At 32.1% G+C, this 67,335-nt stretch overlaps 13 protein-coding genes and 1 non-coding gene across 21 annotated transcripts; 8 read left to right on the plus strand and 6 right to left on the minus strand.

The window, feature by feature from the left end:
* Window positions 1-2,244: 2,244 nt before the first annotated feature.
* On the plus strand, window positions 2,245-4,243 carry LOC115706509 (uncharacterized). Its single transcript, XM_030634176.2, has 2 exons — window positions 2,245-3,914; window positions 4,038-4,243. Exon 1 carries the CDS (start codon window positions 2,342-2,344, stop codon window positions 3,590-3,592), a length of 1,251 nt encoding a protein of 416 aa, XP_030490036.2. The 5' UTR covers window positions 2,245-2,341; the 3' UTR covers window positions 3,593-3,914; window positions 4,038-4,243.
* A 3,812-nt stretch (window positions 4,244-8,055) lies between these two features.
* Window positions 8,056-10,217, plus strand: LOC115706340 (proteasome subunit beta type-1). Its single transcript, XM_030633959.2, has 7 exons — window positions 8,056-8,251; window positions 8,329-8,436; window positions 9,000-9,081; window positions 9,197-9,326; window positions 9,401-9,543; window positions 9,638-9,724; window positions 9,814-10,217. The coding sequence occupies exons 1-7, from the start codon at window positions 8,205-8,207 to the stop codon at window positions 9,886-9,888; spliced, it is 672 nt and encodes a 223-aa protein (XP_030489819.1). The 5' UTR covers window positions 8,056-8,204; the 3' UTR covers window positions 9,889-10,217.
* Window positions 10,218-10,522: 305 nt separating this feature from the next.
* On the minus strand, window positions 10,523-12,666 carry LOC115706342 (uncharacterized). The gene is made up of 7 exons (XM_030633960.2): window positions 12,249-12,666; window positions 12,098-12,154; window positions 11,834-11,959; window positions 11,338-11,404; window positions 11,150-11,242; window positions 10,920-11,033; window positions 10,523-10,791 (listed from the first exon to the last, which is right to left on the minus strand). Exons 1-7 carry the CDS (start codon window positions 12,407-12,409, stop codon window positions 10,738-10,740), a joined length of 672 nt encoding a protein of 223 aa, XP_030489820.2. The 5' UTR covers window positions 12,410-12,666; the 3' UTR covers window positions 10,523-10,737.
* Window positions 12,667-13,086: 420 nt separating this feature from the next.
* Window positions 13,087-17,530, minus strand: LOC115706339 (peptidyl-prolyl cis-trans isomerase FKBP43). The gene is made up of 12 exons (XM_030633958.2): window positions 17,260-17,530; window positions 17,023-17,096; window positions 16,618-16,853; window positions 16,350-16,495; window positions 15,810-16,161; window positions 14,908-15,108; window positions 14,545-14,784; window positions 14,107-14,335; window positions 13,904-13,988; window positions 13,790-13,831; window positions 13,638-13,686; window positions 13,087-13,535 (listed from the first exon to the last, which is right to left on the minus strand). Exons 1-12 carry the CDS (start codon window positions 17,270-17,272, stop codon window positions 13,454-13,456), a joined length of 1,749 nt encoding a protein of 582 aa, XP_030489818.2. The 5' UTR covers window positions 17,273-17,530; the 3' UTR covers window positions 13,087-13,453.
* Window positions 17,531-19,564: 2,034 nt separating this feature from the next.
* On the plus strand, window positions 19,565-19,637 carry TRNAA-AGC (transfer RNA alanine (anticodon AGC)). Its single transcript has one exon. It is a non-coding gene; the product is annotated as a tRNA-Ala (tRNA).
* Window positions 19,638-20,018: 381 nt separating this feature from the next.
* LOC115706338 (uncharacterized) lies at window positions 20,019-25,067 on the minus strand. The gene is made up of 11 exons (XM_030633957.2): window positions 24,463-25,067; window positions 24,198-24,303; window positions 24,020-24,080; window positions 23,623-23,918; window positions 22,089-22,228; window positions 21,838-21,912; window positions 21,575-21,665; window positions 21,240-21,443; window positions 21,024-21,068; window positions 20,431-20,525; window positions 20,019-20,338 (listed from the first exon to the last, which is right to left on the minus strand). The coding sequence occupies exons 1-10, from the start codon at window positions 24,676-24,678 to the stop codon at window positions 20,443-20,445; spliced, it is 1,317 nt and encodes a 438-aa protein (XP_030489817.2). The 5' UTR covers window positions 24,679-25,067; the 3' UTR covers window positions 20,019-20,338; window positions 20,431-20,442.
* A 1,104-nt stretch (window positions 25,068-26,171) lies between these two features.
* LOC115705009 (protein transport Sec1a) lies at window positions 26,172-31,989 on the minus strand. Its single transcript, XM_030632239.2, has 21 exons — window positions 31,645-31,989; window positions 31,376-31,431; window positions 31,227-31,308; window positions 31,001-31,079; window positions 30,736-30,786; window positions 30,542-30,638; window positions 30,402-30,434; window positions 29,943-30,068; window positions 29,548-29,739; window positions 29,377-29,460; window positions 29,159-29,257; window positions 28,998-29,074; window positions 28,642-28,738; window positions 28,311-28,436; window positions 28,136-28,231; window positions 27,828-27,944; window positions 27,665-27,742; window positions 27,363-27,574; window positions 27,143-27,233; window positions 26,945-27,034; window positions 26,172-26,852 (listed from the first exon to the last, which is right to left on the minus strand). Exons 1-21 carry the CDS (start codon window positions 31,721-31,723, stop codon window positions 26,799-26,801), a joined length of 2,016 nt encoding a protein of 671 aa, XP_030488099.2. The 5' UTR covers window positions 31,724-31,989; the 3' UTR covers window positions 26,172-26,798.
* A 2,369-nt stretch (window positions 31,990-34,358) lies between these two features.
* LOC115704883 (protein BRI1-5 ENHANCED 1) lies at window positions 34,359-36,169 on the minus strand. Its single transcript, XM_030632095.2, has 4 exons — window positions 35,737-36,169; window positions 35,087-35,629; window positions 34,788-34,995; window positions 34,359-34,702 (listed from the first exon to the last, which is right to left on the minus strand). The coding sequence occupies exons 1-4, from the start codon at window positions 35,867-35,869 to the stop codon at window positions 34,555-34,557; spliced, it is 1,032 nt and encodes a 343-aa protein (XP_030487955.1). The 5' UTR covers window positions 35,870-36,169; the 3' UTR covers window positions 34,359-34,554.
* A 3,260-nt stretch (window positions 36,170-39,429) lies between these two features.
* Window positions 39,430-42,230, plus strand: LOC115706337 (translation machinery-associated protein 22). The gene is made up of 7 exons (XM_030633955.2): window positions 39,430-39,860; window positions 39,943-40,032; window positions 40,713-40,765; window positions 40,924-41,005; window positions 41,110-41,177; window positions 41,272-41,355; window positions 41,793-42,230. Exons 1-7 carry the CDS (start codon window positions 39,713-39,715, stop codon window positions 41,847-41,849), a joined length of 582 nt encoding a protein of 193 aa, XP_030489815.1. The 5' UTR covers window positions 39,430-39,712; the 3' UTR covers window positions 41,850-42,230.
* Window positions 42,231-42,357: 127 nt separating this feature from the next.
* On the plus strand, window positions 42,358-46,198 carry LOC115706336 (vestitone reductase). Its single transcript, XM_030633954.2, has 4 exons — window positions 42,358-43,915; window positions 44,014-44,553; window positions 44,636-44,834; window positions 44,928-46,198. The coding sequence occupies exons 1-4, from the start codon at window positions 43,774-43,776 to the stop codon at window positions 45,067-45,069; spliced, it is 1,023 nt and encodes a 340-aa protein (XP_030489814.2). The 5' UTR covers window positions 42,358-43,773; the 3' UTR covers window positions 45,070-46,198.
* A 2,185-nt stretch (window positions 46,199-48,383) lies between these two features.
* Window positions 48,384-52,201, plus strand: LOC115706335 (probable protein S-acyltransferase 14). Its single transcript, XM_030633953.2, has 7 exons — window positions 48,384-49,185; window positions 49,598-49,817; window positions 49,938-50,029; window positions 50,741-50,864; window positions 50,944-51,029; window positions 51,255-51,320; window positions 51,700-52,201. Exons 1-7 carry the CDS (start codon window positions 48,976-48,978, stop codon window positions 51,817-51,819), a joined length of 918 nt encoding a protein of 305 aa, XP_030489813.1. The 5' UTR covers window positions 48,384-48,975; the 3' UTR covers window positions 51,820-52,201.
* A 936-nt stretch (window positions 52,202-53,137) lies between these two features.
* Window positions 53,138-56,911, plus strand: LOC115706805 (uncharacterized). Of its 8 annotated transcripts, none has more exons than XM_061108318.1 (8): window positions 53,138-53,259; window positions 53,362-53,445; window positions 53,904-54,260; window positions 54,352-54,512; window positions 54,604-54,684; window positions 55,071-55,146; window positions 55,224-55,307; window positions 56,470-56,911. In XM_061108318.1, the coding sequence occupies exons 2-8, from the start codon at window positions 53,439-53,441 to the stop codon at window positions 56,610-56,612; spliced, it is 909 nt and encodes a 302-aa protein (XP_060964301.1). In that variant the 5' UTR covers window positions 53,138-53,259; window positions 53,362-53,438; the 3' UTR covers window positions 56,613-56,911. The 8 variants fall into 8 exon arrangements, with proteins under 8 accessions (XP_060964301.1, XP_060964300.1, XP_060964302.1 ...); XM_061108317.1 differs by having other exon boundaries at window positions 53,142-53,259; window positions 54,349-54,512; XM_061108319.1 differs by having other exon boundaries at window positions 53,142-53,259; window positions 53,907-54,260; window positions 54,349-54,512.
* A 1,280-nt stretch (window positions 56,912-58,191) lies between these two features.
* On the plus strand, window positions 58,192-59,825 carry LOC115706807 (uncharacterized). Its single transcript, XM_030634547.2, has 2 exons — window positions 58,192-58,886; window positions 59,006-59,825. Exons 1-2 carry the CDS (start codon window positions 58,830-58,832, stop codon window positions 59,588-59,590), a joined length of 642 nt encoding a protein of 213 aa, XP_030490407.1. The 5' UTR covers window positions 58,192-58,829; the 3' UTR covers window positions 59,591-59,825.
* Window positions 59,826-65,060: 5,235 nt separating this feature from the next.
* On the minus strand, window positions 65,061-66,573 carry LOC115706951 (uncharacterized). The gene is made up of 2 exons (XM_030634734.2): window positions 66,264-66,573; window positions 65,061-66,180 (listed from the first exon to the last, which is right to left on the minus strand). The coding sequence occupies exons 1-2, from the start codon at window positions 66,321-66,323 to the stop codon at window positions 65,569-65,571; spliced, it is 672 nt and encodes a 223-aa protein (XP_030490594.2). The 5' UTR covers window positions 66,324-66,573; the 3' UTR covers window positions 65,061-65,568.
* Between the last annotated feature and the right edge of the window lie 762 nt (window positions 66,574-67,335).

Consider the following 67,335-nt stretch of genomic DNA (forward strand, 5'->3'; position numbering starts at 1 on the left):
TTAGGCGGCATCCAAAATAACCGGTTTGAGTTATTTCGTGTTATTTATTTTTATTCATTATAACACTGTTATATAATCGGTTCTATTTTAATTATAAATGGTTTGAGTTATTTTGTGTTATTAATTTTTATTCATTATGTTACAGAACCGGTTATATTTCAATTATAACCGGTTTGAGTTATTAGTTTTTATTCATAGAACCGGTTATATTTTTAGTTATATCCGAGATATCTACTTTTGGTGACTTTTCTAGTAACTTTTTCGGCGACAATGATTTTTTCGATGACTTTTTTGACGACTTTTCCGGTGACACTAACTTTTCCAGTGACTTTTTCGGCGCCAATGAATTTTTAGGTGATTTTCTCGGTGCCGACGAATTTTTCGGTAAAATTTATTGTTGTTTTACAAATATAGAATTTCTACTTTTTTTTAACAAAAATATGACATAAAAAAACTCATATAAATGTAAAAAAATGAAAAAACACATAACTCCATAGTATTATTTATTTATGCCATAAAAAAGTAAACTATACCCTCAATTCCCATATTTATGAGAATTCTCCTTATTTTTAAGAAAACTTACAAAAATATTAAAATTTGGGTTAAATTTTACAAAAATATTGTCACACGGTATTTTTTTAAAAAAATAATGTGTTTTTATAAATCAACAGTGAAACACAAAACATAATAACTAAAAACAACTCAAAAATAATTATAGAACAACAGTAAAAATTTAACATAGTACACAGTACAAAACTTACACAATATTTTTGAATAAAAAAAAACAGTGTTTTTGAAAAAAAATTCGGCCCCACATTAAATAAGTAAAAAATTAAAGTGTAAATAATCTTTATTTTTACTATTGAGTTGACTATGATTGAAATGTTGTTCAACTTGTTTCTTTTTTCTTAAGATTTTTTTTTATCCTAATTGGAAATGTACTATTAAGAATATTTTTATAAGTGCATATTCTGTGTGTTAGGGCTATTCATATAATTTGTAATTTGTAGTTCTAAACTTCAATTAATTTATACAAATCATTTTAGATTGGAACAAATAGATTTGGTGTGAATAGTTTAGTCAATCCAAATCATTTATAATTCTCTAGCTAGTTCTAAACTTCAATTAATTTATACAAATCATTTTAGATTGGAACAAATAAGTTTGGTGTGAATAGTTTAGTCAATCCAAATCATTTATAATTCTCTAGCTAAGTTATAGTTTTAAAATTCTTGATAGCAATTTCAAACAAATTAATCTATATAATTCTTTATATATATATTTTTTTATGAAATGTTGATATTTAGGATTAATTTTTGAGAATATTCATATTGCTTAATTTTTTATTATTATTATGTATGTGTTATAAACTTATTGAAAGTAAAATAATGAACAATTACTTCTTTTTTTTTTAAAAAAAGAAAATAATAATTATGAAATACAAATTATGATTTTGAATCAAACTAATTTGATTTTAAGTTTAATTATTTAATGGCTAATTAAGATTTTTGTTCTCTGAACTTTGATATGTACCAAATCATGCCCCCTGAACTTTTAAGGTCGTTAAAATTATTGAGATTGTTGAATTTAAGGATTTTTTTTCTAATTTTAGTAAAAAAGTCTAACATGGATGAAAGTTCAGGTGCATAATTTAGTACATGTCAAAGTTCGATAGGCATAATTTGGTAGATATCAAAATCTGGGGAGCGTGGTTTAGTACATAAGCAATCACTGAAATAGTAAAATTGAATGATATCAGACAAAAATCCTTAAATCCAACAATCTCAATAGTTCAAGGGCATTTTCAACAACCTTAAAAATTCAAGGGACAAAAATTCTAATTAACCTTATTTAATTGATCTTGTTTGATTTTAAATTTTAAAAAATAACAATACTGATTTAGTTTGAAAAATTAAAAAATCTCAAACAAAACCATATGTGAACACATCCACTGTGTGTTAAGCAATAGTAATACTCCAGTTTAGAGTTTAGAGTTTTTTTGCCGCTAAACTCTTTAAATTATTATTTTACTTGCATTTAATTGTTTAAGTTTAAATTTTGTTAACTTTTGACGGTTAACATGAATTATCTATGTGTACACTTACACGCGTGTCCCGATATTGGTATACTTAATATTATTAATATTATTCAAAAATTATAAAAAAAAAATATTTTAAAAATTATAATATTTTTTATTTTTTATTTTTGTAGTTTTATTTAATTTTAAAATAAAATTTGAAATAATAATTTAATTTCCAAACAAACGAGCACTGAGGCTGAGGCTCTCTACTCTCATGATCTCATCCACCATCGGCGTCCAGACTCCAGAGAGTAGAGATAAATGAACACCGTATGCATATGCAACGCTTCTACCAGCGCCTTCCCTACCCTTCCACTTCTTCCTTCCCTCTTCTTCCGCCCTCACACCGATCACCTTCAATCCCTCAAATCCAACTTCTCATTTCGACCCATCTCCTTCAAATGGCCCATCATCACAGCCTGCGCCTCTGCCTCCGAAATCGACATGTTCAAGACCAAGCAAGGCGTCTACGCTCCTAAGAAGAAGAAGGTAGTTATCCTCTGGGACCTCGATAACAAACCCCCTCGTGGTCCTCCTTACGAGGCCGCCATGGCGCTCAAGCAGGTAGCCCAGCACTTCGGCGAAGTGGTCGATGCCTCCGCCTACGCAAACCGCCACGCCTTTATCCACTTACCCCAATGGGTTATGGAGCAGCGCCGCGAGCGTAAACACCTTGATATTCTTGAGCGGAAGGGCTTGGTCAAACCCCCAGACACTGACACCTACGTCTGCAATGTATGTGGCCGCAAGTGTAAGACCAATTTGGACCTTAAGAAACACTTCAAGCAGCTCCACGAGCGCGAACGCCAAAAGAAGCTGAATCGAATGCGATCGCTTAAGGGCAAGAAACGACAGCGTTTCAAGGAGCGGTTCATAGCCGGGAACCACAAGTACAACGAGGCGGCGAGGTCTTTGCTTACTCCCAAGGTTGGGTACGGCTTGGCGTCGGAGCTTAGGCGTGCTGGGATATTTGTTAAGACCGTGGAGGATAAGCCCCAAGCGGCGGATTGGGCTTTGAAGAGGCAAATGCAGCATTCTATGAGCCGAGGGATTGACTGGTTGTTTTTGGTCTCGGACGATTCTGATTTTTCAGAGATGTTGAGAAAGGCTAGGGATGCGAATTTGGGGACTGTGGTGGTCGGGGATTGGGATAGGGCCTTGGGGAGGCATGCTGATGTGTGGGTGCCTTGGACTGGGGTTGAGAATGGGGAGATTTCAGAGAAGAATTTGGTTCCCAGGAGTCGGAGAAGCAGTGAGCTTTTTGATACTGATGATAATGGGTTGTTCTCAGCTGGGGATTTTGATCAAGATTTGGAGATTGACAGTCGTCTGGATAAGGTTGTGGATGAACTTGTGGTATCGAGTTCTGAATTTAATGGTGTGAGAATTTCAGCATTTTCTGAAGGGGAAGAGGAAAATGATGATTGGATTGCAGAGGAAACGGGTGAGGACTATATGTTGGGGGATACCGATGATGATGAAGATTCAGAAGATGAAGATGGGATTTTTTGATATGGAAATTTGAAGCTACATTTGGTCATTTCAAGGATCACATTGAACAAAATCTTTTCTCTTTGGGCCTTAGTATATAATTCATTATTCATTTTCAAGTGTTTTCAACTGTGGCACTACTTTCTACTAATAGGATGAACAGTTACGTTTGAAGAGAGTTCAAAAGATTATGTAAATGAAATAGAAGTAGCTACTCCAATAACTTAAGGCATTGATGTTGAAGATGACATTGTCTGTCTTCAGGATGTACAGTACTTGATTGTTTGCAAAGTCTAAAGAATGTTCTTCACCAGTTTGTCTTCCAGATCATCTACATTAAAAGGTTCCAACTTTTCTTTCGTTTTCTTTTCCATTTTTGACACTCTACAGAAGTTCGTGTTTGCAGTTCTGATCAAGATCCTTGGCTTTTTTTTAAGAAAGTTCCTTGGATTATATTTTTGTTCAGGCTGCAGTTCTAGTCTTCTAGTGCCTGGGGGTGTATAACTGTGCTTACATAGATTCTGGATATAATTTTGCTGTCAATTCATACAGATTGATTATTACAGACACTAGACAGAGAAGTTGTAGACTTGATATTGCTACCTTAATAGGATTTGTCACCTTAGGACTGAGTTCCTATGATTAAAGATATATTCATGTGCAATTTTCCCCAACTTGCGTGCTGACAGGAGGGTATCTAAGTTGAACTGCTTTAATGTCCAATATAAAACTAAGAAACATATGGAATTTTTAGTTGCCAAAATTTGGAGGCACTAAACATAGCAAAACGTTTCATACAGAACGAGCTTTTGATTGAATAGTGATGCTACTGTTTAATTGGAAGGGTCCAATGCGTCTTCTTAATTATATTAGCAGAATATATGCCTTGAAATTTATGGAGGTATGATCATTTCTCTTCCTTGTGGATGAGGAGAGAGAAATCTAAAGGATTCACGACTCTCTGAGAGTCTGAAATCTGAATGAATGTGTTAACGGTGATGTATGCAAACATAACGGTGCTGTCTTTTGTTTCGGGGACAGACTTAACACAAACGAGCTTCACAAACTTTAATAGGAGTGTAATATGCTTACTGTGGAAATTATGGCTTACGTGCTTTGAGCTCATATTCATTCTCTTACTGGAACCATTTTATAGTATACCTAGTAAACTTGGAGTTATTAGTGTACTAGTAGCTCCGTAACTCTCTGACATGGTGAACTCTGAGCATGATTTTTTATAACAAGTTTGAATAAATTATGCTACGTGATAAGTTGGAAAGTCGATCATCAATTTGCTTATAGGTTGTGACTTGTGATTATTCATTTTAGTTGTAAACTTTTTTTCTGCTAGACTTGTATTGAGATAAGGCTAATTAGGATTTTTGCCTCCTAAACTTTGATATGTACCAAATCATGTCCCCTGAACTTTTATGGTCGTTAAAAATGCTCCGTGAACTATTGAGATTGTTTAATGTAAGGACTTTTGTCCAATTTTAGTAAAAAAGTCTATCATGGATGTAAGTACAGGGAGCATGATTTAGTATATGTCAAAGTTCGAGGAACATGATTTGGTAGATATTAAAGTTTGGTGAGCATGGTTTAGTATATAAATAATCACTGAAATATTTACTAAAATTAAATAAAAGTCCTTAAATCCAACAATAGTTCAGAGGATATTTTTTACATGTCAAAGTTCAGGGGGTAAAAATCCTAAATAGTCGATAATTATTATGATAACTCTTGGTCACACTTGGGTTAACATTTCTAGATTGTTTGATAGGGTATATATTTATGTATTTTGATGTTTCAATGTATGTCTTTCACGCATTATTCTGTACCCAGATGCCACTGTCATCGATATGCACCATGAAACAAGCTGTGAGCATTTTCCTGTTAACTAGCAGCTGACCGCAGAATTTTTATATTCATTATCCACTCTATTCTGCATCATATATAATTTACTGGACTTTAAGAACAACAGAGAAGTTTCATACAACCAGGACTTGAAATTTGTTGTGTAATTTTTTTGACCATTGCTATGTGTACTGCCAGAGCTCTTCCCAAATTACTTATGTTGGTTTTTTGGCATTATATATCTTAACATGTTAATTCTAAATCTTATTATTCTGCATATTATTCTTTAGACCATAGTCAGTGGTTGAATTGTGGGGCTATGCAGATATCAATAATCTTTATTAGTCTTGTGGCTACAGAGCTCATTCTTTTGGCCTACAAACTATACTTGGTAGTCGTAGATTATCAGATCAGATAGTGCGCTATTTATTCCCACCTCGATATCTAGAGGAGGCTGCAGAAGCTACTCATTGCAGTTACGGTTAGAAAAAACCAAACTTCAGCAGCTTTTTTCTTTCCTGTAGATCAATTTAGTTGCAACAAACAAAAGTACTAGAGTGCTCTCACCTGGATAGTGGATACTGTTTCTTGTTATGCAGGGCAAATAGTTTCTTTTTGTACAAGTAATACCAAAATGCTTTCTTGTATGCTTGGTGATCAATCAAGTCTTGGATGGGTTGTAAAATCTCATCCATCTTTTGACAGAGTTTCCTGAAAGACCAGGCTCTTATTGAAGATGTTAGGGAAGCTTCAACATTAATTTGACCTTATGCTATACATAATTAATTGGATACCACCAGAAGGTACAGTTTAATTTCATGGAATGCCTTTAGATGGTAAAGTATATTGTTTACGGACAGATGTATGTAACTTGTCATCAGAATCTTGATTTATCTATGTCTTGGGAGTGTTTATGGAGTTCTGTTCCCCTACTAGGTGGGGATTATAATATAAAATGGTGGTTTGTTTCCATAACTTGAATGGAGGCTGTTCATTTTAAAGGGTCAAGGAAGCACCTGATGATCTAATGGTCTGTGTATTGCTCTCTGTCCAAGAGTTACACGATAAAGTTGCATTTTTCAAACCATATGTATTGTCATAGTTTACTATTAAAGTAACAGATGTCGATCAGGATTGTGTTTCAAACTTTTACCCTGGTTCATCAGATTAGGTGTTACAGTTGTGCTTGTTTAGGCTGATTATTTATACACATATGACAAGAATGTAAATCAGATTCTGGGTTCTACAGCTAAAAAAGTTTCTGTTTTATGGTAAATTGTGAAAATGTACATTATGGCTAGTGCTATATTAATTTATACCAACAATCAACTATTTAGAAAAACAATAATTAACTTATATCCATTTGACATAAAAATGGTAAAAATATTAACCGCCACTTACTCAGAGTCTCGACACAAATCTGTCAGCTCCAGAAATTTATCGATTCCTCGTAGGTTGACATAAATATTATGATTTTTCCTCTAGTGAATATCTCTTCAAAACACAGCAGAAATCCATCATTTGATTATTAACTAAGACAAAAAATTCCCAAAATAGCTAATGTGATTTTATCAAAACAAAAACAATTAATTGATGAGCAACTTAGAAGATATCCCCTATTTTCTTTCCGATAATTAGTTTTTGTACATTGTATGATATAATTTTGAATAATTAATATTTCTGACTTATAAATTTTTTATACTGTCAAGTTGCAGCCTTTATATTATACGACTAGTTAGTAATATTCTTTAAAATATAATTTATTCTTTAAAATATAATTTTTACAGTATCATTTCATTATATTTTATTTAATTTTATCATAAAATGAGTAAAGTGGTAGATGATAGTTGATTAATGGATGTAAATTATATACTTTACAATTTTTACATTAATAAATAATAGAATAAAAGATTTTTTTTCTTTTTTTTATAAGAATTTATACTTTTATTTTTAGTTTTTTAGTCATTAATGTAAAAAAGGTTACATATATTTAATTTGTATCAATTTATCAATTAACATCTACTGCATCACTTGTCTCATAATAAAATTGAATAGAATATGATGAAATGACCAGTAAAAATTATATATCGATGGGTATTATTAACGAAACATGCCGTATATTATAAGAGACACAACTTGGTAGTGTAAAAAAATAAGGAGATAAAAATACTAATTATTCTATAATGTTTAATGGAATTAGGGGCACTATAGTAACACTGTTAACAATTATTAAGATGCCCCCCACTAATTACTATATTTTACATAAAATGTATATTTTTATTTTGTATTTATTTATTAATCAAATATCAATGTAAAAGAAAATTAAAAATATGAAAATTTGTTATAGTAACTTTAGAAATAACTATGAAAACAAGATAAAATAATGATTTTTTTCAGGAAAATGTTAACAAATAAATTAGAAAAAAAAATGATTTATTAACATACATATGTTTTTTTTTAATAAAACTATAAATATAGCATTTCTACAAATTTCTCATCCATCTGTAGTGCGACTAAAGTCAAATCCGGGTTTTAGCGGATCAGGACGTTCACTTTTAGGAATGTCGGCCCATTAAGGCCCAAAATAGTATTTCTCTTAGACTTCTAGAATGCGAACGACGTCGTTTGGCCTCTTCATTTTCGTTTTCTTGAAGCTAAAGACAGCCTAAGCCAAGATCTGAAAAAAGAAAAGAAAAGGGTCACACCACAATTCTCCAATTTCACTTCTCTGCAAGCCCTAACCTAAGACCCTTCTCTTGCTCTGACTCATCCCTTCACCATGAACAAGCAGCACGCTAACTGGTCCCCTTACGACAACAATGGCGGGTAAATGCTTTCTTCTTTCTCTTCATAAACGGACCCTTTCTTCTGGGTCTAATGTGTTTTTTGGCCGACTTTTGTAGATCCTGTGTGGCAATCGCCGGAGCGGATTACTGTGTGATCGCAGCAGATACTCGGATGTCGACCGGCTACAATGTTCTCACCCGAGATTACTCGAAAATCTGCAAACTGTACGCTTTTCTCTATCTCTCTTAATAGATATTTACTTGCTAGGATTTCGCCTAGGATAATTTTTTAGCTGGAAGGATAGATTTTATGATGAATGAATGCTTTACCAAAAATACTCGATTATTGGGTAATGATCATAAATTTTTTTTTTTCGTGAAAGAGGGTTGTAGTGCGTTTGTGGTCGCTAAATTGGTATTTGAACTGTTGGAGCAGACTCAGTACACTGAACGTTTAATTATTGGTCTGTGTAGAAATGAATTTATAATGCTCGGTTCTGTTGTACATTTTGTTGAGTCGAACCTTTACACTTGCACTATGTTCATTTGGATAATTTGGTGGCAAGATGTATGTATGTATGTTTTCGTGTGTGTGATTATCACCCTATAGGAAATTTTTGCATATTTAATGAGCATTAATAAAATGAATCATATTTCCTCGTGTGTTGCTTGATTATTTTTTATCGGACTTTCACAGATTAAAAAAGCTTTTAGATTGACTCCTATGATTCTTGATGATGTGGTTTAAATGCTACTGTGTATGTTTGTAATTTATCTTAAACTCGCAGAGCTGATAAATCCATAATGGCTTCATCTGGTTTTCAAGCTGATGTGAGAGCCTTACAGAAGCAATTGGATGCTAAACATTTGGTAAGGCTTCAAATAATATACCAAGTTGAATAAGTTTACATATCTGCATACTTTCTAAAAGAAAAAAAAAATACAAGTTGGTTTTTGTTTTCATCTATTATTCATATTGGTTCAGATTTATCAACATCAACATAACAAACAAATGAGCTGCCCTGCTATGGCCCAATTGCTGTCAAATACTCTTTACTACAAACGTTTCTTTCCTTACTACTCATTCAACGTTTTAGGTGGTCTCGATAGTGAAGGTAATTGATAAAACTCTGACGGTTCCTGTTTGATGAACTTTCTGCATGCTAATTAGATGTATTGATTTCAATAGGCAAGGGTTGCGTCTTCACATACGATGCTGTTGGTTCATATGAGAAGGTTGGATATAGCTCTCAAGGTTCTGGATCAACACTTATCATGCCTGTTTTGGATAAGCGTCTAAAGTCTCCAAGCCCTCTTCTATTGCCTGCTCAGGTATAGTTTTTGACCTCAAGTTTATTTTATTCATTTAAGTATAAATTGTCCTTATTCTGCCTTTGTCTGGTCCACAAATTTCTTGCAATCGCAGGATTCTGTCACTCCACTTTCTGAAGCAGAAGCAATTGATTTGGTGAAAACAGTCTTTGTTGCTGCAACTGAGAGAGATATATACACTGTAAGTTTAAATGCTAATGGTCTTATTCTTCTTTCCCTTTTGCCACTCAGAATCTTGTTTTTTAAACTTTGTGATGGATGTTTTGGCAGGGAGACAGTGTTGAAATTGTCATCCTAAATGCTGATGGTATACGCCGTGAACATATGGAACTCAGGAAAGACTAGTTGTCGAGACCCACAAACCCATGCTATTTGTCTTTCATAAGCATAATCTAGAATTGCATGGTATCTTTGAATGATTTCAGATCATGAAATGTCATTCAACTTTCTACTCTCTTTGATTGTGGTTTAGCTTTATGATGAGTGAACCTAACGAACAGCTGCATTTCCCTTTTTATCAGTCATGAGTTTCTTGTTGCAGACTTTATGTGATACTTGAGAATGCAGTTAGCTTTATCCTTGTATACATTTAAAAAGGAAATGGTTTCTGGGAACGTATGATGAATTCACGAGCTCATATTTTAGTTAGTATTAAAAGAGAAGTTGAATTTCTATGGCTCAAGCTCACATTAAACAATTTGGGCATTTACACCATTTCAAATTCTTTTCTTTCCTTATTCCCTATTTACAGTCGAAAAACTGCAATGCCTGTAATGGAGATGCCATTATTTCAAATTCTGATTACCCTTCAAAAACTTGAAGCAATTATAATACAAGAAGTAAATTTAACCATAACTTAGAATGGAAATTTCTTTTGTTGCTATTCAAAAGCTATTAAATTGACTAGAGATGCAACTTTTTTTGTTGGATTTTCAAAAATGATATCATCGGTATGAAAATTGCTGTCACACTTGCAGTAGATGGAAACAAGGAAAAGTAATTATTAGATTACAATAGTGGTCTGGTTGGGCTTAAAAATTTCATACATTCATCATACAATTTAACCATTAACTTGGCATGAAAATTTCGTTGGTTTTTTTTTGCCATACAAAAGCTAAATATAATTTTTCATTGAATTTTCAGAAATGTCATTAGAGCTATGAAATTGCTTTTGAATGGCAGATGTCAGTCTTTTCAGAAACTATCTTGAGAAGTCCATCCTTTCTTTTCTAACTCTTGCCGCAATGCCTAATTAGGAGTAAAATATTAGAGAAATGAATGAGGGATCATTTTCAGCAAAACTGTAAAGATAAATATTTTTATGAAGTAAAAAATAACCTTACAAAAAATAAAAAATAAATAAAGTAAGAGATAACCTTGATTCTCTTTCTGTTGTAATCAAAATCAAAGCTGCCAATCCGCGAAGCTGATCGGTACTCCACAATGGAATCCTTCACAGGTGGGAACCAGAACTCAACGTCATCCACAAACTGCATGGTTAATGGTTGCAACAAACATCAGTAGCTTTATGTAATACCATTCAACACATGCCTAAGAAACTTTTCAATTTAAAAACATAATTTTTTTTACTAATAAATCCACCTACACCAAGAATGGGGCTTTGGTATTCCACTCTCACATAATCATCCTTCTTTTCCAATACCATCGGTGTGAATTTATCTGGTTTTGTCGAATTGATCTGCAACAAGTGGTTTCTGAATTGAGTACTGGCATTACTCCAGTTTAAAACTTTCATATAATCATTACAATAAAAATGAGCAAATGTGTTTTTACCACTTCAAGAAGTTCCTTCATTGCCACATCTCTGCTTACAGGCATTTTCCTACCACCGTTGTAGTTCCTTGAAAAACAACAATATAAAATAAATAAAGTAAGAAAAGCAATCGACACAGTATTTGTTTATTGTCAATGGACGGTGAGAATTGATGCACATGTTTCGTGTTTATTTTATTTTTTATTTTGTTTAGACAATTGACCAATTTCATGGTTCATGTGTTTTTAAGTTAGTAACAGATCATGATTAAAAAATGATTACAGGGTCCCCACATTGTTGGTCCTTCTTGACCTTTGATTTCAATTATAATATTATTATCTTTTGGTAAAGCGAGTTAGCCAAAAGCCTATTGTTCTTACTTGTAAAATCCAAAATTTCCTCAAAATTTCAACCTAAATTAAATTTTTTCATGATCAAAATTTGAATCCGATTCTATAGGAAGTATGGGACAAAGAACAATAAAGTCAAATAAATAGAGTTGAAGAAGAAACTAACCATGGTGGAGCATAATGAGTTAGATCAGCAACGCTTTCTGAGGTTGAAACGCAATTTTTAGTAGCCGGACAAAGAGCCAAAGCCGGTTGGTTTTTCTGTACCCCAAGATAATCAGGCTTTTTCCCACTAAAAACATCAAATTCATACAATTAAGTAATCAAAACATGAAACGAAATCATCTGATAGTGCATATGATGTGCATACAACTATACATGATTGTTGGAATTATAACAAGTGAATTTTACGGGAGTGAAAACCAAGAACCTGAAATTAAAGATGGCACCGACCATGGCAAATTCGCTGCTCCTCAGAATAATTTCTCTGATTGAAAATCCAAAAAAGAAAAGCAATAAGTTTGGATTAGAATGCAGTTATGGATGGTAGAGTAATCAGAAGAAATGGGAAACGGAAGAACCTCCGAGTAATCGGGTCAGGAACTTTGACGTTGTTTGGCTCTTCAAGTGGTTGTTGACATTTTACAATAAGAGGAAGCTTGGAAACCTTTTTGGCTTTGATGTAACAGGAGATGGTTGGGCTTGGGGTAGCCATGGAAGCCATTCTTAGAACCTGCTCCATTTTTCTCTCTAAGCTATTTGCTACTCTTCAGACTTAAAAAGAGAGTTCTCGGGGAAGTGTGTTGGCCGGAGGAGCAACTGAGAGAGAGACTCTTCGATTTTTTCTTTTCTTTCTTTTCTTTTTTGGGAGTAATTTTTTTGGTGTCTTAAGTTTTTCTATGCAAAAAATAGAATTTATATTTAAATTACGTTTTCAGAAACAACCAACCAATCATTTATTATTGTTGGATTCGTACCCGAGTTGGTTTTGTTTCTTTTTCCTTCACAACCAAGTCGTTTTCACTAATTTACTGTCGTTTTTATTTATTTATATTTGGCGGCTAAACTCTCACAATTATTATTTCACTAAAATTTTTTGCAATAATTGATTAATTCTCACTATAAATTACTTATATATATATATATTTTTGTACAGGTACACCTAATATTATTTAAAAATTATTTCCAAAATTTATTTTAAAATTAAATAAAAATAAAAAAATATTATAAATTTTAAAATAATTTTTATATTCTAAAAATAATAATTCACTTGTACTAATATAAATGTGATATATATGTAAAAATATATATTAACAGTTTATATTAATAATTAACTGAAAAAAAATAACACATTAAATTTACTAACTGCATTAAAATTTACTGACTGCAAAAAATAAATGATATTTGAGAGTGTTTAACTGCATTAAAAAAAAAACTGTCAATAATGGATATTACTGCGGCCTTATATCATCATCTGAGCTCCAGTCGTCTTTTCATTTTGCACCTTAGTTTTCTTTTCTGTTATCGTTTATATATGTTTGTTGTCAATTGTCATCACTACAAAGTACCACTTACAATTTTTTTTTTCCATAATACACATATTTGAACTTTTTTTTTTTTGAATGGAAAAAACAAAGTGAAATACATGTGAAACAAATTTACAAAAAAAAAAAAGCCATATATCTATAACAAAATTTGGGGATTGTCCATCAGGCATTGCAAAAAAATTATCATCCAATCACTCACTTTAATAGTCTGTTCTTGAAGCCATTAATAGGTGATTTAATCAATGAACTTTGACCAATGTAACTTCGTAAACCAGCCATGAGTTTGGTGGTATATTTTTACCATCTCCTTCGCTCCCATAACTGCAAACCCATGGAAACTAACAATTAAAAGTTGCACCCCAAAGAGTAAAACATCACAGCATAGTAATAACTAAGAAAAACGTAAATAAAAACAAGACATACCCCATTGGTGGGGGTACAGTAAGTCTTCTCTTTTCTCCAACATGCATACCTGAAGACCAAGCAAGGTTAATTTATTACAGCCCTTTCCACATGAATATAAACAAAAGTAAATAAGCTGGAATATAACGTTGTATATTTGAGTTGAGTAATACCTTCAAGACCAATATCCCAACCCTCTATGACTTTTCCTACACCTGAGATTGGGAACAGAAGTTAGAGTACAAAACAAATTTAAAAGAGCAGATTGATTGTAGCATTCATTATACCTAGGCGAAATTTGTAAGGATCACTGTCGACATTTGAGTCAACAACTTCTCCATTCTTCAGCTTTCCAACATAATGTACGCTTATCTGAAATCAAGCCAAAGTTGTTTCAACCACCGCATTTACGTGAATACTTCCTGATAAGGCTAACGTAGAAGAAACAGTCATTATTAGATCAATCAACAATAGAACAGAAGAAGTTTACCCTTTTCCCAGAAACAGCAACTTTCCCATCTGGTTCACCCAATTCTAGCTCTTCAATAATCAATCCATTCTGAAGGGATCGAACCTGTATTGGTTTAGCTTCTTTATTCTTCAGAAAAGTGTTATTTTCTTCTGTGTTGACCACCTCCCCATTCTCTTTTACTTTACTCTTTTTCTTCTTCTTCTTCTTCTTAACTTTCTTACCTTCAGATTGGTCTTCGTCAGCAAATCTGTGGGAATTGCGATCAAAACTCATACACAAGTTGTCCAAATATTTTTATTACTTATCAATCACATGAAGAGCAAATAAAAGTAAAGAGAACCATGATTTAGTTATTATGGCAAGGACCTATTTTGTGTTAAATGCAAGACATAAGACAAAGATTGAAAAGCTATAAAATGGCTATCATCTTATCAGCAAAAGCCGAAAAGAACTCACTGATCATTGGCTGGTTCCCAAATTTCCTCACTTTTTGTAAGATCTTCAACGCTGGCAACTCTTGAATTATCTTGAATGTCATTATTCTCTTTCACATCATTCATTAAGTTGCTATCAACATCAGAAAATTTATTCTCATTCTTCTGCGCTTTCCTTTTCTTCTTTTTCTTCTGTTTCTGATCATTTTCGTGTCCTACCTCAGTGGAAGGAAGTGTCAAGACATTTGGCGATTCAGTTTGACTGATCAAGAATGCCAGACATAACAGCAAAATTTTGTCTTAGCTTAATCTCTTTTAACAAATTCCGAGCATGAACTAAATATCAACCTGTCTGTAGCTAAAGTAGGGAAAGCAGAAAACTTACTTAACATGGGCCATCATCTGCATTTGTCCATCTTCAGTACTTGCCTCACATGGCTGCATTTTGACTTCATTTAGGACATTATCACAGTGTGTCTTGTCACTATCAATAGACACATCAGCTGACCGCTCCTTCCGCTTTAATGTAACCTTACTTCTGCAGTCCACTTCAGAAGGCAATGGATCAACTGGAAGATCAGATTGCCTGCATAGACATAGAAATAGGGTTAATAAAGGCTTCCAACTACCGACCTATAGCTGAGAAAAATAAAAATAAGGGCGACCAACAGTAAAATTCATAGTTAATGGAGTTCCAAATATGATCTTAGTTTCTAAGCAGTGCTATGAGGAATAAAGTAGAAAGGAAATTGTCCCTTAATGTACCCAACAACTACTTACACTGTTCACTTAGATAGCAAACAATGGTCTACCTGACATAGGAAAGTAAAAGGGCTGTTAGCTTTTTTCCTTGAATGTTATGTAAACTTGGAAGGCTAGGTGAGGAAACTCAGCCTTGGCGAGAAACAACATAAATTTTGAACCCTTTGTTTTGTTCTTTTTTTTTAGGCCCCAAGGTTTTGAGTCTGCACTGCAGGGATTCAAACCTTGGACCAAATGCCTACCAAATAATGATTCTTTGAGGGATAGGATTAAACATTGGGTTGCATGTTCGATTTCTACAACTAAAGTTCTCAAAGATCTGTCTTTTTTTTTTATTTGATAAGAGATTGGTGCATTTGGTTGTAGCTATAGATGATCTTCTGCCATCTTTGTAATCTTTCTTATCCATTTATACAATTTTCCAATAAATAAATCTGAAAACAATAAACCTTATTTAACTCATACTATAGACACAAGTTCATATTATAAGTTCCAAAAAAAGTTACCAACTAATTAGTAGTTTACCTTATTGGCTGATCACCTAGAACAATACCCTCAGTGTTTCCTTTTGATTCAGTATAATAATTTTCATCATCTTCTATCATCTTGTTGGAGTTTTCATCAGTTCCCCTGTCCGCATTTTCTTCACCGTCCATTTTAATTTTTTTAGCAGCTCGATTCTTAATACAAGAGAAGATTGGGAAGTTATCTTCATCATCTTCACTGCCCAATACCGGAACTGTAGTTCCACCATTCGACTTAATCACCTTTGGAAATTGTTCCTCATCATCAGACTCAACTAGTTGGTATTTCTTCCTAAGTCGTCGTCTAGAATTTCTCTTTCCATTCAGAGGTTTGTTATCATCCAGACCATCATCTAAACCAAACTCACAAATAGCAGACACTTCAGAATATATAAATAAAAAGAAGATGAAAAACAAAAAGATAAGAAAGCATATATTTTTGAATGGCCATAAACAGCTGTGAAAATATACTGATAAATTTGAAGTGATAGATTCAAAGGGGGAAAAAACCATTATGCATGGTTTAGAAGAACAGTGGTACCTCCATCTCCATCATTAGAAACGGGAGAGGGTGGGTAAACTTCTGGGTCCTCATCATTAATGAAGCTATCTTCAAATTCTTCTTCTTCTTCACTATTATCTGATCCCTGGGTGTCTGTGTCAGCTATATCTTCACCGTATGATTCCCTTGTACTCGAGTTAAGGAATAATACAAAAAGAATAAATATATATAAATAAGAGGGAGAGAGAAAGAGGGCTAATATTAAATCAATCCACCATTACTGAGTATTAACTAAGAAAAAGGATACGATTCTTCACTTATACCACGAGTTCGACCACTACTACCTAAGTAGTAGCCAGAGAGATGAATGCTCCGAGGGCCAATAACAGAGAAGATAACTTCGTCAACCTCTTCAAATTCCAAATTCAGTTGCAATGACTCAGTCTTCTCAGGATACAAAGAGCACAGAAAAACAGGGCTCTTGTTTCCTACATTACACTGAAGAACACTTTTCGTTGTCGCTTTCCCCATCCCAAGCGACGCCTAGAAATACATCAAGAAACCAGAACTGACTTAAAAAAAAAAAAAGGAAATAAACAACCTCAAATTGTATTTCAGTATCATCAACAGTTCCAAACCATGAGCCCTATGTATCGAGAAAAACATTATACAGAGAGGGGAAAAGAAAAGAACTTTAAGAGAAGAGAGTTACCATCGAAACATGGAGCCGACTTCTCGTATCATCAACATTATGAGTGAAAGGCTTTCCGGGTTTTACTTCAGTTCCTGAAAATATTCAAAACAACATGCAAGCGCTTCTTGGTTACCAAGAGAAAAAAAAAATGATCGGAATTTTTTTGAGAAATACATATTGAAAGTCTATAATCAGCAACCAATACGCGACCAAAATCAAGAGAAAATAAGACCCAAAAAAGATGACACAACTTACCCCAGAAAGCCATTTTTCTCTTACTTGGGATGACGGTAAAGGTTTAAGGAAAGAGGGCATGCCATAAACGAGACTTATAATACCCTAGGGATATGGAGGAGAGGTTGAAGAAGACTATAAACGACGGTGCGTTTTGTAAAACTCGGCTTGGGTGGTGACGTGGCAACTTCTAATACCGTATTAACTATTAAGCAAGGCGGTCAAAGGCTAGTGATTCTAGTGTGATGTAGCGCGGGAAGTCGGGAACTGGACTTCCTTTTTTTTTTTTTTTTATTACGAAATTATGCCCCTAAGATGCAGATTAAAACTCTTTACGAAATTATGCCCCTAAGTTGCAGATTAAAACTCTTACTTAATTATTAAAATGATTGGATTTAAGAATTTTTTAACTTTATTTAATTTTACAAATATTATAATTATCTAAGTATTAAATTGTATCACCGAACTTTAACATCAAATAAATTATACTTCTAAACTTTAACTTGGACCAAATTATTTCTCGTAAACTTTTATTAACCTTAAATTTGCATTAGTAAAATTGGATAAAATTCCTTAAATCCAACAATTTTAATAATTCGAGAGGACGACCTGAAAAGTTAAGGAAGCATGATTTAATACATGTCAAAGTTTGAGAGATAAAAATTTTAATTAGTCTTTTTCTTTGTAAATACCATTTGGACCTGTATTTTACAAAAATTACCGATCGAATTCTCTATTTTGTTAAATATAAAATTAAACCTTGTATCTTTTAAAACAATACAAAATAGTATCTTGAGTTCAATTTTTATTAAAATAAAACTTAATATAGGCTAACTTGGAAGTGTTTATGACTAGACTGATTACATATTTTGCATATGTTCATAGTAAAAAATTGGCTTCAAGTTATTTATGTTAAAAATAAATTTATAAAAATTGAACTCAGTGTACTATTTTACTATTTTGAAAACTAAGAAGATTTGATTTGTTATTTAGGAAAACAAAAGGTCTGATCCATAATTTTGTAAAACACAAGATTTAAAATAGCATTTATCTTTTTTTTTTTTTATCTCTTCCACATTATTATTTATTTTATTTTCATGGACGTTTGACAAAAAAAATTGTCAAAAAGTAAAAAATACATTAGATTTCGTATTTTTAAAATTTTTGTCATTCTTAGGTATTTATAAAATAATCCAATTTTCTAGTTTGTACTATTTATTTGTAAATTTTTTATGAAAAATATTTTTATTTATTTATTTATTTATTGCTGTTGAAAAGACAAATTAAATAACAAATGATTATCACAATTCACAACTTTTATAATACAAAAATTATTATTTTAACAAAAAATTATACGCTGTCACTTGAGTTGTTCTTTTCCTCTTCGTGGATCACCAACCATTTTATGGGTTTGGTCGGGACTATGGTTGGGGGTTGTTGTTTGTGCATTCGAAGAAGTTTTCTAATGGAGGATCGACGCTTTTTGTCAATAATTTTTGGGGTTTCCATTCGGTGGTCGTTGGAATTGGCTTTGGTCGAATTTAGTGTGGGGTAGGTATCACGGGGATTGACTTTGGCTGGATCTGGTGGCCTTCGAGATTGGTTGTGACCCCAAAGTCTAATGTGTTGGTGGTTGGTTATTCCATTAATCTTCTTTTGCGTTTTTATTTCCCTATTTTATTTTTTAGTGATTATCTACTTTATTGCTTTTAATAATGGTTGTTTGTCACCATCCCATTATTTCAATGGGAGTAGTAATTGTTATTTTGAGTAAGGTTTATCTATCTTCTCGGTGGTCAGATCTAGGGATTCTTGGATTGCTATTAATATCTTGTTCTTTAGATCGATCTTTTATTATGTTTGTTCTTAGTATGGTTAGTTTTGTTATTCTCCTTTATTCTTGTTTGAATACTTGGGGTGTCTTTACTAAATTTTTATTGGAACATCTTTGACTGAAAACTATTGTTAGGTGTGATCTGTCACATGTTCATTCAGGATGATAAATTTAACATTCTTCATACTTTTTTAATGATTCACAACTTGCAACTTTTGAATCATTTAGTTGAAGATGTTAGTTTTTTTTTTATATAATTATTGTAAATGGCTTGGTTAGCCTATTATTATTGAGTCTCCTTCACGAGTCATATGTGCATGTAATGGACAATATCTAATTTACCTTTCATATAAATTTTTATTTTCCTTTTTTAAAAAATGTAACAAATGATTATATTATTATTTTTGTTACAGGATGATTCATGTAGATGTGGGGCTCATTTCTCTTTTTGGATGAGACAAAAATTTTATATATAAAAGATTATCATCAAATGGGGATGTAGCTCAGATGGTAGAGCGCTCGCTTAGCATGCGAGAGGTACGGGGATCGATACCCCGCATCTCCACATTTTTGGAATTCCTTTGTGTGACTATATATTGTGGACATCAAGATTATCTAGCATAGCATACATTTTTTCGTACTTTTATTTGGAAACTTTCTTCTTTTTTCCATACTTTGTCTAACCGTGTTGCATCAAATTTACGTTATCATTAGTTAGTATTTTTATTTCCTTGCTCAAATCAACTATCTATACCAAATCGAAAAAAAGAATCAACCATCATACTTGGTTCATATTATCCGACCAATTTAATTGATATTTGTTTCCCCATTTCACTACTCAACAAGCCCCCAACCGAAGCAAATTTTAGACATGAGTTGCTTACACAATTAGTTTCACTGTGACGCTCATTATGAATGCAAAGGTTAACAAACTAATCTTCCATGATGAATAAATAACCAAAATCTTTAAATATATAAGTACTATAATTAATCATGGAATGGAAGTCATCACCCCATGTTCCCTCAAAAACTGATACAGATTTTTGCATCAACAGATCATCTAGGTCCCACGCTGAAACAGCAAATCCATTACTCTCAACTCTATTAAATAAGTCACCAAAATCCCAGTTAAAAAGGGGCTAGCCAAGTGAAACATAGTACTCTCACTCCAATCCTAGAGTAAAACGAAAGAGTTTCTAGCTCCGAGGCTCCGATGGCAATGGCATATGTCTGGAACTTCTCATGATTTTGTTAAAGCTCTTTAACCTACAAGGAACAAAGGTGAGAACGTATCCTTAAAGATGACCACAATGTCAAGATCAGCAGCTCGTCATGTCAAAGCTTCTATTTCCACTAACCAGCAGATTGCCTTATGAAGAGAGCGGTGGAGCTGCCCACAGCTTCACCTTCTTATCAACACTCGCTGTGGCTAAAAGCGATGCTTCCCCATCACCTGTAAGAAAAAATGGTTAGACAAAATGAAGAAGTAAGTATATCACGAATATCAAATATGTTCATGTACGTTGAGTTCAGCTACTATGACAACTAACTGGCAACTTACCAAGCAATTAACATTTAACACGGTATCCCTTATATTCTAAAGAACAAGAATTACCGGTAATACTGGGACCGTTCAAAATGGTTTCCATATTTTAAGCATTACTAAAGTTAGCTTATTTTGGTAAGAACATTGACAAATTTATATTTTTTGGGCAAGGACAATAGTAAATTTCAGTCCCTTTTTCTTATTTCTTCAAGTGTTATACACAGGTAAGGGTCGCACATGGACGGTTTCTGCAGGTAGATTCTCATGTAGTTTCTTAATGTCAAAAGAACATCTTAACAGATGATTTCAGTTGAGTTCAATTTTTAATCCCTTACTCTATTTCCTCTGCTCAAACATACACAATGTAAAGAAAATAAGTAAACATTTCAGTAGAAGGCAGTTTACCCGTTGAAATGTTCTTGGGTGCCCATGAAATGCAAGTTATGTCACCTGCATGAGAAGAAAAATGCAGTAAGGATTCAGAAGTGGTTAATCTTCCAAAGCTTAGATAACATCTTGATGGTGGTGGACATAACTGAAGAGACAATATCCAATAAAAGTGAATTAAGTGATTATGATATGCTATGCTAGCGATATAGTTTGCGTAAAAATGAAGCATACCATCATGAGCCTTCTCAGCAGTGTCTAAAACTTTTCCAGTTTCAACACATAACCACTGCAATGTCGAGCCATGGGTAGCTGCCAATATATTTCCATCAGGAGATACACTAAGGCGGTCATAGTGCAAAGTAACACCATTTGAATCATGAAGTGGAATTGGAAACACCTTGAGTGTTTTTGGATCCTCATCCATATGATACCGAACTTTTAAAGAAAAGGATAAGAAACAATGTCAGGATGGATGATTAAATTTTAAATCACAACATAATATTTTAATAAAATGAAAGGGACCCAACAACATATACCAATTTCCTATAAAAAAAAAAGAAACATACCATTAATATTCCAAATTCTAATTGAGTTATCTTTTGATGCGGTGATGATTTGCTCAGAGTTTGGGGAAAAGCACAACCAAGTCACCGCACTCTAAACAGCAATAGCGTGAACAAGAGTTAGTATAAATGTGTTGATCAACAGACCAAACAGAACTACTTGAAGGAAAATGCAAAACAAAAGTTTTAGAAGTGAGAGCAGATACGTCGTATTATGGAATGGGCTAGATTTAATTATATTGTGTAGTTTAAAATTGAAATATAACCTTGTGCCCTTTTAGCTGCATTACTCTTGTAACCTCCTTCACTGAACCATCCTTCGCATATACAATCTCCCAAACCTGATGCCAATTAAACAGGAAAAAATATATAATTATTCAACAAATAGATAATGACAAACCATCATAATACATGTCATTTATCTTTACAGGCCAAGGAAAATCCATCATAAGTAGGATAAACAGGGATTGACTATAATGAAATGACTGACTCAAGAAAAGCATGTAGATCTTTTCACCTTCACATCAGCCGTAAAAGCTGCTGCTGCAATGAACCGCCCATTTGGTGATATAGCTGCCATGGTGTTCTTTAGCTGGTTTGTATCAACATTACCCACAATCTTGCCAGATTTGCCGTGCCACAATATAATGTCAGTACCTGTAAGCAACGAAGTATAAGAACTAGAAAGATTAGAGCTAACATGATGATTGAAATGTGATTAGTGTTAGCTATAACTTGATGGGGGGGAGGGAATCATCGATTTCATATGTTAGATATTTCTCCAAACTAATGTGTAATATGTCAATAGATAACAAAAAATCTGTGCAGCACCTTCTTCTGCATTGTTCCAAAGCAATAAAGCTTTGGACCAGGTTTTCAATGAATTTTGGTTTGTCTTGGGTTAGTCCTTGTTTATAGAGAAGGTTAAGAAAGAATTAGTGGAATGTTGCAATCATGCTACTTGCTGGTCTTTGTGGTTGGCTCCCTAAAAATTAGAGGGGTATATGGATTCCTGTATAGGTGGAATGTACATGGCAGTATGGAATGTTTGATTATGTGGGATGGGATGTGAATAGATTTGGAATACCTATTCTCATTCCAACATCTGGTTTAGCCATTAGCCGTAGAAACCTTTATTCCTAAGCACAGTTCCATTTTGCTTCTTTAAGGAATTGTCATTGGTCTCATTACAATTCATATTACATACCATTCTCATGGGTAACCTCATAGTATTATAGGTTCACCTACTAATTACAACTGCCATTGAAACAATCAAGTTCGTTCATAATCATATGCCTATGTCCCATTCTAATTCTCTTGCATTTCATTATCATTCCTGATTATCATAGTCCATTCCAATGAACCAAACATCACCTAACATGTCATCTTAAATCATTTATAGATTTTGTATCGTCATTTCCATATCAATAATAACATATACTGATGATAACCATTTCTAACTTGTTGAGATTACAAATGATTGTGGGAGATAAGGATGCTGCGGCAAATAAGGGAAAGAGAGTCTGAAGAGGCTAGTGTAAAAGAGATGGGGTATATCAGAGCCACTAACTATCTGTAGCTTTTCCTATATGCAATATTTTAATGTTTCTTACAGTTAGGGAAAAAAGAATATATCCCTTAGTTCTTTTACACATATAAATTCTCTAAATCCAATTACCAAGCTCCGTTATAAAACTGAAGCATTTACTGAATCCTGAACCCAATATAGCATCGAACAGGGGTCATTAACTAGTGAGGTGATCTGGAGGAATGTAACCTCAATCTGACAGCATAAAACAGATTGACCCCTCAACAAGCCTGGCACTCTTGGCCCTATACTAAACTAGGACTTAGTCTACCAATTAAATCTTTCGTACAGTTTACCATAATGTCCACAACCACATTGATCATTGCCCTTCTAATGTTTAAATTGTTGGTATCTGTACATTGTTATAATGACCCTCTATACACGTATACTAGTAACCACAACTGAGTTACAGGTTCAAACAACCAAATGAATACAACGCATACAGTATAAAAGAAAGAAGTACCTTCAGAACAAGAAGCAATTATTGTACTCCCATCAGCAGTGCCATAAGTAGCGGCAGTTCCAGATAAAGTGAGGACACCATTTTTGTCATGGATTTTGTGACGCTCCCACTTCATTTCAGGAAGAGGAGGCTTGGTTTGCTGGTTAGCTCCATCAGAAGATTTGGTCTTTTCTTCACCATACATGTATAAGGAACAACCGGTCATAGTTTGAGAAGCCACAACCACAGATGACGCATCATCACAGAATTCAACTGCCACAGGATGACCGCCAGCGGGCAAGTTTATTCTGAGGAATCTGCAGAGATAAATTTCATAAATTTGAGGAATAAGTACCCAAAACGAAGAAAATCCATTAATGATCATTGGAATTCAAGTTGCAAAAGTTGAAATTCATACTTGAAACTTTTGCTCGAAGCATCATCCATCTTGAAAACTCTGATCATCCCATCTGCACAAACTGTTTGCGAACCAAAAAAAACATATATATTAAAACTATTAAATGTAAAAGCGAACCACAACCAGAAAAATGATTGGGCCCGTAATTCAGCAAATATTATGATTGATTCACCATTACCTGTAGCGAGACTTCTTCCATCAGATGAAAAGCATAATCCTGTCACTGCATCTCCATGACCTTTCAAAGTATTCACATCCAACGGGTGATGCTTCTTATTTTGGTCCTACAGTACTCAATCAAAACAAAAAATTTCTATATAAATCTAGACTCGATCAAACATGTACTGTACATTTAGCTTCGTCCTTTTCCAAACTAGTTTCCTTCATTTTCTCGGCAAACCAAATAATAGAGAGTGAATAAGAAGACCAAGTAGGTAGCGTACCTTGTCAGAAGCGTGAGAGTGAGGTTTGGAGTGGGACTTTTTGGAGATAGTTTGGTGAGACTTTGAGGATCGGGGTTTGGGATCGGGTTGGAGCTCTGGTTTGGCAAGAGATTGAACATCGGCTCTTCGGTTGCGGAAGTAATTGGCGAAGAAGAGGAGTACGATGAAAGCACCGAGAATGAGCGAAAGGGCCGCAATTGGGATGGCAGGATCCATTGGCTTAGAGCCTAGAGGGTGGAGACGATGACGGAAACGACGACGTATTCGGGAGACGGCACTGAAATGGAAGTTTTGGGGAAGAGAATATGTATCAGTTTTGCAGAACACAGATCAATAGTCTACCGCATACGTGTACGATAATTTATGCAATCTGATTTATTTTTTTTAAAGAATTATGCAATCTGATTTAATTAGTGTTTTTTTTTATTTAGTGGAGTGGAGAAAGTTTAATTTTTTTTTTTTTTTTTGAAATAGGAGAAAGTTTAATTTAAACTAGTTAAAATTAAAATAAATAAATAATTTAATTAGTGTTTTCGATAAAAGAGAAAATAATAATGAAAAAAAGTTAAATTTTGTCACTACACAAAATCGACATTAACATGAGAGTCACGAGCACAACTAAACATGAAAAGAAATATAAGTGTGTTCATGATAACATACGAGATTACAAATTAACATGTCACAACACTATAAATTCAAAAGACACGATACATAAACACGAATAAACTACTCCAACAAATATAACAGTTATGACAAGCCCAACAAAATACAATATAAAAAACTTCTTAATTTGATAATAATAAAAGTAATAAATATGTAATTATTAATTATAAATAAGATACAACTATAATAAAATTTAAATATAACACTGAATATTATAATTGATAATTAAAACTATTAGTAAAACAAGAGTTTAATACTTAAGGGCAGAGTGGTGGACAACATCCAATCTAATCTAATTACAAAAAAAAATTAGTTTTCTAATTGGATTTGATTAGATGTTAAAAGTTAGATTCTAATTGGAATGAATCAGGCTATTAGATGTTAATCTCAAAAATCTACTAAAAATCAGTCCAATTCAATTACATTTCTATATATTTAAAAATTATTTATATATATAATAACAGTATTAATCTATATATATTTTTAGTGAGTTTTTTTTTATATCACCATTGCTAAATAATAAAATAGAACAAATAAATGGTGATATTTAATTTTTACCTATTTTTTTTCTTTATATTAAGTTAATATTAAAAATTGAATGTGTAATTAAATATTCAATTAAAAAAAATCAAATCCAATTAGTAATGGAATTAAATTTTGAGATATTGGATTACCCAACCCTACTTAAGGACGCATTTGGAAAGTCAAGAGAGAATTGAAAATTGAGTATAATGAAAGATAATTACACAATTTAATAGATTTATTTAACCACATAATTACACGGTAACTATATAATTGAAGATAATTAAGAGACTTTAATTTCACTTTCAACTTCTCATAACTTGTAATTACACGTAATTATTAAAAACTTTCTATTTTAAATATTATGTACTAAAAATTGTTATTTTCCTATATAATTGCTAAATATTTTGCCAAACAAGACATTAATAATTTAAGTAATTACCATCTAATATTCAAACACCCATTATATTTTAAAATAGTGTAATTACATAATTACTTTTAAATGTATCATAATGGAAATTAAGTACCAAAAATGTATTTTATTTGAACTGGAACGAGTTCTAATCCAAAAACCACATCCAAGCTGAGAAATCATACAAAATTTGGTTCGGTACAAATACATCTGAAAATTCATAATCAGATATAACACAAGAAGGTAATGAGCTTATTCACTATCTTCATTTATGATACAATGCGCTGACTTCCCTTTAAGAATCTCAAAGCTCTCTATAAAAAAAAAAGAAAAAAAAAAGAAAAATGCATAATTTATTATCATGCCTTTCTGGTACCTACAGCTCATTCCAAGTAAACCAGCCTATTTGTATCACCAAGTTGATAGTTTAACTAGCTGGTAACCAATAATCCTCAGTCATACTAAGTTATGAGCCTCCAGACAGTAAAGGCAGTGGCGGAAATCTTGTTCCTTTTCTGATCTGAATAGAGATCAAGAATGATGGTAGTATGATGTTAAAAAAATATATGGAAAAGAGACAAAAAAAAAACGTTTAACTCCTAATTATAAACTAAATTTTTTGCTTTGTTATTGTTCACATTCCTCGACTGCATTTCTTGTTCTGTTGTGGTAGTATATACTTGCCCGTTAGATTACTAAAAGTACATATTTATTGGTGTTTATGGCATCAGAAACGATTTTAAAATTTGAGGCCATCAAGCGATATATCTGTTTCTGACAGCAGCTTCAATTTCTGGGACATACAGAAGAGTAATCAATCAGTAGGTTTTACAAGCAATTGAACCCAATTTTGCCAATGTAAAAATGATGAACTCATATTCTTACTGTTATATACTGGGGAGGATCATAAATACTAGAAGAGCCCAGGATTACTTCTCTTCTCAACTTGGCTGTGAGCTTGTGACAGACTCGTAGCTGATAATATCATAAGATTAAGTAGAAGAAAAAATCCCAAGAGTGTAAATTATGAACTACAAAAGCAGAGATATGGAGAATATTTAGGGAAATTGATCCACATCAAACCTCAGATCGAGTTGCCCCGCCAACGATAAATATGAATATACGTTGTCCTAACTTCTTAAAATCAGTAGACGCATTCTTCAAAGTTGAGTCACTACAAAAGGCAGCAATATAAACTAGTGATCTTAAAGATGACATAATAGATTTCAATTATCTATGTGAAAAAAAAAAGAATGGTGCGGTAAATTGGAGATAATATCAACGAATGGAGCTGTTGGATCACCTTGAGTTTCCATCATCAGAAAGACCTGCTTTTGCCCAATTGGCCGTTCGCCTTGATCTCATTGAATGAGGAGCAGTGGATTGAGTTGTCTGTGCTGATGAACTCTGTGTAACTTTCTTGCTGCCTTGGTCAACAGTAGTCGCACTAGGTTCATTCATACATGAATACTCACTCTTTGGCAATTCCCTTTTGCAAATATTTTCAATGAGCTCCTGCAGATGCAGATTTAGTAAAGTATCCAGGGTAAGACTGTTTAAAATGAAAATTACTATAAAAATATATTGTTTGCAATTATTATATACCTCTAACATGGGATAAAATCGAAATAGCTGCCATGTTTCTTCCTCTCCACTGCGATCTTTTCTTGCTGCTTGGTTTTTCTGATATTGATAGCAAGAATCACGTTGAACTGTCAAGGCTTAGTCACATGCTTCTTTGAGCTATTAAAACTGTTCATGTACTCACCTTCTGGCCATCGAACTTCAGTGAGAAACCACCAGTCGATATCTTTTTGGTTGAAGATCCTCCAAGCAATTTCATATTCTTTACAACATTCATGTCCTCGTGTGATAATTTGGCTAGCTGATTTGGCAAAGGAAACAGTTAATAGTAATTTAAGCAAATCGTGATAGCGGAACAATTAAGATAAATACGTACATGTCAAAAAAAATGATCACTTTCAATCTTAGGTTGACATAAGTGTAGATTAGTCTTAATAGCTAATAATAAGATTGTGCCAAGTTTGTATAGAATGATAGGTTAGCTGTGCCCACCTGCATTAGCTTAGAGGCTTTGTCACCTTCAAATTTGTCCGGGTAAACTGATGCATAAATCATCAACAATCGCAATTTGTTTTCTGGGGACGTGTTCTGCATGAAATAATGATGTGTTTATTCTAGAAAAGAATCACCGAGTAGCTTACATAAATCACAGATTCCTATACGACACCTGCTTTGTCCTCAGAAAATTGATGACATCCTTCGCTCCAGCATCTCCAAAAACAAGGTCCTGTTCCAGTTGCCCAAGTTCTCGCAGCCCCATGTCTCTAATAATTTTGTTAATTTTTCCAGCAATCTGAATGGGAAGAGAATAAATCAGCAGGAACATTAATCATTCTATTCATTCATTTCATAGTCACTACAAGTAAAAGTATATTCCTTGATTGGGTCTGCTTATACTTATATCAGGTTCATATGCTGCCACATTCTTGCAGATCACAACCCATTTCCCAGCTTCCCTTAGCATTTTTGAAAAAAGTTAGTGTAAAAAGGAAACAAACCTCAACGTGAAGAGAAATCTTTTCAACTTGTTCAGTGTATTGTGGTAATGCTTGAACCATCTTTTGTAAGTCCCGCGTAGATATCTCACTACTGTCTCTGCACAAAATTAATGCAAACAGTTTATTAGCTTGTATCATATCTCATTGTGATTGCATTAGATAGCCATGAATCAAAGCGTCATCAAAGAAGAACAACAAAAGGACAAGTAATTAATAAGCATCTGAATTAAAAGATAATTATAGAAATGAAATAAGTGAAATAAAAAAAAATGTTTCATACTGAGCAAAGCATGAACGAAAGAACAATTCTGAACACAAATGGCAATAGCAATTTGACCAGCATTACTTGAACCAACCTTCCTCTTTGTTGGATTTGTGCAGCTTTGTTCTTGGATACGAAGTTGGTCATTTTGTCATGCAATCGTTCACTAGCCTGATGTTCAGTCAGCGGAATAAAGCATCATAATCTTGACATATATGTTCATTAACTACTAAAAATTAACACCACGAAATATACATCTGCTATGTGGGCATGGCGAAGTTCGAGCCAGATTGCATCATGGTCTTCCAGAAGAACCTCTTTTTTCTCAGGCTGACCACCTGTTTTACTGGGAACCTAATGTACATTATATGTTATACATATATACAACAACAAGAAGAAGAACACAAACAAGAAAATGCATAGCGAATCACCAAAAGAAGAAAAACAAGGGGGAAAACATGGTGAAGACCTACCTCAAACACGTATTTGTTCCCATCCATCTCCAACAGATCATGACACATGGCATCATAAGTCCATTCATGTATGACAGGAGCAATCTGCTCAGGAAAGTCCAACACGATAAACAATGTCCAAACTAAAAATTGTAGGAACATAGAAAGCTTTTAGTGTATTAGGACGATTACCTGATCAATAGACCTATCCAAGATAAGTAGTTCACATGTTTCAGTTTTCGGAAAGTTTGGAACAGTAGATTTATAGTTTGATATACAATTCCAAACTGCAGATGCAAGTTTTGTTGGTATAGAATCACGCAATTTTTCAGCAGTAGACAGATCATCTTCCCTGGCAGCACGATATCTCACACATGGCAACTCCTGACAAAATGCAAAATGCAAAAAAAAAAAAAAAAAAACTGGTAAGACATTTGCAGCAACAGGAAAAAAATGTACCCTTGAAATTTAGAGAAAATTTCTGCAAGGAAATGTAGTACAATAGTACAAGATTCAAATTAAACATGGATTTCAGTATCTTTAAAAAATATCAGAAAATTTTCTTCAGTGAAGTCCGGACCTCATACCTTCAACGAAGCAAAAACTGTAGCGATTCGAGTTGCCATTGTGTTCAAGCAGGCATTGTATTTTCGAGAATTCTCCACATCACCAAAGAGATCTTCCAATGCTCTCTCATGATCAGTAATAAAAGCCTATAATAGTAATATTTTTAACAAACGAATAAATGGTTAAAAAATCTAAAATAGCACAGACTAGATAACAAGAAATGTAGTCGCATGTCCTGCTGTGGTGGAACTTAAACTGTCAGTAACCAAGTCATTTGTCATAGCTGTATAAGATATACAAGTTAAAAGTCCCATTTTATTGGGGGGTTTAAAAGACTTAAGAAATACTAAATGATATTCAACTCCATTTAAGGACAAGATTTAATGTATATCTTGAATAAAATCTACTTGCTAAGCTTGAGGGGAAGACAAGATATTATGGTTTGAATACAAATTGTGTATGAAACAATAGAGAGGTACCTGTCTGTCTATAGGAAAATATTCCAAATTCATCTGCACATTATAAATCATATGATCAGATCAAAACAACAATTAGGGATAAAATTAAATAACAGTTACACATACTGAGAACCATTACAACTCAAAATTGAAATTTGGACCTCTCTCAGTGCGCCAATGCGGGGCAATACACTTGTATCACTCTTGATGTGATTGACAAACTCTTTTGGAATAGGCGAACTGAAAAACACAAATGCTCTGAAACCCAATAATGAAAAATGAAAGTCAAAATCAAGATGTTACTAGTTTGAAATTTTTAATATTATGAAAATGACTAATGTAAGGATTCTCATACTTTCTGTATAAAGGCTCCCTTCCAGACATGTCAGACAAGAACATGACAACACTGCATGCTAGCAAAAGACAGGGTTAGTGTTTCAAACTTAAACCATTATGAGCTAAATGGAACACTGATTAATTTATGTGGATAATCTCATCATAAAGGCGAGAGGCGTCTGTTTACATTTACATTTACACTGATTAATTACTGATCCATGCACCTCATATTAAAATTACAGGAGTACAATTCAATTATGAAAATGACTAAAAGAATACTGTACTTCTCTTTTAATGGCTGCATGAAATAAATAGCATCCATGGACGGCAATGGCTCTCTCCTCCGAAATAGGTCTTCCACCACTGCAGTAAAATATCCAAAGTTATATGCTTTCATGACAAATGTATTCATTCCAGAATGTGAACGATCAATCTCATGATCAAATGGTTGTTCTCAATATTTCAAAAAATAGGAAATGGAAGAGAAATGAACATCATATTTATGCCTACATGAAATTCCTTGGTCTGTGATATCAGCCATTTTACACGAATGAGACATGACTTTTACGGTAACTTTATCCATAATAAGTACCTGATGATAAAAAATCAGTCAGAAAAACTTGAAATTGGTAAAAATAAAAACACTAATCCGAACAGACCTTCCAAGCTTTCGAGTCCCCTGTTTTCGTTGATCCCAGCATTTCATGCAACAATCCTACAATCATTAAATGAAATGAAATTCCAAAATTTAATCATCTAGGGAGACCCTATTGAAAATATCAAGCATACCATCAATTTAATTTTGTCTTAATTCCTTTCAATGTCGCTTTTAAGGAGAATAGTTCGAACATTTTAATAATGAAAGTTTCTAGATCATGTGCTCTATGCACTTTCTCGGGAACCAAACACACATAAAAAGAACACTTACTGTCGCGGCTCGTTTGACGGAAGATTTTGTACTCGTTGGCTCCGCCATGAGAAGAAGAATCGGAATCCGAAAACGACATGTTGTAGAAGCAGATTCTATGGCGTTTCGATTGAAAAGCATAAGCTAGAGAAAGAAAGAGGTGAGAATGTTTTGAATTGAATTCTGAGAGAGGAAGAAGGAGAAACGTGAGAACATGTTGGGGGACTGGTCATATAGCGCGGGAACGTGTACACTAGAACGCAAATACCGTTCAGGAGGGGCAAATGCGTCTTATCACAACTTTTTCTTCTCTTGCTACCTACTAGCCCGACAGTGTTAAGTAAAACGACACAATAGTGTATTGACACGGACACCGACACAAAACTTGAAATACGACATTAAAGTATAAAACGACAATGAAATTCGAAAACGATGACATTAACAAACGACAATATTTAAAAAACGAAACAACTACTCCACTTGTACTAATTTAAAAACGACACAATTTATGAGGTAAACGACACAAGACATCAGTATCTCTTCTTTTATTTTATTTTTTCTCTAAGAAGACGATAAGTAAATTACCAAATGCAGCACTGTTTAAATAAAAATTATAATCTAATTTAGAATCGTCATCCAACATAATTTAGTAAAAATAAAGGTTAAGTCAGAAATTTCTTTGATAAATATAAAATTTGATTTATGTTTTTTTTCTTAATAAAATACTTGCAGGCCTCATCATGCCAATTCACTAGAACATATATCTAATGGAAGTTTAAATTTGTGTTTCAATTTTTGTGAATTTTTGCTCGGATTGCATGGTGCTGGTGAAGGCCATTGAGATGAGAAGGGCCCCGAGATGGCAATTATATGCTTTTGCATGCTTTGCTTCTTTAATTTCAGTCTTGATAGTTTATGTTGTTTGCGCTGGCGTGTTGGCTAAGTGAGCTCTTAATTTAGGTGATATGCCTTACCAATAATATTTCCTCTTTCTAATGAATTTGATGAATTTTAGCATGCAAAACAAAAAATTAAGGCGACGGCCATTTGAGTGTGTTTTTAATTATGGCAGAAATTTTTAGGTCCATATTAGCTAGATTATCTATAACACCGTAACACTCATCAGATTTAAGTTTATTTAGATCTGATCCAATTATATATTGGATATTAGATTTTACCATCCGATTCGATCCAATTAATTTTTAGTCATCTAATTGATCCAACATTCATAAGATGTTGATTTGATACAAAAATAGTTACTTTTATAATGACAATTTTTTAGTCACAATATAAATTTTTTGTGACTAAATATGAGTTTTAGTCACAACAAAAAATTACTTGTGACTAAAATATAGTATTTAGCTACAAGTTGTCAGTGATTTAGTTTCAGTCACAACAATTATTGTGACTAAAAACACATTTAGTCACAATAAATTGTAATTTTTGTGACTAATACTTTTAGCCACATACTTTTTAGTCACAACATAAGAATTATGATTTTTAATTAGTCACAACTTTTTTTTTATTATTATTTTAGTTACAAGTTTTGTTGTAACTAAAAATAAGATTTTTTGTAGTGGTTGGATGTATTTCATATATATTTATTGGTTTAATTTAGATTTATCCAATATTTAAGACTTATTTTTTTTTTATCGGATCAGATCCATCTAATATTTTAGTCCAATATGCATTGGATTAGATTGGATCTATCCAATCTAAAAAAAATAGGAGTAAAATTTTAATGTTAATTTTTATATATACATATATATTTTACGTATAACAATATAAAATCTAATTACTCATCGAAACTAAATGAAAATACTAATTAATTCGATTAGATGTTGGATGTATTAAATTTTTGGACACCTCATCCAACATCTGATCCGATCCGATCCGATCTAATCGGATATATTCAAAAATAATATCCAATCCGATCCGATCACAATTGGACATCTAATATTAATTAACAGTCGGTTGTAATTAGATCGGTCGATTCTCCTTAAATTGGATCGATTTATACAGACCCCTAATAAGAAGATCTATAAGTGTTAAATTTTACAAAGTATTTACATTATATCACTCACATCAACTTTTTTTACTGTATCCTTTAATACCTCACCAAAATATTTATTTTTTTATTTTACCTCATACATTTACATTACACCATATATAAACTTCTCTATATTTTCTCTATTTCATTTATAAATTATTTATTTAATATATTTTATAATTAAATAAATAAATACAATAATATTACACACATATACTAAAAAAAGTTTAAAATATTGTTTGTTTAAAATATTAATATCATATTTATAGCTCAATAAATAATGTAGTTTTACATGTAGTTAAAGCACTATTTATGAGCTAATTTTTTAATGAATTTTTATCTTAACTTAATATTTAACTATTAGCTATTTTAGCTATTCTAATGTGATTGCTCTTACATAGTTGTGCTTCAAAATTTCAAATAGAATAAAATGTCTTTGCATCCAAACCTCAAAAAAAAAATATGGTGTCTTTTTTTTTTTGTTGGAATAAAGGTTGACTCGTTCCAAATAATTTGTAACAATGTGTCCTTTTCTGACAACAAATTGCATTACAAAAACACGCACGTTGGATTTTTTTATTATATTTTTAAAATAGAGATAATATATACTAACCAAAGATTGCGATTTTGTTTGTTTAAAAAAGATAACTATGGCCATTCTGTCATCAAGATTACAACCAAAACAAAAAGGAAAATATATTACATATATTAAATTGAGACGAATGTCAACGTAGCGTAAGGGGGAAAAACAGCTAATTAATATTACTAATTTAATTTTTACACTAAATAGCAAACACGTTGAAGGAAAAAAGAAGAAAAAATAAGTTATCAAAAAAAAAAAAGAAGAAAAAATAATTATAATTATTTTACATTTATTTTGTTTAAAGAAAACCCTTGTCTTTGCAGCATTGAATAGCACCCGCAAGCATTTCATCAAGGCCGAATTTGAACTTGAACCCAGTTTCCAAAAGCTTCATTGAGGACAGACTAGAATATTTCTTCTTATCAACCTTAATTTCTTTTAAATCACTGAACCAATAAAAATACATAAATTAATCCATTAGGGGGAGAAGAAAAACTAGAAATATAAATAAATATTAAGGCAAAAACTCACTCTACTAATGATAAATGAAATTCTGGGTATCTTGTTGAAAGAGAATGAAACAATTCGTGAATGGTTATATCCGTCGAAGAACAAATGTACCTCCCTGCTTTCGCATTAGTACTATAATGTTTCTCTAGAAAAAAGATATGCGCACTTGCCACGTCATCTATGTGTACCATATCAAACTTAACAAAATGTTTATATACATCCTGGTTTCCTGCCAATTTATATATACATGTATATGATTAATGCTAATATATATTATAGACTATATTTATAGTAATATAATTAAGAAATGTATTAATTACCAAAAATCATGGCGAGTGGAAAGTAAACGGAGGAAGGTATTTTGGGACAAATGAAAGGTCCAACCACCAAAGGAATAACCAAAGTAACGAGATTTAATCCATGCTTCTCGGCAAAATCTAGTGCGGTTCTTTCCACTACAGTCTTTGATACCAAATAAGAAGAGCTTACTCTATCATTATTGCTCTTACGACGACAAACCTCGAGATCGCTCCATGTCGTTTCGTCGCTTACGCAGCTAGGGTCGTTGTCGTTGAACAAAACCGTTACGGCACTGGATGTGTAAACGACACGTTTTATGGTGTCAGAGTTGGCGAGGCAAGCCTTGAGGATGCCAAGTGTCCCTTCTACGGCTCTTCTGGTAACTATTTCTTCCGTCTCTTTTCCGTCCACGTTCATGGGATGGGCTAAATGAAAGACTCCTACGCACCCTTGGATTGCTCTGTCGAAACTCTCTGGACGGTCCAGATCTGCCTCAACAATCTCTAATCTCTCTTTTGCACCTGGTAGGCTTGTGAGGTAGCTTATATCTCTTTTGTTATTATCTATATATATATTATATACCACATAACATAAATTTAATTTGATCATAAATTATTAACTGTACAATATATATAATTGAAATTTAATTATATATGTGTTATTTATATACCTGATGAGTGAGATCTAACGGTAGCTCTTATTGAGTGACCATGTTGAAGAAGTCTCATTATGAGCCATGAAGCCACATAACCAGTTCCACCAGTTACACAAATTGTGCCTCTGCCTTCTTCTTCTTCTTCCATATCTAATAATTTTTCTTGTTTCTTGTCATTTTATATAAACTGGTTATATATAAAGGCCTTATTATAACGTATAGGAAGCTTAAAATTAAAGGAAGTCAACTCTCACCGGATTCAACTCAAGCTGTATACCAGATTTCCTGTAATATTACATGTGCAATTTCTTATTTTCGTTCCTCATTAATTTTATTTTATTTGTAGTGCGAGAACAAGTCTAGAAAAAGCCTCCAAAACTAAAAAGGCAATGTATAATTATTATAATTAATAAAATTTTTATCTGTTTATATAAAGTTAAATACTGAAAACTGATGTACTAATTCTACAATGTACTTACTATTTGTATTTTCTCATTTTTTTATATAAAAAATATCAATTAATAAAAAGTATGAACTCTATTTAATTCTTATTTTCTAGTTTTTTTTTTCTTTTTAATTTATAGTTAACAATTTAATTAGGATGAAATTTTTCTCTCTTCTTTTTTAATTTTACTTTTTTGTTTTGTAATATATGGTTATTATATTTAATTAATGATAAATTTTATCTATTTTATTTCTTGTATGATTATTAAATAAGGAAATTAATATCTAAAATAATAATTATAAATAGATAATTAACTTAAAATATTTACAATAATAAACGAATTATATTAAGGTAAAGTTTTATTATAATATAAAATATATATATATATATAGAGAGAGAGAGAGAGAGGGACAATCTGATGCAATTGAGAGCCTCACGAAATTGTGCCTTTTTTTTTTAATGATCTTAGTAAACGGTTCTGTATTTTTCCTTCCTTTAATGAATAAAAGTTTTTGGTTTGGGTCAAATAATTACAAAATGGGTAGCTACATTATAAACATATGGTGAGTAAGCTTTCAATTATTCCTATCCCAAAGTAGTGTCTTTGATTCTAAATTGGGAGTGTACGCGTCTATGTGAGTGAGTATATGTATATTAAATATCCATGTGTTGTGTTGTGTGATTCTAATTTTATGGGCCATTGTGATCGATCCAAGTCATGATCACTATTCACTATTAACACTACTAACCGGCCGGCGCCTTTTGCCTAACGCGCCTACCTACCTAGGCCTAGGCATAAAATTCCATTTGGAGCATATGAGTATCCATTTCATCACAGTTATAATATATTACTCATTACTAAATTAATGAAAATGATAATGCCAATTTGGTAGATAAATGAAAAGGAAAAATACACGTAGTTACTACTCCATTGCTTCTTATTGAAAAATAGCTATAGATGCATAACAATAAAAGTAAAAAATCCTAACACAACAAAAATTATATTTTCTTCCTTTTTTTTTTGAATGAAAAATATCACACTACTAGAAAAAACACAATTAGGAACGCTTTTTTTTTTTTTAACTAAAAGGCAACACTTATAAAAGTGTTCTCCTAAAGTGTTTCCAAAAGCAATATATAAGACAACACTTATAAAAGTGTTGCTATATGTTGTTAATTAAAAAATACATATGGCAACATTTTCATAAAAAGTATTACGTACCAATTTAATTTTATAAATAATTATCGTAAAATTATTAATTATATATATCATATATATATTTTATTTAAAATTATATATTTTCTTTAATGATCTATATCGATCAATTATTGTTTTTCAAATAAATTTATTATTTAAATATATTTATCTAATTTAGAATCATTTTATTATAAAATTAAAAAAATAATTATAATAATGTATTTACAACAAATTTTTGGTCATTATATTTTTTATCATATATATTTTTTATGCTTAATATTATTAGGTTGATTGGATTTGTGTTCTGTTGTTATATTTTGATTATGACATCACCAAAATTAAGTTGGACTAAACTAATTAATGCTTATTATGTATGTTAGATTTGTGTTTTATTAATATGAGAATTAAATTTTAAATTATGTTTTTATATTTATATATATTTTTACTTAAATTTGTTACTCAGTCTTGATGATGGCTAAAAATATTTGATGGATCCAATATAACTTAATAGAAAAAACAGTTAAGAAATTTAAAGGTTGGAACTAATTTAATTTGATACACCAATTAGATTGGTTGACTCAATTTGATTGGATTGGATCGGTTGACAAAGTTCAACATCCAATAAATATTGGAATGGGTTGAGTCTAAATTAATTAGATATGATCCAATAAACAACTTTAATTTTAATTGTAGGTGTTTGATGATGAGTAAGTAAATGCACATATTGTTTTGTGGTTACACTACAAGAAAACCTACTTTTATTTGCGCATTTGGTCAAACATAATTTTACCGGCGCATTTCACTTTTGTGCCGGTAAAAACTTCTTTACCGACCAAGATTCCCTGACATTTTTTGCTAGCGTATTATTACGCCAGCAAAGCTTTGTCGGTACATTTAGTTTACTAATGCGCCGACAAAAAGAAGTTTTCTTGTAGTGTTACATGCATGTTTGTTGTAAAATAATTTGTACAAAAGTACTTAGATAAACTCTAAGATAGTTTTGACTTCCTCTCTTTCTATAATTGATTTCATAATGTTGACTTATTGATTAGCATATGTTATGGTGTAGTTTGGTAACACTTTTGTTTTTTAATTTTTTAATAACATAATAAAAGTAAAATTTCTGTTTTAAAAAATTTTATTTTTGAAAACAAAAAATGCGTTCTGTAACTACTTTTGTTTTTCAATTTTAAAAACAGAAAATAAAAATGTGTTATGTAAAGTTTATTTTCATTTTTATTTTTTGATTTTATTTAAGTCGGGTCTAGGTCCGGGTTCGGGTTAGAGGCCAAGTTCATGCCAGGACTATGGGAGGGGGACTTGAGTCCGGTGGTCGGAGTCCAAAATATTGATTAAGAAAAAAAATCTATTTAAAAAAATATTGAAATTGATTTTTTTTTTTATTTTTGAAATTTTGATTCTCAATTAAAAAATTGAAAAATGAAAATAGAACATATTTTTGAAAAATATTTTTACTTTTTTAATTTTAAAAACAGAAAACTGATTAAAAAATTGTTACCAAACGCCACCAATGTTAATGGTTATTTATGATTTTTGTCTTCCGAACTATAATATATGTATTATTGTATTTTATAAATTTTTTAGCCTATTACAAATTATTTTTAAACTATTCACAATATTATAAATTGGTCATTATTTTATTTGCCACGTGTGACAAAATTTAATAAAATGACCAATTTATAATATTATAAATTTAGGGTTCGTTTGATATGTCGTATTACACCGTATTGTATTGTATACTATTATATTAAATTAAATTTTATATAAAACTATATGTAGTATTAATTTTTATGGACACCAAAATATATAATATTTTAATATAAATTAAAGTTCAACATAATATTATATAAAAATATAATATATAATTCAATATAATATAATATAATATAATATAATATAATATAATATGATCTAATGCGAGGTTGGAAACAAATTCTGGGAGAAGACAATTGTACATAAGTAATAATTTAGGAGCAAAAATAAATAGCCTAAAATAGAAAAGTCACTAACTAAAAGAAATTGGACTAAACATTTTTGATAGATGCCAAAGAGAAAAAACACAATATTAATTACTTTAATTTTTGTAAGGAAAATAAGAAGGAAAAAAAAAAAGAAATAAAATAATTCATATCCGATATTTGCGTTGCGGGTATATTTTTATCCCCTTTCTTGCCAACTTAAGCCTTCCAAAGCCAATTGCCATTTATACCATTTGCCATAAGCAAAGTCTGTGGTTGCCGAAACGCAGCGTTTCGAATTTCTCTATCACTGCCGAGAGGACACAAAAGGGAAGTGGGGAGTAGTAAAGTTGAAGTTTTCGAGTTCCGATGGCGGAGAAGCCCCAACCGGTACGAGTGCTTTACTGTGGCGTATGCAGTTTACCCGCCGAGTACTGTGAATTCGGACCCGATTTCGAAAAGTGCAAGCCCTGGTTGATCCAAAACGCCCCAGACCTCTATCCCGATCTTATCAAAGGTCGCTCAAAAACCCTAATTCTCTTCCTTTATCTTCTACAATCTTTTTTGTTTTGATTTAATTTTTTCCCCTCATTGTTTAGAATCTAACTCGAATGAAGCTGACAAAGTTACCGAGAAGTTACAATCTACTGGTATTTCATCGAGAGGTGGTGATGGGGCTGCTTCTTCAGGTATATGTGTATTATACAGCGTTTATTATTTATGCATTGGTTTTGTTCGTGTGGATATATCTATGTATCGTTATATATTGTGTATATCTTGTTTTATCATTGTTTGTCATCATGGAACCTTTGATTCGAGCTTTATCATTTGCCAACTCATAGCAAGAAGAGAAACATATATCATTTTCGATTTAGTTTGTTGAATACTGATACTGCAGGTGTATGTATGGTGGAATCTTATGTAAGTAGATGTGATTTTGGGTAACTATGTTATAATGCGTACTTATTTCATGTTCAGATTTCAATTACTATGATAAAAATCTTATATATGGATATCCAAATTATATCTTAGGCTTGGATATTTAAGAACTTTAGCTAATTTAGCCCATGGAAAAGGGTATAGAAGGTTGGTCTGTGATGTTTATTTAAACTCCTGTTAAGTAACTTTAACGTGTATCACACTACTGGTGTACCTGTTCCATATCACATCCTGACGTTTCCTCATGTTTAAAGTATAATGTTCATTGTGTAGCCACTGAATTTATTGGAAATCTTCATCTTCGGTATAAAATATTTGATTCAATGTCTTTCAAAAGGTTTTATTGTCATTAGCCAAAAAAAAAGTATAATCTACAATGGCCTTTTATTTTTTTTTGTCTCATTATGTGTTTCCTGTTATATAATTTCAGCATCTAAGCCAGAGGAAGTCAAACGTCTTCCTGGTGGGAAGATAAAGAAAAAGGTAAGCGAAAAAATGTTAGATTGAACTAAGTACCAACAGCCTTTTCTTATGGAAGCCAGTGATATGATATTAATATGCGTGTGTGTGTGTGTATGTATCATTTTTTGACATCTTGAAGAGATGAGGTTGAATTTGTTTTTATTTTTATTTTTCTGCAGGAGAAGCCGGAAGTTATCATTGAAAAGGTTACACGGAATAAGCGAAAATGTATTACCACTGTGAAAGGGCTGGAGCTTTTTGGTGAGCAAATTAATGCTTTGACGTTATTTTTCATTGTTACCCTTTCTAAACTATTGATGTTATTGTTGTCATAATTTAATTATGTTCCTCTGATTATGCCTCAGGTGTCAAACTTAGTGAAGCCTCAAAGAAGCTTGGGAAAAAGTTTGCTACTGGAGCCTCAGTTGTCAAGGTTTAAATACGTCTTGGCTGTCGCACTTGCATGGAAACTAGTCTGTTTTTGTCTGACTAGTACTTTCAATTTTGTTCTGAATAATTTGTTTCAGGGGCCAACTGAGAAGGAACAGGTTGATGTTCAAGGGGACATAGCCTATGATATTGTGGAATTTATTACAGATACCTGGCCAGATGTAAGTTACTCAATACTTTTTCTGTCTGTTGTCCGATAATTTATTTAATTATACTTTATTTTGTTTCTCAGTTGCAGTTCAGGCATTAAGTGTTCAATTTATACCTTTGATTGATCCTACTAGGAACTTTGTACTTTTATTCCAATGCTTGAATCTTAAGTATATTTAATTTGTACTGGAGTCTGAGCAGTTGGGGCACTTAGTTTCTTATACTATTTAATCATCTCATAGACCTTTATTGTTCATGCATTGTTCATGAAACTACCCTCTAACAATTAAAACTTGAAACTGTCTGAATCTGCATACGAGGTGAACTTTGCAATTTATTGCTACTCGTTGGCACCTTTTACAACATTAATTTGGTAAATTAACTGAAGTTGCTTGGTACTCAGTTATTCATTTGCTTATACATTTATCCAAATCTTTGTTTCAAACAGGTCCCAGAAACTGCTATTTTCTTTATAGAGGACGGTAGAAAAGTGCCAGCTGCTTAACGTGTATTCATGGCAGATACAGAGTGAAATTTAATTATCTTCCTCACTGTTATCGCGACCTTAATCAGACTCACTCTACTCTGAGAAGTACAGAGCCAGCAGAGTTTGGTAAACGGCCAGGGAGACTTTTTGTCCATTTTAAAAACATTTATCGTTTGCTGCATAGAATGATATAATTATGTTTTTTTGCTTCTCTTTTTTGGGGCTATTGAATGGTGTTTAATATATGAGGATCTTCTTTAATCTCTTGTGTAAGAGCTAAGAGCAATCTCTACTTCTTTCACCCTCATCATTTTGAGCGAGTGGTGTTTTCAGATTTTGCATTTCACTGAAAAGTAATCTAAAGCAACAAGATGTTGCTGCTGATGCATAGCCCTGCAATATTTCTCATCTTCTTACTTGATTGTGCTATCTCTTGTATTATGGTGACCCAAGATGGTTGCCCTAACTTATTGCTTGAGCAAATGTGATACGTAAATTTTATTTTTATTTTTGTTCTTTAATTCAAAGTGAGGATGGAGAAAGTAAGGTGAATGAAAATTGTCTGGGGTGGGGTACTGATCACTTGAGGGCCTTGAAGATTAGACAACATACGCCATGTCATCTGATAAACTAATTTTTTGATAGATTTAATTACTAACACGAGATTTAGTAGTTAGGTGTTCGGTTAGAGGTAATGAAATGGAATGAAAAAAAAAAAATAATTCTTATTTTTGGTTTTATTTTTAAAGTATTGAAATGTCATTTATATTCTAGTTATTTTTTTACTTTTAACAATCAAGGGTTACGGAATGAGATGTTTGTTATGTGAGTTTGAGTTGGAAAGAATAGAGTTGGAGGGAGTAGACTTGAAGAGAATACAAAATTCAAGTGTTGGAGGTGATTAATATTATTACCATTTTAATTTAATTAGTTTTTACTTGAAAACACACAAACCTTAGTTATTAAAATTTAATTTAAGTTTGATATTCTCATTTAATTTAATTCTGTGTCTAAATCTCTTATAAACTCTACAAATAAGATCAACAATGTGAGATAGAACACACATTTATTTATTTATTTACTTTTATTTAATCAAGCCACACAAATTTCATACTCATCTAAGGAGCAATTCAATCTTGCAAAGAGAGGAGTATTATTTAATTATCCATTAAAAATGTGCATTTGGATACAAACGAAGCTGAGCTGAAATGTTTGTTAGTGTATCTTCTTTGATTGCAGATTTGCACACATTCAACAGCTATAAAGTAAATTCTTAAGCTCTTGGTCGTTCTTCACTGTGTCTATTATTAGATTTTATTTTTCCTATTGTAATTGAAAAAGTGAAAAAAAAAGTTGTAATTGAAAAAGTGAAAAAAAAAAGTTTGAAAAGCATTTTATTTTGTCAGATTGAGACTTCCATCTTGGTCTAGTACTACTCAATAGGCTTCTTTAGCACTTCGTGAGTTTGGTCCGCAAGCTTCTTTAGGAGGAAACATCAACCAACAAATGACATGTGCTCCATATGACCCTGACCATCACCTTATTAGAAGATGAACTACTACTTGATTGTTTTTTATGAGCCAAAATAATTGTTTTATTCAAAAAAACTTTTATTTGGGCCTCATTAAAATAGGAGGTCTATGAGTATTGTTGTAAAGAAGAACCTCAAAACGCCCAAGAACACTCCTAAATAGGGGTAACCACGCGTGTAGCGGTATGTTATGGGCTAATAGAATGGCCCAGCCGGCCAAGCCCACCAGCCGCCCCAATAGTATCAATAAACTGCGTTGTTGTCAAACTATGTACTAATTATAAGCACATTATGTCAAACATAACGTAACTTTCCACGACAATAATGTGTATATTGATTAGTAGCCTATAAAAAGATGGATAGAGAGAGCGTTAATTTGAAGCTCTCAAATAATTATAAGATAATATTAATATGGGTGACCAAGAGCAGAAGGGAATTGTGTGCGTAACAGGAGGAACAGGATATATTGGTTCATGGCTAATTATGAGGCTACTTCAACATGGTTACACTGTAAGAACAACTATTCGACCTGATCATGACCCAACTGCATCTGGTACATATATGATATATTTCCAATTATATAGTTTTTTCAATATAATTATTAATTAATTAATAATTTATGTAAGAATTGAATAATTTGTTGGACTTAAGAGGGGATAAAAAAGAAGAGAGACATTAGCTTCTTGACAAACCTACCAAGAGCCTCAGAGAAGCTGGAGATCTACCATGCAGATTTGAACCAACCAGAAAGCTTCAGTGCAGCCATTGAAGGGTGTAGTGGGGTGTTCCATGTGGCTCATCCAGTCACTATAGTCGATGAAGAGTCCGAGGAAGTACTAACCAAAAGATGCCTCGACGCAGCCTTAGGCATACTAAAAGCATGCCTAGCTTCAAAAACTGTGAAGAGGGTTGTCTACACCTCTAGCTCAGCTGCTATTTCTGTTTTAAATGATGAAACTGGACAACAAGTGGCGGATGAGAGTTCATGGAGTGATGTTGACTGGTATAGGTCTCAAAAACGCATGGGAATTTCCTATGTAGCAGCAAAGACCAAGACAGAAAAGGCAATGTTTGAATTTGGGGAGAAGTTTGGACTTGATATTATCACCTTAAATCCTTCTTTGGTTTTAGGCCCATTTATTTGTCCCACTCTACCTGGATCTGTGGCTATGGGACTCACCATGATTTTAGGTACACCTTTTTCTTTCAGTGATATCATGCATTAAATAATTAATAATGTGTTATATTCTTATCAATTGTTTTGATTATGCAGGTGACACATATAATATATATAAGTATCTTTTAAGAACGAATATGGTACATATAGAAGATGTGGTTAGTGCACACATTTTTCTTTATGAAAATACTAGTGCTAAAGGGAGGTACATTTGTTCATCGGATGAACTTTCACTGATTGGAATGTCTGAATTTCTTTCTGAAAGATACCCGAACTTTCAAATTCCAAAAAAAGAGTGAGATTCAGCTTCTCATCATTATTATTTGTAGTATTATTTTATAGAATAATTCGTTTGAAGCTGAGGGTGTATGTTGATTTTGTGATACAGATCACTTGAGGGTATTGAAGGTTACAAAATAATTGCCCTCTCATCTAAGAAGCTATTGGATTCTGGATTCAAGTTCAAGTTTGGCCTTGCCCATATGTTCGATGGAGCAATTCAATCATGCAAAGAGAGGAATATTCTTTAATTTGTCTTTGGATGCATAAATTTAGACCTTCTTTCTATGTAAGGATTTGTGTTTCAGTTTTTAACCAAGAAAAATAAAATAAAAAATGAACACAAATTTGCGGCCTTTAAGTTTACGTCACTTCCGATATCATAAATTACAAAAATTGTCTCAAGGCACATGTCGCTATAAACGTATATCTCAATTCCAACAGCAAAAGGCCATACCACAAACTGATTGATTCTTATGTCACACTTTGTTTATTAGGCCTAACCAATTATATGATGTTATACATTTATATATAATACGGTAATTAAAGGGTCCAAATCACAATTTATATTTCTATTTATAGCTTATTAATTAAGAAACAATCACAAGAAAATATAAAATAAAAAGGTGATGCAAGTCCTTAAAGAAACCCATTTTCCTCCATCAGACATATATATATTTAAAAGATAAAAAGATTTAGAATCCAAGAAAGAGCATCTGTTCTGTGGTATCAACCTTCAATTTCCTCAAAGAGCATCTGTTGTCGTTATGAATGTGCTGAATTTGTCAAAAGATTTCATAACAAGCCTTTTATTAGTAGTTTTATAAACACCATAAAAAATTGTTGAAAGCTACTATAATAAAGACAAGATTCACCTTTCACATATACCTCAAAACAGAAACTAAAGGATATTCTTTTCTTTGCAGCATTTAATTGCTCCTTCAAACATATCATGTACACCATTCTTGTAACAGAGCTTCTTTGATGGGAGGGATTCAATATTGAATCCTCTGATGCTCTCCAAAGATCTGTCTGACAAGATTTCCAAAAAACAATAATGTTGTGAGACTTAGCTCATTAAACCAGCTGCCACATCAGCACAACTACCCTAACTGTCACACTATAAAGGCACCTCAGTTAAAAAACTCAAGGCATCTCTCAGCACCTAGAAGATTCTAACTCCCACAGATTCATCTCTCCCTAGTTCTAAGACTTGTTCAAGAAACTGAGTGAAAAGAGGGTTGTAATAAGGTTCCTCGTTCCTCAGAGTGAGATTTTGTGTAATTGGTGTTTGACACCATTAATGATTGTAATTGAGTTATAAAACTCTCATTGTAATGTGCCGAGTTGATCAATAAAATTTATCCATTTTGAAATCGAGCTAAATATCTTCAATTCTTGTTCAATTTTCTGGTTCTTAATTAACTCTGTTTTGTGTTTGAATTATTGATTCCTATTGGCTGTTAATGACTATAACAACAAATGAAATGTGAATTAAATTCACATGGTATCGTAGCTATAGGCTTCAAAGATCTGCCTTCAAATCTTCAAGAAGCACATTCAAACTTTCAACAAACTAGACTAAAATGACTATAAATTAGATTTGAGGTGAACAAGTTCAATAATGACTCCAATAATTTCAGTTTATAGATGATCAAGAAGTTCATCAAACTATTTTAGAGGCTCTAGATGAAGCAATGATTCAATGAATCTCATTGAAGAGAGGAACAAGAAGATTGAGATTGAAGAAAAGGCACATAGTGCTATTCTTCTTAGCCAAGGAGATTAAGGGCCAGTTTGACACAGCTGTGCTGTAGGAAAAAGTAGCTGTAGCTGTGCTGTGAGGAAAAGCAGCTGTAGCAAAGCTGTGGAAAAAAATTGAACTGAGTGTTTGGTAAATTATAAATTTCAAAGTACTGTGAGTTGTTAAGATCTATTATAAGAATAATGATAATGTTATAATCTAGTTTATTATAATCAGAAATATGTAAAAATTTATTTTATATAATATTTTATTTTTTTAATATATTTTTAATTTTTTTTTTCAAATATAAATTTATATGCATTTAATAAAAATAATTTATATTATTTTTTTATTATGTTTTATCAAATGTAAAAAAAAAAATAGAAACTCAAGTATATAAGAAAAATTCTAGGTTGATGTTGTTTGTTAATATTAAAATAAAATATAAATTAATTTATTTTTTTTTAAAAAAATTAGAGATTTAATAATTATTTATTTTATTATAATTAGTTTATTTTAATTTTTTTTAATATATAATAAATAAGTAAATATGGTTTTAGTACAAAAAAAATTATTATAGTCTTTTAATTAAAACAATTTTTTCTAAAAGTTGGGTTGGAGCAGCTTCAGCTTTTAGCTGTAGCTTCTCCAAAAATTCTTCAAAAAACTGTTTTTTGACTATTTACCAAACACATTTTTATCACAGCTTTTTTAAAAAGAAGCTTTTAGTTTTTTCAAAAGCTGTGCCAAACGGAGTTTAAGTGTTGAGGGAGATTTCAGATGAAGAAAAAGTTCTTGGGCTCTAAAACAAATTATGTCACGAGCCGAGCCCTAAACCATAACAATTATGTAATATCCATAATTTAGGTGGTCAAATATCACACTTTAACTCTTGTGAAAAAATAAAATTTACTAATGATCCCTTAGTATATATTACAAAATTACGTAAGACCTATAATTAAAATAATAGAGTAATTCTTATAATAAATAAAAAATAATTGTTATATAATATGATCACTCGTCAGTATATATATACAATAATAATATTTCTACAATTATGTAGTACCAAATAGTTAGAATTAATAACCCAAAAAATACTAAGATAGTACTTATAGCATTCATCATATTCCTCATCTCTAACTGGTCATATTTATATAAATGATATAGACCATTCGTTAATAATTAGATATATATCCAATTTTTAAAGAAGAGTTAATTAATTATTAAGGTAGGACTAAGCTATTCTCGTCGTTCATCAGTAACGATTTTTCCACATCCACAAGTATCCAACTGAGTTCCTAGAAGAGAAATATAGGAGGTGAGCTTATAAAGCTCAGTAAAAACAACTATCATCGAATGACCAGTTTAATAAAAATCTATGCATGGTTAGCTTTTTGAAAACAAAACATCTCATCATCATATATAAACAAAATAGAGAGACAATAAATAATCACAAGAGACAAGATATCCGTACATATCACACTGTCTATTAACCTCTAGCTCTCAATATCAATCATAAAAAACAACATCCTAAAGCGGGTATATCACACAAAATAGGCAGTTCATTGTTTAATTTTTCTGCCTAAAAAAAGAGATCACTAAATATATTAAGTCCTTAAAATGGTGACACTATTTAAATCACTCAATTAAAAAAAAAAAATAAAAGAGAGTTTTGTTACCTCACAATAGTGACCTTGTAACCTCCTATACACAATTCTTTCTTTGGAAATATTGGTCAAAACAATTATTCATACAATAAAATTTCAAACTACATAGTTTACATCCAACAACTACAATAAAAGAAAGCCAAGCAATTGTTCAAACATGTTTGTTAGTCAAAAAATTGAAAATAAATAAGGGAGACAAATAATGTTTAATATTGAAAAAAACTTATATTAGACTAAATTGAATGCTTCTAGAATTTTACAAGAGGACTAAATACAAATATAGATAAAATGTTATTAAATTAGATTATGAGAAAGAATTAGAAGTAGTTGTTGTTGTTGTTAGATAGATAATTCGATACTTTGCTTAAGTATAAGTACCCTGTAAAAAAAATTAAAATTAAAGAAAGCGTTATAGTATAAATAATTATAAAATATTAGTAGATCACCTCCTCTGCTTCAAAAATGGATTCATCCACAAAGCCTACCTTTAATCCCTAATCCTCTTTCTGTCTAACTTATCAAACCCTAGATTCAATTTCCCAAATAGCACTTCCTTCGTAGATAGAAGTAGAAAGTATTATTTAATTAATTGTTTATGTTTATTTATATGTGAATTCGGACTATGAAACCAGCTGAATCAAAAGGCTCGGGCTCAGATCACTGAGTGTGGGAGAAATCTGGTGAAATAAGGAGGAGAGTGGGAAAAAGTTTGGTTTAGTTTTTTGGGTTTTGTGGTTGTGTGAGGTATGCATAGATCTGGAGTAACGATGGCTTGGAATGTGTTTAAGTTCTGTACAGCTCTTCGTGGTCTGGGCTCGATCATGATCCTTTTGGTTCTTGGGGTCGTGGGTGTTACCTATTACGCTGTCGTTTTGACTAATTATGGACCAGCTCTCTACGACGGTGGTCTTGATTCTCTCATTGCTTTTATTGTCTTGATCTTGTTCCATTCCTTGGTAATTTTCCAAAATATCCTGACTTTTTTGTGCTTTGATTATTTGATTCTATGTTTTACTGTTTGTTTAATTCATTGTTTCTAAATTTTATTATTTCGTCCATGTTAAATCATGTTTTTTTTATTTCTGGAATCTGAGTTGGTTTCTTTTCAATGAGATTCAACTGCCATATAACTTTTGTTTCTTTTTGTCTGTAAACGTTGATTTTTTTTTTTATACTTTACTTTTCATGCAATTTGCTTGAATCCAAAAGATTTTTCTTTCTGGGAAATTTTTAAATTTGGGATTGAAAGAAGCAACATAATTCCAGAACTATGGTGAAATTTAGTGCCTGCTTTTGATAGAGAGGATTATAGAAAGTGAGTCTCAGTGGTAATGAATGCTTAAAGTGGAATGTTCCTGTAATGTGCAGTTGGTGATGCTTTTATGGAGTTATTTTTCTGTTGTTTTGACTGATCCGGGTAGTGTTCCGCCTAACTGGAGACCTGCTGTTGATGAAGAAATAGGGGAGGCTGACCCCTTGAATGGCTCTGAGTTCACTAGTTTGCAGACTGACCCATCTAATCAAAGGGTTCGGTACTGCCGAAAGTGCAACCAGCTTAAACCGCCTCGTTGCCATCATTGCTCTGTTTGTGAGTAGTTATAGTTTTGTGTAGTTTTAGTATTCATTTGGATTTTGTACCATCATAAAAGCTTGCTTATTTTCAATAGAAAATAATTTTTCTTTCACTGGCACTGACATTATGATTCAGGTGGGCGGTGCGTGCTGAAAATGGACCACCATTGTGTATGGGTTGTTAACTGCGTAGGGGCATTAAATTACAAGTACTTCCTTCTTTTCTTGGTGAGTTGTGTTTCTGGTATAGCTGTAAAAACTCTCTATGGTGACAATTATACATTCTCTTTTAAGTATTCTATACGAACTCGTTGTTCTACTCTGTTGTTGCTGTTATTATTGTTTCTTTTTGCCTTTTCACATTGAAGAAACACCACTTGACTTTGTACATGGATCTGCTTTGATTTGTTGTTTTTACGAAGATGTTAGCTTGTTTCCCAGTAGTTGTTAAATAGCTCTACTTTCTAGGGATCAGAGAAGATTTATGAACCACTCTAATGGAGTTACGCATGATCATTTATGTACTGTCCTTAGTGATAAAATTCCACTCTAATAGATTTAAGCGGAATCTAAAAAAATTATGATGACTGAATTTGAGCCATGGCAGCTAGAGACTTTTCCTGTAAGGAAGTTGATTGTTGTTACTTGTTAGTGTCACTAATATGAAATATGTATAAATTCAAGTGGTTTCATTCTCAAGCTTGTTTGTGGACTAAGCTGGAAATATATATTTCTCTGTGATTATATGTAACCCCTGAACTTTTCTAGTTTAGTTTTCTCATGTTTTTATTTATGTATTTTGGTTTTAAGATATATGACTCTTTTGAGAGGTTCTATTTTTTTCCTTCTCCTCAACATCTCTTCATGTACCACTGTCCAAATGGTATGAAATTGGTGACTGACTAATTTTATTTTTAAACTTGTTTGATCATAATGCAGTTCTACACATTTCTGGAGACAAGTCTAGTGACGTTATCGTTGCTGCCACATTTTATTGCATTTTTCAGTGACGGAGAAATTGCTGGAACGCCAGGAACCCTTGCAACTACATTTCTTGCCTTTGGTAAGATTTGACTGGGTACTCTTTCTCATTATTTTTCTTCTCCTTTATCTCTATAATTATTTTTGGTCTTACTTTACAGTTTTGAATCTGGCGTTTGCTTTAAGTGTCATGGGGTTTCTGATCATGCATATATCCTTGGTATCAGCAAATACCACAACTATTGAGGTATGAACACTTGCTTATTTCAAATTGAAAACCAAATTGGAGAAAAAAAATTTAAGGGAACACATATCTAGTAATAATTAACCATATGCCTGAGTATTTAATATCACCAAATAGATTGAGTTGCAAATTAAGAACCATTTCCTAAGTGGATATCTAGAGGAATAATTTCTTTGTGCAGACGAAGGTGCTGATATATGTTTGGTTATTTATTGTTTGTGTGATCAGGCTTACGAGAAGAAAACCACTCCAAAATGGCGATATGACCTTGGCCGGAAGAAGAATTTTGAACAGGTTGGTGAATTAAGAATCTTAATTCTTAACCATTAGATTTCTTAAGCATCCAATGCTGCCTTCTCTGTAGTTGCTGAAAGATATTTGACCTCCATTTTCTAAAGTTAAAATAACATAAAAAGCACAGAAGTTATTGTAACATATTATTATCAACAATGTTGTACTTCTAGTTGGGCCACCTTTTTCAAAACAAAATGTTTGAGTTTTATCCAATCATGAATTTAAATTGTTTTATGTACATTAGAAAGAGAAAAATAAATGTTAGGTTCATAGCTCTGAGCATGACATGACATGTGGTTTTGAACTTTTATTATGAAAATTGAATCTTATTCTTGTTTCACTTTAAGAAAATTGTGTTTGTGTTTGGCATTTGTTATAGGTGTTTGGGACAGATCAACGGTACTGGCTCATCCCAACATATTCTGAAGAAGATTTGCGGCGAATGCCCGCACTTCAGGGTCTTGACTATCCATCTAAGCCTGATTTCGATTGCCAGTAGTTATGTGAAGCGAGAATTATTTTATATGCCAAGACAGCCAAAAATTTTCTTTGTAAATTAGATATGGGACCCCTGCACAAGGGTCCCTTTACAATCATAATTGATCCAACTACTTACCATACTGAAGATCACTCATCCCACGGCCATATTATAGAAAATTTAACAGCTTGTAGAGAGAGAGTGAGGCTGAAGGGGGCAACAGAGTTGAGAAGGAGCAAGAATGCAAGATAAGAAATAGTGGTTTATGGGTCTAAGAATTGTAGGAGAAGGCATCCTTGATGTTTTATTTATAATTTTCTCGAGAAAGTTGGAAGTGTAAAATACAAATGTTAACTCACCTGTTTTTTCTTAATCTATCTAAATTATATGTGGCTTAAGTTAATTACGGTAGATTTTGTTCATCAGTAGAATCAATGATGTTAATCAATCATTCAATTGCTGTATGTTATTAATATTTATTCTCGGATGTACTTCAGGGTCTTATGTCTTATGTTATGGCATGTCTCTGTAGTATCAAGTAATTTTTGGATTACCAGTCGGCAGCTCATGGTAATATCGATTATCTTTTCAGATAAAAAAAAATCAAATAACTGGATTACAACCAAAAAAATGAAAAGGGATAGAAGGTTTGAAACCTATCTATTGTCTATATTCATTTAACCAACTTAAAAAACAAAAGTTATTGATTCAATTCTTTGCCATCTTGATTTTTATCAATTTATTTTTCACATAATTAATGTAAAGCTAATTTTCAGCACGAAAAATACATAAAAATAGACACTTCTAAGTTAGCTTATTATTTTAATAAAAATTGAGTTAGTATTATTTTTTATTATTTTATACTATTTTAAAAAATATAAATTCTAATTTGTAATTTAACTAAATAAAAAGTTTAATTGATAACTATTTTATTTGTTTTTAATATTAAGGTTTACTTACTTTTTATTGGTGTAAATAAAACTGATCCAAAATATTATTTACTGTATATTGGTAATATATTATTCATGGAGGAATTTGTTCTAACCAAACAAATTTATTTTCTAAATTCTATGTATAGTGATAATCTTACTAACTTATGTAATAATTCTTAAGGAAAAACCCAATATGAGATGCTCTAATAAAACATCTACTACATCACTCACTACAAAATGAAAACAAAAAAACCAGCAAGGAGGGGGAATAAAAAGACACGGAGTTGTACAAATAATGTATTAGTGTGTGTTAAAAAACGACATGTCGTCTATACTATGAAAACAGTACAACCGAACATTCTAGCATGACAAAGAACGTTATTTGGGGACACGTGTCGCTTTCGCAGAGTCTCGTGTCACATTTTATATAACTTCCACAGAGAGCCTTCGAGGTCCGACTGAGAACAACCCAGACCTTCTGGTTCTTTCCCTCCCATTTTCCAATTCACATTCACAACAACTTTCTCAGGTAAACTCTCTCTCACTCTCTCCCTCTTCTACGCTATGATTTGTTTCTGATGCATGAATATCTTTTTCTTTTTCTTTTCTTTCTTTCTCGGTATCCAAACAGTGATCTAGGTGGACCTCTAAAGAATCTGTAGTTTTCTAAATACGGTAATATTTTTTCCCTTGACGTGGAATGTTCTGATGAATGGTATGTTCCTCTGATGTTAATGCTGTTCTATCAATGCATGTATGATTATCTTTCTTCTAAAAGTAAATTTAAAAACTACAACGGAAATTATTCTGATTGAAAATGGGTTATATGCATGGTAATTAATCAAATCGTAAAGCAATAATAGAATTTGAAGTGAAATCAATAATGAATAGTTGTAAGTTTATGTTAAAGTATCAATCAAAGGATATCCTGACCAATATTTTTTATAATTTGTGTTTCAAAAGTTAAATGAATGATGAACATGTTCTTGTTCAAAAAAATAAAATAAAATTATGAACATGTTCTGAATTTGTAGTAGTTTGAAGAACTACATCTTCCAATACCGGAGTTAAAAGGAAAAAAATTGTTGACAAGCAAGCCCCAAAAGCCTGAAAATGTTTTTGATTTATTTTTTAAACTCCTTACATTTGGTTTGACATTTTTTTCTCCACAAGAAGAGAGTTCACGCAATATGCAGAGGGAAAGAGAAGGTTCAAACGATTTTTTCAGGGAGTCTGGTTTTGAAAGAAGTATGTTTCCTAGTCTTTTTGGCGGGAGGAGCCCATTTGATGATCCCTTTTTCTCTCGCCCGCTTGGAAGCTTGTTTGATTCTAGTATGTTCAATCCTAGTGCTGCTTGTGGTGCTGCTCAGGACAGCTTCATAGAAAAGGGTATTACCATAGAAGAATTAAACTCTGATGATGAGGAGGAACAAGGAAACAAGGGCCCTGAGGACAACAATGAAAATGACCGAAATCAAGGCGAGGCAAGCAGAGGACCATCGGTTGAACATCCAGATGATATGGTTAATGGTAATCAAGCTCGAATATTTGGATCATTCTAACTTTACAAGGTTAATTATGTATTATTAACCCTCGATGGTTTCCTTGGTTGTTGTAGAAGAGAGGGAAGGCAATGTGATACTTCGGAATGAGCCTTATAAGATGGAAAGGCCACAGCCTCAGCTTCATAGGTACAATGTTCAGACTTGCAAAGTCACTTACGGTGGTGTAGATGGAGCATATTACTCCTCTACAAGAACTAGGAGGGCAGGCAGTGATGGGGTGAGTAGAAGTTGTGACTAAAAACTTTACTGTTTCTTATGTTATTATTGCTATTGTTCACTTTTTCCTTTCTTATGTGATTATGATCCAGGTAGTCATTGAGGAGACCAAAGAAGCAGACAAAACAACTCGTCAAGCAGCACATAAGATCTCAAGAGGAATTCGTGACAAGGTTTACATTGTTTGGTTATTATTTGAGTGCTTAGTCATAGAACTATAATACTTGTCAAGAAATATAGCTATTTCAGGATTTAACTGTCAACCAATTCATGGAGTTAAGTATGAGAAAATATATTAACCGTAGAACTCTCATCTTTGATGCATTATTAGTTTCTAGTCAATGAGCTATGCAAACACAATGGATTTTCCTCAACATCTCCTTCCAACTTTATGTTGCCATGCTCATGTGTTGTGTCACAACTGTTGTTAAATAATGTTCTATATGCAGCGGTATAATCCTTCTCATCTAAAGTACAGCAATAGCGATGAAAGAAACAAAAAGAATTTGTACATAAATAAAATTGAAAATTGAGATGAGGTAGTTGAATGCTTATGCAGGGTCACTCTGTCACAAGAAAGCTTAATGCTGATGGTAAGGTGGATACATCGCAAACCTTACACAATTTGAATGAAGGTTTGTACTAGCTGCTTGTCATTATGGATTTCTTGCATTTAGGTAGGCCAATATTTTAATCAGCTTTGTTACTGCAGATGAGCTTGCTGGATTTGAAGAAGCTTGGAATAGTAATGCCAAAGGTGGCATGGCTGGCTGGAGAGATAGATTTGATATGCATGGTAATGCTGGTGAAATTGGTTGATTTATTTCATTTTCACATGTTTAGATGTATATTGGTCATTTTTCATTTACGTCAGAAGAAATTAAGGTCAAAATAATAAGTTAAAATCAAAGATACAGTAAGATTAATAAATTGCATGATGATTGCTCATCATTGCTATATGCACAATGTAGACTCTGCTTGATAGAAAGGATTGGGAAGATAGGGAGGTGGAGCTATGGAAGGATTTGTGATAGGATAATTTGTTTGGTGGAAGGATCTTATATGGGAAGGGATTAGGTAATAGACTGTAAAATCTTATTAAATTTGGAATACCTTTAAATTTGATGGATTTAGGAGAGATTTGCTTACTTTTCAAGTGATTAATTTATCATTTCACATATATCCACTTTCCTTCCTACCAAACAAAAGCTTGATTTTCACCTCTTACTACATTGCCAAACACTCGGAAGAAAAATAAAGGACTATTTCCTTTCCAAGTAATCAACCCCTCCTTCCTATTAAACATATGGGGTGTTTGGTTTGGGGGCTGGATTTGGTGAGTAGAGCGGTAAGAGTACTCTAGACTAAGGTAATGTGGAACTCAAGTTTGGTGGGATTAGAGGTAAGAGGAGTTTAGATTAAGGTAATGTGGAACTTAGTGTTGAAGGGTTCAAGATTTTCTTCAAATAGAGCTAAAAATGGGATCCACTTGAAGATACATACTTTCAAGTCATTTAAAATAAATTTAGTTTGGTTGCATTTGATATTTTCATTCCCAGAAGTTACTAAATCCCCATAATGAACACCCTCAGTGTTTTGTAATGTATCACTAAGCTACAATAAAATAGGGATACCACTACACTACACCAAAAAAAGAAAACTAAAACTTTTACCTTTTATTCAATTTTTAAATTATTATTTATTTACAAAATAAGCATATATAGTTAAACTATTCTGTATCTGATTATATCCAGACAATAGTAACAAAAAGTGTAAACTGTAATCAATCTACATTTAAATTGAGGTGTTAGGACTTAACAAAGAAATAAACCCTCCTAGATTTAGTTTAGTTTCAACTATATAAATATATATATATTTATATATATATATATATTGTCTTATTCAACTTATTTACCATTACCTGAATTTCAAAAGTATACATGGTTGGTTCAATGTAGGTTCTGGTAGAAGTGAACAAAAGGGAGACTCTTTCATGGCAGGTTGGCTCCTACCTTCTTTAGAAGGCACTCAAAAGACCAGAGGTACGGCACCACATAACGAAGCCAGAGCCAAAAAAGTTGTCAGAATCAATATAGAATAAAGTTTCTTCCATATGATAGTGAGACTCTACTTTTACCATAGAGTTAATCCAATCGAACTTTGCCACCTACACCTACAATTAAAATATAGTATACGCTGATTGTCTTTTAGGTACTGAGATCATATGTGTGTTGGAAAGCCTTGATTGAATGATGTATTATTGATTCTATTTGGGGTGTGAAAGATCTGAATTCTATGGATATAAACTGTACCATTTTTGGGGGATTCAAATATCCATTCCAAAAATTGTGTTCCAATATCTTTCTTACCAATGACAGACAAAAAAATTATGAAGCAAAAGGATCAATCGTCATCATAGACTTTGGAATCATTAGCACTACTTATTATTAGTAGTTAGTACTACTGCAGAGTACGTGCTGGTGTGCATAATCATCAGATATAAGTAGAGATCATCTAAGCATTTTCAAGTCAGCTTGTTTTGCCACCGAAAATAAAACCCAAAGCCAGACAAAAGGACAACAGTAGGGTGAGCTTTTAGAATGTAATATTTTAGTTCCATTTATTATGCATATGGTGCAACTTGCAATGGCCTATATCAACTAAAATCAAGGCTGTGCTTCTCTGGTCCTTCCTCTTACAAAAATTAGCTCTGACATAATTGAAAGATTGAAAAATAATCATATTTGAGTAAAAAGCTGAGTTGTATATTTGAGAGTTCCAAGAAGAAAAGAGTGGCAAGTATTAGAAAACATTAGATTTATAAAGGGTAGGCTGTGATTCTCAATGAAATTACATGCAAAGCAACGTGATCAGGCTTAGTTATCCGTGTCCTGTGTTGGGGTCACCAAGCATCGTCGTTGTACCTTCCTCCAGTACTAATTCTAAATTTCAATTCTAAGTTTTTTCTTAGATATTGTTATTTACTATACAATGTTTAGGGTCTGTTCTCTAACATCAATACTCTCTCCCAACTAGTGCCTGTTTTTGGTTCGTGCATCATTCTGTTATATCTATTTTATTTGCATAGAAATCTTCACCAATATAATAATATATTTTAAAGGACCCAATAGAATCGTATTGCTCAGGACCATGGACAGAGTTGGATTTTTGGCCATTTTAAAAGTCAGTGTTTAGAACGTGGAGGACATCACAGCTACAATGTAATAAATTTGGCAGTGGCGTATAGAGCTTATAAGATATGATATCAGTAGTTAGTTTATGCAAAGGAAAAGCTAAGTTTTTGCAAATGAATATAAAGCATAAATTACCACTAAACGACAATTCAAGAAAGATATATCTACGATATTGGTCGATGCTTTGAAATATATTACGAAGTTATCATTATGTATGACTATACGTTATGAAACAAGGCTTGTGGGGTTGTTGCATGAGTGTTCCTAGTGATTAATTGGCTTCTTGGGGGACAAGTAGGTGACATGTTGACCTAGTGATTCTTGTGTTGATTTACTTGGTTTTGTGAAAATTATTTGATGGAAGTTTTATTCGACTGCAGAGTCAGGAGACAAAGCTTTAAATGTGCTCCCTCTCATTGTCTCAAGCAAAGAGCAAAGAGCACAGAGAGAGTAATTGCAGGTGTTGTCCTCGATGTTACATGTACAAATTAAATTTACAAAATGAAGTAAATGTGTGTTTTGCATATACTTCGGTTCTGATCAGCAAAAACAATACTGCATTTTATTTATCTGAATTTTTGAAGCAATTAAAATACCTGACAATCATATTATCTGAATTATTAGCTCATTTTCAAGTAATTTTCTAATATGTTGCTCAAGGACTAGTTGAGTACTCCTCAGTTATAAGCATTGAAAGTTATATATCAACTTACAAGTTATCATACATATGTCCTAATGTTGAGTATAGTAATCTCAAATTAAGAGTTTAGCGTGGGGAAACCACTTTCTTAACACCTTTTTTTCAGCAACAAAGAAATGAATAATATAATTTTTATAGTAAAGTTAGCCGATTAATTGCTATTTTGATCTAAATTCAGCAATGCCAGTTGGCAAAAAAGAATGATAAATATTATTCTTCAATTAAAACCTTCCTCAGATGGTTGCATTATGAAATATTTAATTGTGCATATGACTCATGAGCCTCCGAAACATTATATATATAAAGACCAATGCCTTCTCCTATTCTGAAGCAAAGACAGTATATACACCATTAACCACACTACTCTCAAACAAGAATCGCAACTTAAACAAAAACAAAACAAAACCAAACAAAGTAACAAACAATGGCTTGTTGGTCTCCTGAGAATGCCACAAAAGCTTTTCTCAAAGCTCTAAAAATGGTAAACTAGCTAATAACATTATTATTACTAATAAACATTGTCTCTTCCTTATGTTCTACTTAATTATCTTATTATGTGAAGTTTCTAATAAATAGAGTTTGTCTGATCTGTTTTTCTAGGGTAAAAATGGGAAAGAGCCAGATGTAGCAGAGTTCATATCAGCTTTGGCGGCAGGCAACAATGCACAACTCATGGTGATGGCATGTGCTGGTGCTGCAGGAGCAAATGCTCTGGCATTGGTTGCGGCAAGACATCAAACAGGTGGGCGAGTAGTGTGCATTCTACCAAGCCAAAATTACATCAAGGAATCCAAGGATTCTCTAGGACCTTACTCCAAATGCATTGAATTTTTCATAGGAAATCCGAAGACCCTTTTGCCAGATAACTTCAAAGGAGCTGATTTTGTTCTTATTGACTGTGATATTAAAGACCACAAAGGGATCTTCCTAGCTGCTCAAAAGGGTATCTCAGAACATGTTGGAGCACTCATTGTGGGGTTTAATGCCCTTAGAAAGGGATCATGGGGGAATGATTTAAGAGCACATACTCATTTTTTGCCCATTGGAGAGGGGTTGCTTGTTTCAAGAATCACTAGTCCAAAAAAAAGTCATTGGGTAGTAAAAGTAGACAAGTGTACTGGAGAAGAACATGTTTTTAGGGTCAGTAATAATTCTTCTCCAAGAAGGCAGTGGATTGAAGCTTGATTAGTTATGGTTTTTTTCTCTTTGGTTAAGCTTCCCAAACCCAATAAGTTAGAGGAGGCGCTTATTATTGCTATGTAATCATGTTTAGTTTAACTCAAGTGTAGATAAAGGGTGCCACAAATAAACAAATACTCATCAGGGTCCTTGAATTTTTGGGGAGACCACATAGATGATTATATATAAAAGTCATATAAATATATGATCAGCTTATAATTACTATTATTTTTCACTGGAATTATAGATCTGATTCTGTGGTGTGGTGGTGATATGTATATTAGTAAACTCCAGCCCTTTTCTCTCTTCATCATGTGCGTGATTATACATATGGACTGTAGGCATATATATTTTTTTAAATAGGATTTAAATTAATTATGCAATGACATATGTATATATACATTAATATCAAACTGCTGCTAAAACCAAAAGGAATATGCTTAATTTGTATTTTTTAAATTTTAATATGGTTTTGCCAACTTAAACAAGATTATCTTTCGATTAAGTTTTTGGTTTATTGTGGCTAGCTAACAACAAGATAAGATCAGAAAAATGTAGACATGGAAGATATTTAGAATAATAATTTCATTGCTTCATTAGTTGAAAAGATGCCTTGCTTGACAATTTCAGTCCTACCATGCAGAAAAGACCAATTCAAAATTTGATAGATGCCCATGTAAATTAAAATAAATCTGATATATATATATGTATTTATATATATGGTACTTTTTTTTTTGACGTATATATATGGTACTTATAAAAAAAAAAGATTTATTTGTCAATTTATTGAAGAATACAAAACACAACAGATAGCATATAAACTAATGCTATTTTCTTATGAGAAACTTATAATCTATTCCAGACATCAACTATATATAACTAAATATTAATATATAATCGGCTATATTAATATTCTTTAATATTAATCAATTATTCCTTGGTGTTTCCTTCCACGTGTCAAATCTTATTGCTACCTTTGAAAACTACCAAAAAAAACTATGGGCGCTAAATTAAGTTGAAACCGTTGAAGACTTTTATTTTTTTGTTATTCTCTCTTTTCAAATAAACAATAAAAAAGAGAAAAAACTAATAAATACAACTGAGAAAAAGAAGAAAATATATTACTTAATAAAAATAAGAAAAATTATCTAAAATAAATAAATAAATAAATAAAGATATGTGCAAAAATCATTCATTATAAATTGGACAACAAATAAATATTTGTCTGAGTCCCTCTCGAACTTTCCATCATTCTTTTTAAATAGATTTTAGAGCATCCCGTACGTACTAAACTTTTATGATAATCTTATTGTATTTTAATGTAATAAATATATTTAATATTATGTAAATTAGCATCACTGAATTTGACAGTACAATAATTAATATTATATTTTTGAAATATACATTAAAGTTAAAGTAGATCAATCAATATTTTTCTTTAATTTTTAATTATAAAAATAAGTATAATATGTATAATGTATGCATGGTGGACCCAAGATCTAACGTAAGGGGGACTAAAGTATAATCCAAAATAATTATTAAGGGTGTTTATTAGATCACATCCAATGGATTTGGACCCATCCAATCCAATCCAATTATTTATTGGATATTGAATTTTTCCATCCGATCAAATCCAATTGAATTGAGTCATCCGATCCGATCCGATCCAATAGATGTATTGGATTGGATCGGTTCCATCCATTGGATGCTTTAACTGGTTTTTTATTGGATTGGATTGGATCCATCCAATGGATCCCATGGATGAATCCAATCCATTTTAACCACTATTTAGGCTAATTTCATTAAAATATACATATATATGAAAAAACATAATTTAAAACCTAATAATCTAACATAGATAATAAAATAATATATAAAATATTAAATAAAATAATTAAATATATAAAATTATGAATATTAAATATGATTGGATGGACATTGGATGATATTGGATTGGATTGGATCGGTTAGTCATTGGATCAGATGTCTCATCCAACATCCGATCCGATCCAATTGGATTTTTAAAATTTGCATCCGATCCGATCCAATTATGATTGGATATCCGATTCTATTGGATCGGTTGGGATTGGATCGATCGGTTGGAATTGGATTGGATGACTTTCTGCACACCCCTAATAATTATGATAAGTTGTGACCAACTGAAATAATCGTAGAGTAATTTCTTTTTTGCAGTCACAAATTCGATCGTGTGGGAACTTATGTTTTATTATTTATTTTTAATAAAGTGTATATATACATAGAAAAAAAGGTGAGTGGATTCGAACATTGTTTGCCCTATAAAATTAATGATTCTTAACCAACAGTCCTATCTTACTATCTATTCTATATAAAGTGTGCCTATATAACTGAATTCTTGTTTATGAGAAATTCATGGGTAATTTTTTTTTAAATAATTTTCTATTCAAAAATAATAATTTTTTTTATGAAGATGTATTTTAATATTAATTTTTAAATAAATTAATATTACTTTTAAATTTTAATTGTATAAACCTAACCGGAAACACAATTTTTGAAAATTCTCAATAAAATAACTAACCCTAAGAGGATGAGCAACCAATCGTGATTATTTAGGATAATCATTTATAATTTCTTTTTCTAAATCTCAAACCCTCAAACCCTATATTGCTATTGAATTATTGCCTCATCTATTCTCTTTGATCTTTCAGCTTCTATGCTATGATTCATGACCTCTCTGTTGCGATTCCTCACTTTTTGTTGATTTGGGTGTAATATTCAGTGTTCTATTAGCGAGTTATCCTTTGTTGCTCAAGTAATTATTTATTTGAGTAAGTCTTCTATTCCCTTGCTATATTGCTTTACTTTTAAACAGCTTTGTGATATGTGAAATATAATGTCATCCGTTAGAGAGTTTGTTGGGCACACGAAAAGTAACAAGATATCATTTTCAATTTATAATCCTTGAATTTTTGATGATGCTCATTTTGAAAAACTAGGTGTAATTGTAATGTCGGAGTAGCTAGATTTTTCCCAGAAGATAAAACTCACATCAGCACCGCCATTGCTGGCACCCATTCTAACGAATACTATTCTTCTAAGCTCATATCTAACACACAATCCTATGGGAACAACATAAAGTTGGATTGAACCAAGATGAGATAAACATTTTTAAGTGTATTACCTTTTGATATAATAGAAAATACATAGCATAAAATTTAGTATACGTGCCTCGCACGTAACTTTTTACTAGTATATTATAAGTCTACATAATTTCAAAAAAGAGAAAAAAACAAAAAACTATTTTAAATCTACTTTAGCAACAATTTTATATAGCATATTTTGAAATTTTAGGGTGCGCTTTTAGCTTTCCTTGGGCACAATGTTGGTCCACTTGCGCAAATATTATTGATTTTGTAGTTTTGCTGTATAAATACCATTTTTTTTTAATTTGTTGCTAGTAAGTACTCAATTTTTAAAAGTAATTTACAGTATAAATATTTAAATTTAGTTTTTACTTATAAATAAATACTTATGTTTAATTTTTAGCGGTAATAATACTTAAGTTATAATTCTGAAACTTCTTTAGGTACCTGGATAATAACTTAATATTTAACGGTTATGTACTTACAGAGTTTCAGAAATATAACTTAAGTATTATTACTGTTGAAAATTACTTATATATTTATTTGTAATTGGCGGTTAAACTTAAATATTTATACCAAAAGTTATTCTTTTAAAAATATTAACAAAAATACTCAAAATATTTTTTTTTTCCAATTTTTCATAAGTATCCACTCCTCTCTAGTTAACTAGACACGTGGACGGAGCTGAATTAATTCCATTTTTTTTTCTTTTTGCTAAATCTCATTATTTATCAAAATTAAATAATAATGAAAAAAAAACATTTCATTATAATAAAAATAGAAAACAAATAAGAAAACTAAAAAGAAAAATTAAAGAAACTCAGTTCTGGAGATAATATTGATGAGCAGCTCCTCTCTTCTGAACTCGCATTCCTTCACGATTTAGGGAGAATCAAAAAATAGATGAAGAAGATTATGATTGGTATGTCTTCATACTATTTCTTTGTCTCTTATTCTGTGGAAGACAAAGTGGTAGGTTGGTGATGTTTATGTTTACTTCATTTTCTCTCATTATGTGTGCTTACCTATACCATAACCTATTCAATTTAGAATCCTCTGAGAAGAAAGAAAGGGTGGCCCCCTAAGAAGAATTCAAACCCTAAAATGTGAAGAGGGACAAGTGAAAAATAAGGCAAAAGGCAAGAGAAGTCAGGTTGTCCCAACAATCTCCTGGCTAAGCGCGCATCTTTAATGGGGGCAATTAAAATAGTTGTTCAACTGGGCGCTTTGGCAATTAATACAACTGGTCTAATTGAGATGAGTTCAATACCAGTTGTAATTAGTGTTGTAAATATGGGTTAGAATTTCTGATACTGCACGAAATCGGTACAAATACGACTAGGGATAAAAAAAATATAAGCTTGGACATAACACAACACTATGTTAAACATTAGCACGAGACGGTATAAGAAATATGGAGTTAAGCACAAGACGACACGAAAAACATGTTACATCACATAAGCATGAGTAGATTAACCCAAAAACATGACACATGAAAGCACGACACAACAAATTAAAAAATCATTTAATTTTATAATGATTATAATAATAATAATAATAATAATAATAATAATAATAAAAAGAAATAATAATAATAATGATAATAAATAGATATGTATTTGTCAATTATAAATAAATTAAAATAATAATAAAATTTAAATATACACTTTATATTATAATTTTATAATTAACACTATTAAAAAAATATAAAATTAAAATTATATATTAATTTATATTTAAAGTACTATCATATAAAAATTTAAGTATTTATAACATTTAAATTATAATAGTTATAATAATGTTTTTTATTATATGATTATTTGGAAAAAAAAAATTGCTCCAAATTATATAAATGTAATTGAAGTAGTAAAAAATACATATAGTTTGGTAATTAGTTCATTAATTGTAAAAATAATATAGAAAAGTAAAGTACAAATTTGAATCAAAATATAAAAACAGACCGATCCGTTTAAAAGAAACTACGCAGCACGAGTAAAGTATCAACACGAAAATACCAAACGCATTATAGGCCGTGTCGAATTTATTATCCTTTAAAAATATTAGCAAGACACTCATATATTTTTATTACACAAGATGGCATAATCTATGTTTTAAAATACACGATATAGTATGGATCGAGCAAACACGATACGTACATCAATTTACTAGTTGTAATGACCTCCTGGCCCTTCCAAACGCTTTATTTTCGAAAAGAAAGAAAACAAAGCAAATTCTTGTTAAAAAGAAAAAAGGAAAAGCAAGCTCTTAAAATCCAATTAATGAAAAAAAGGATATCATTATGTATGAAAAACTAAAGGTTTCATGCTACGTGATCAGACATATAAGTTTGAGGGCATAAATAATATTTATAACATATTAATTTAAATACTATTTTTTTTGCTAAGATTTTAAATTACGTACATACATAATAGGAAGGGAAGGATTAATGCTAGTTAATTGGAAAGAATACTGAATTAATACATATAATAAATATATAAATGATAAAAGACCACTCTAAAGATATTTACTTTATATATTTACAATATCTCAACAGCAAAAGTTAATAATTACAACTTATTTATATACTAATTAATTATACTCTATAATCTTCATCTGGATCAACAAAATATCACACAAAGGAAAAAGAAGAGTTAAATGCTTTGAAAATACATGTTTTTAAAGCATTTTACCAATTTCTTCCTTTGTCTTGTTAACTATGATAATTTGTGAAAAACCAAACAAGACTAAAAATTAAGCCCTGTAAACTTATACATCTCTATATATAAGTTCTTTCCAAATTTTTTGTTGCATCAAAATTTACTCATGAAAACTCTCTCTTTCCTTTCACCCTGCAGCAACTCATCACTCCCGAAACACGTGTTCCTCTCCTGACCGTTGATCAATATGTTTGATCCAACGCCTAGGAGCTTTCCTTGATGACCCTGACCCACCATTAGAACTTCCTATGTGAGCGATATCCAAACCTTTCCCTACGGGAAGAAGCACTGACCTTATGACACGTGTCCCCCTCTCGACCGCCCACTGCCATCGAAACGCCGAAACGTTTCGCTGCCATACATTCTTGCATGCAAAAACAGCTCCCCTGCTACTCACTTTCGCCACTCTCAAAACTCTACCGAAATCCCTCCGCTTCGAGTCCACGACCAGAAAATCAACGCCTGTTAAACCCGCCATGGCGGCTCCAGCCTCCCCGACCACCACTTCCGGCATCGGCCAAGCGCCAGAGCCGCCGGCGCCGCCGATCCGCATGGCCTTGATGTAGTCCTGCCGAGACCTCTCGTCCGGGACTATGCACACGTGTCTTCCGCCCGTGTGGCGGGCGGCGACGGCGAGACCCACGCTCGTCGCCATGGGACCACCTTGGGACCAGACTTCGACGATGAGCTTTGCGTTCCAACCGCCTGCCATGGCGGAAAGAAGCTCGGCCACTGCGGATTCTGTGAATTTCTCACACTGACAAAAATAAATAAATTATAAATCATAACCATAAATTTTAAGATATATATATTTATGTTATATTTGTATAGATTACGTACTGATTTGACTGTTTCGATATAAGCTTGTGAAGCTGTTTCAGGAGACCAAATGAGCTTCATGATCGTTAATTTTCAACTTTGCTTCCTTGATTTGAACTGTTATAATTTGATCGATAATCTCTCTCTAAAAAGGTAGAGAGAGAGAGAGTGGAAGTATATATGGGACAAATAAGAAAGGTGTGGCAGGTTCGCTGTATTTATATACAACTGCTTATGTGTGACTGTGAGAGAGGTATTAATAAAAGAGAAAGAGAAAGAGAAGAGAGTTTTTGTCATACTTTTGGTTTTTGAAGTAGAGTTGACATTTGCACTCTTCCACAAGTAGAATGTGTGCAACTACTATTAATGACCATTTAATAATATTTTTTTATTATTTTCTTTAAACAGATAATTGATAAGAGCAACGGTAGTGCCTAGCTATACTACAGTTTTCTTTTTATAATTATTAATTAATTAATAAAATTGATGCTTATACTACCAATTAATTATCTAAATTATAATTCATACACTGTATTTGTTTTTAAATAAGTCCCAAGCTGCCAAAAAAAAGAAGTCTCAATATTTCAAGTTCTCTTCTCCAAATAATAAATTTAGCTGAATATATATACTTATAAATACAGATCCACTAATTAATACATTTTTTTTTGTTCTTTAATTACATTTGAAATTAATTGATAATTAATGCTGTTATATCTTTCGAGACCCCGTAATAATGAAATATTTTTTGCGAAAAGAAAATTTCGATTTCGGTCAACTTTACGCACCTCAACAATGTTTTAATTTTTTCTGACAAACAAAAATACAATTAATGCTTTTAATGTTTTTTTCTTGATGAACTACTATTTTTACTAGCTCGGGAAGAAAATATATATTGTGCTTAATTAACAAGAAATTAAGGATTATATCTTTCCTTTTCGATTTTATGGGAATACTAATTAATAAAGAAACTAAAAGAATTACAAAATTAAAAAAAAAAAAAAAAAAAGAAACTTATGGATTGTACGTAAGTACTATTTTTTTTTTTGACATAAAATAATTAAAGTACTATATCTTTATATATTATATATTTGAA

This window comes from Cannabis sativa, chromosome 1 (assembly GCF_029168945.1).
Source record: "Cannabis sativa cultivar Pink pepper isolate KNU-18-1 chromosome 1, ASM2916894v1, whole genome shotgun sequence".
Classification (NCBI taxonomy): Eukaryota; Viridiplantae; Streptophyta; class Magnoliopsida; order Rosales; family Cannabaceae; genus Cannabis; species Cannabis sativa.

Excerpts from the sequence above, each read along its gene's own strand:
- LOC115706509 (XM_030634176.2), top strand. The coding sequence starts at position 2,342 with ATGAACACCGTATGCATATGCAACGCTTCTACCAGCGCCTTCCCTACC.
- LOC115706340 (XM_030633959.2), top strand. The coding sequence starts at position 8,205 with ATGAACAAGCAGCACGCTAACTGGTCCCCTTACGACAACAATGGCGG. Across the intron at positions 9,327-9,400 it reads AGGTGGTCTCGATAGTGAAG|GCAAGGGTTGCGTCTTCACA; the intron begins GTAATTGATAAA and ends TGATTTCAATAG. Across the intron at positions 9,544-9,637 it reads CTCTTCTATTGCCTGCTCAG|GATTCTGTCACTCCACTTTC; the intron begins GTATAGTTTTTG and ends TTGCAATCGCAG.
- LOC115706342 (XM_030633960.2), bottom strand. The coding sequence starts at position 12,409 with ATGGAGCAGGTTCTAAGAATGGCTTCCATGGCTACCCCAAGCCCAACC. Across the intron at positions 11,960-12,097 it reads GGTGCCATCTTTAATTTCAG|TGGGAAAAAGCCTGATTATC; the intron begins GTTCTTGGTTTT and ends TGATGTTTTTAG. Across the intron at positions 11,034-11,149 it reads ACCAAAGCCCCATTCTTGGT|TTTGTGGATGACGTTGAGTT; the intron begins GTAGGTGGATTT and ends TTAACCATGCAG.
- LOC115706339 (XM_030633958.2), bottom strand. Across the intron at positions 16,162-16,349 it reads TTCTAATGATGGAGATGGAG|ATGATGGTCTGGATGATAAC; the intron begins GTACCACTGTTC and ends AGTTTGGTTTAG. Across the intron at positions 15,109-15,809 it reads CTAGGTGATCAGCCAATAAG|GCAATCTGATCTTCCAGTTG; the intron begins GTAAACTACTAA and ends ATGTCTATGCAG.
- LOC115706338 (XM_030633957.2), bottom strand. The coding sequence starts at position 24,678 with ATGGATCCTGCCATCCCAATTGCGGCCCTTTCGCTCATTCTCGGTGCT. Across the intron at positions 22,229-23,622 it reads AATTGCTTCTTGTTCTGAAG|GTACTGACATTATATTGTGG; the intron begins GTACTTCTTTCT and ends CGTTGCTTACAG. Across the intron at positions 21,913-22,088 it reads CTTTTACGGCTGATGTGAAG|GTTTGGGAGATTGTATATGC; the intron begins GTGAAAAGATCT and ends AATTGGCATCAG.
- LOC115705009 (XM_030632239.2), bottom strand. The coding sequence starts at position 31,723 with ATGTCGTTTTCGGATTCCGATTCTTCTTCTCATGGCGGAGCCAACGAG. Across the intron at positions 28,739-28,997 it reads CAAATCCAACAAAGAGGAAG|AGACAGTAGTGAGATATCTA; the intron begins GTTGGTTCAAGT and ends AATTTTGTGCAG. Across the intron at positions 27,575-27,664 it reads GATTTTATCCCATGTTAGAG|GAGCTCATTGAAAATATTTG; the intron begins GTATATAATAAT and ends CTGCATCTGCAG.
- LOC115704883 (XM_030632095.2), bottom strand. The coding sequence starts at position 35,869 with ATGGAAGAAGAAGAAGAAGGCAGAGGCACAATTTGTGTAACTGGTGGA. Across the intron at positions 34,996-35,086 it reads TCCACTCGCCATGATTTTTG|GAAACCAGGATGTATATAAA; the intron begins GTAATTAATACA and ends ATAAATTGGCAG. Across the intron at positions 34,703-34,787 it reads TTTCATTTATCATTAGTAGA|TGATTTAAAAGAAATTAAGG; the intron begins GTGAGTTTTTGC and ends TTATTGGTTCAG.
- LOC115706337 (XM_030633955.2), top strand. The coding sequence starts at position 39,713 with ATGGCGGAGAAGCCCCAACCGGTACGAGTGCTTTACTGTGGCGTATGC. Across the intron at positions 40,033-40,712 it reads TGATGGGGCTGCTTCTTCAG|CATCTAAGCCAGAGGAAGTC; the intron begins GTATATGTGTAT and ends ATATAATTTCAG. Across the intron at positions 41,006-41,109 it reads GAAAGGGCTGGAGCTTTTTG|GTGTCAAACTTAGTGAAGCC; the intron begins GTGAGCAAATTA and ends ATTATGCCTCAG.
- LOC115706336 (XM_030633954.2), top strand. The coding sequence starts at position 43,774 with ATGGGTGACCAAGAGCAGAAGGGAATTGTGTGCGTAACAGGAGGAACA. Across the intron at positions 43,916-44,013 it reads TCATGACCCAACTGCATCTG|AGGGGATAAAAAAGAAGAGA; the intron begins GTACATATATGA and ends GTTGGACTTAAG. Across the intron at positions 44,554-44,635 it reads GGGACTCACCATGATTTTAG|GTGACACATATAATATATAT; the intron begins GTACACCTTTTT and ends TTGATTATGCAG.
- LOC115706335 (XM_030633953.2), top strand. The coding sequence starts at position 48,976 with ATGCATAGATCTGGAGTAACGATGGCTTGGAATGTGTTTAAGTTCTGT. Across the intron at positions 49,186-49,597 it reads TGATCTTGTTCCATTCCTTG|TTGGTGATGCTTTTATGGAG; the intron begins GTAATTTTCCAA and ends TGTAATGTGCAG. Across the intron at positions 51,030-51,254 it reads CAAATACCACAACTATTGAG|GCTTACGAGAAGAAAACCAC; the intron begins GTATGAACACTT and ends TTGTGTGATCAG.
- LOC115706805 (XM_061108317.1), top strand. Across the intron at positions 54,261-54,348 it reads TCCAGATGATATGGTTAATG|AAGAGAGGGAAGGCAATGTG; the intron begins GTAATCAAGCTC and ends TGGTTGTTGTAG. Across the intron at positions 54,513-54,603 it reads GGAGGGCAGGCAGTGATGGG|GTAGTCATTGAGGAGACCAA; the intron begins GTGAGTAGAAGT and ends ATTATGATCCAG.
- LOC115706807 (XM_030634547.2), top strand. The coding sequence starts at position 58,830 with ATGGCTTGTTGGTCTCCTGAGAATGCCACAAAAGCTTTTCTCAAAGCT. Across the intron at positions 58,887-59,005 it reads TTCTCAAAGCTCTAAAAATG|GGTAAAAATGGGAAAGAGCC; the intron begins GTAAACTAGCTA and ends CTGTTTTTCTAG.
- LOC115706951 (XM_030634734.2), bottom strand. The coding sequence starts at position 66,323 with ATGAAGCTCATTTGGTCTCCTGAAACAGCTTCACAAGCTTATATCGAA. Across the intron at positions 66,181-66,263 it reads ATATCGAAACAGTCAAATCA|TGTGAGAAATTCACAGAATC; the intron begins GTACGTAATCTA and ends TATTTTTGTCAG.